This window comes from Amblyraja radiata, chromosome 32, assembly GCF_010909765.2.
Source record: "Amblyraja radiata isolate CabotCenter1 chromosome 32, sAmbRad1.1.pri, whole genome shotgun sequence".
Classification (NCBI taxonomy): domain Eukaryota; kingdom Metazoa; phylum Chordata; class Chondrichthyes; order Rajiformes; family Rajidae; genus Amblyraja; species Amblyraja radiata.
This window is the reverse complement of record NC_045987.1, coordinates 7,132,070-7,193,017: the sequence shown is the minus strand read 5'-3', so window position 1 is coordinate 7,193,017 and position 60,948 is coordinate 7,132,070. Positions and strand designations below refer to the sequence as shown.

Genomic DNA, 60,948 nt, shown 5'->3' with positions numbered 1-60,948 from the left:
CCAGTTCCATGTTATCCCGCTTTCCCATCCACAGAGGCTGGTTCGCCCACCAACCCGCAAGTCTTCGAGGAAACCGGAGCACCCGGATGAAAACCGAGTGGCCACAGGGAAAAGGTGCAAACTCCACACAGGCAGCAACCAAGGTCAGGATTGAACACAGGTCTTCGGTGCAGTGGCGCAGCAGCACTACCAGCTGCACCACTGTGCTGCCCTTATGTCATGGGAAATGTTGTAGGGCTGGCATCTCACAGAGATTTAAAGCACCTTCAGTGAGGGGTCAGTGTGTGTGTGTGTGTGGGACCCGGACCCCAGTGTGGGTCAGTGTGTGTGTGGGGGGGACCTGTGCCCCAGTGAGGGTCAGTGTGTGTGTGTGTGTGTGGGACCTGTACCCCAGTGGGGGTCAGTGTGTGTGTGTGTGTGTGTGTGGGACCTGTACCCCAGTGTGGGTCAGTGTGTGTGTGGGGGGGACCCATACCCCAGTGTGGATCAGTGTGTGTGTGGGGGGGACCTGTACCCCAGTGAGGGTCAGTGTGTGTGTGTGTGTGTGTGGGACCTGTACCCCAGTGGGGGTCAGTGTGTGTGTGTGTGTGTGTGTGGGACCTGTACCCCAGTGTGGATCAGTGTGTGTGTGGGGGGGACCTGTACCCCAGTGAGGGTCAGTGTGTGTGTGTGTGTGTGGGACCTGTACCCCAGTGGGGGTCAGTGTGTGTGTGTGTGTGTGTGTGGGACCTGTACCCCAGTGTGGATCAGTGTGTGTGTGGGGGGGACCTGTACCCCAGTGAGGGTCAGTGTGTGTGTGTGTGTGTGTGTGGGACCCGGACCCCAGTGTGGGTCAGTGTGTGTGTGGGGGGGACCCGTACCCCAGTGTGGATCAGTGTGTGTGTGGGGGGGACCCGTACCCCAGTGTGGATCAGTGCGTGTGTGGGGGGGACCTGTGCCCCAGTGAGGGTCAGTGTGTGTGTGTGTGTGTGTGGGGGGGGGGGGGGGACCTGTACCCCAGTGGGGGGTCAGTGTGTGTGTGTGGGACCTGTACCCCAATGGGGGTCAGTGTGTGTGTGTGTGGGACCTGTACCCCAGTGAGGGTAAGTGTGTGTGTGTGTGGGGGGGACCTGTACCCCAGTGGGGGTCAGTGTGTGTGTGTGGTACCTGTACCCCAGTGAGGGTAAGTGTGTGTGTGTGTGGGGGGGACCTGTACCCCAGTGAGGGTCAGTGTGTGTGTGTGGGACCTGTACCCTAGTGAGGGTCAGTGTGTGTGTGTGTGACCTGTACCCCAGTGAGGGTCAGTGTGTGTGTGTGGGACCCCCAGAAGAGGGAGCCTCAGGTCCTCCATGAGACACTGTCTGTCCCATTGGGCGGTTCTCCGCTTCCTGTTTACAGTCCATGTTGCGTTGCCGGGCGCGTTGCCTGGCGACGGGCCGCTGTTGCAGTTTCTCCCGCCATGGATCTGTGCGGGGTGAAGGAGCCCACGGTGAAATACTTGGAGCCGAAGCCGGAGCCGGAGCCTCCTCCCTCGCCACGGACCAGCCATTATTACCGGGTCAAACCGGGCGTCCCCGACAGATTCGAGCATCCCAACATCTTCCATGGTTACAGGTAGCGAGCGGGGAGCAAACCGGCCGAGGGGGACGGTTTCCCCGTGTGGATGGCAGGGCCACCGGGCTGATCCATCTGGCGAGGCTTTGGGGGCGTTATCCAGGGAAAGCGATCCAGACCCTGGGATCTAACGAACGGGATGTAGTGAGAGACCTCCAGAGTTGTGCTGAAATGGGATCAAACGAGTGGGATCCACGGTGCTTGCTTATTCAAGGAAGGAATTTAATACGTGGAATGGGCTACATCGATTGTATACAGGGAAAGAAATGTGATATATGCAATAGAATTAAGGAGAAAGAAGCATGGAAGTGAATTTTGGGGAATGGGGATGTGGAAATAGGCAACCAGTGTGTATCATGTCAGGGATAGATACTGGGAGTGGGTGATCCAAATAGTGAGTGAGATCAGAGAACAGTACAGCACAGGAACGGGGCCCTTCATCCCACAATGTTTGTCTCATAGAAACATAGAACATAGAAAATAGGTGCAGGAGTAGGCCATTCGGCCCTTCGAGCCTGCACCGCCATTCAATATGATCATGGCTGATCATCCAACTCAGTATCCCAAACACGTTGCCCAGTTAAACTGATCTCATCTGATCTCATATCCCTCTATTCCCTGCACTTCCAAGTTCATAAGTTATAGGAGCAGAATTAGGCCGTTCGGCCCATCAAGTCTACTCTGCCATTCAATCATGGCTGATCTATCTTTCCCTCTCAACCCCATTCTCCAGCCTTCTCCCCAAAACCCCTGACACCTGCAGTAATCAAGAACCTATCAATCTCCACCTTAAATGTATCCACTGACTTAGCCTCCACAGCCTTCAGTGGCAATGAATTTCATGTGCCCGTCTAAAAGCCCCTTAAACACCACTATCGTATTTGCCTGCACCACCATCCCTGCCCCACACATCTCCATTCAACTTTCCTTCCCCCTTCTCACCTTATAGCTGTGGCCTCTGGAGTTGGACGTTCCCACCTTGGGAAAAAAGGTTCTGACCGTCAGATCCCTGGGAAGGGGATCCAAGGAATTTAGTTCAGGGGAAGGAATCTCAAGAATATGTCAACAAAAATGACAACAGAAAATGTTGGAGAACACTGTGCAGGTCAGACAACATCTGTGGAAAGAGAAAAGACGGCCGTTGCATCTCCCGCAGTTGCATTGGAAAGTCCATTAAAAAGGGAAGTCGTTGGTGGGGATGGAAGGGCAGACCAGGGAGTCTTGAGGAGAGGTGATTGAATCTTAATGGCGGCGGTAGAAATGGCAAACCCAGAGGCTGGTAGGATACAAAAGTAACATCCAGCAAATATGCATCAGTCTCCACTCTGGAGGTAAAGGGGTGAGAGACTTGGTGCTGTGGTCAAGTCCTGATGAAGGGTCTCTGAACATGGAACAGTACAGCACAGGAACAGGCCCTTCGGCCCACAATGTCTTTGACTTGAAACGATACCTGTTTCTCTTTACGCACATGCTGGATGGCCTGCTGAGTGGTTCCAACACTTCCTGTTTTTACTTCAAATTTCCAGTATCTGCAGTTTTTTTTTTTTTTCTTCTCTTTTTTGCATACAAGTTGTTTATAACTAGAGCCAGGATTTTGCCATAAATGCCATGTGCCTTTTCATGCCTTTTCTGACGATTTTACCAAGATAATGCCTTTTTCACGATCGAGTGCTTAAATCAGCTTTTTTTTTGCCTTTTGCTAAAAGGTCGTGCTATTTTCTCTAGTTGTACCGTGATTACAATGACGTTTTCGATGTTAACACGTTAATATTAATGTTATTATTAACGTGTTAACATAGTATAACTTACAACATTTCCACCACCGGGGTGAAACCAGGGGCGCCACCATCAGTCATTCATTCGTTCGTGCCGCTGACCGCTGGTTCAGCCTTCTCCAAGATCTATTTAAGAAAGAACTGCAGATGCTGCAAAAATCGAGTGGGTAAGGCAGCATCTATGGAGAGAAGGAATAGGCGATGTTTCAGGGCGAGACCCTTCTTCAGACTGATGTGGGGGAGGGGTGGGGGGCGCGAAAAAGAAAGGAAGAGGCGGAGACAGTAGGACTAGAAGGAGAGCTGGGAAGGGTGAGGGGGAGGAGGGAGAAGACAAGGGCTATCTAAAATTAGAGAAGTCAATGTTGATACCGCTGGAGTGTAGACTACCCAAGCGAAATACCCAAGCTTGTCCCCTCACTACATTTACTGCTGGCTCCAGTCGCAAATCTGAGTTTTCGAGTGATCTGTGCAAGGCATTCATTGATGCTGGAATTCCACTGTGGAAATTGGAAAACAAATCTCTCAGAGGTTTTTTAGGGAAATACACAGAGGAACCTATACCAAGCGAGTCATCATTACGGAAAAATTATGTTGACAGCAACTTCAACATTGTTGTGCAGAAAATTAGAGATGAAGTTGCATGCAACAAAATATGGATCTCAATAGACGATACAACCGATGCTGTGGGGAGATATGTTGTCAATGTGGTCGTCGGTACACTAGAGGCAGGTCAACCATCAAAGGAGTATTTGTTGACATCGGAAGTATTGGAGAAGTCAAACAGTTCAACTATTTCTCAGTTGTTTACATCTTCACTTGCTGTATTTTGGCCAGAAGGTATAAAACACGAGAATGTTCTTCTGTTTGTGACTGATGCAGCTCCGTGCATGAAAAAAGCTGCTCGTGCTCTTAAAGTTTTATTCCCCAAAATGTTGCATTTGATATGCTTGGCTCAACAACTTCATAGAATTGCCAAGCACTTACGGAGCTTGTTTACAAATGTCGATCGCCTAGTTTCCAATGTCAAGAAAATCTTCTTCAAAGCACCATCACGTGTGCAGTTGTTCAAGGAAATGGCACCCGAGATTCCGCTACCTCTTCAGCCCATTTTGACTAGGTGGGGTACATGGCTCTCTGCTATACTCTACTATGCTGCAAATTTTGAAAAGATAAAAGAAATTGTCAACTGTTTTGAATAAGAATCTGCTGCAGTCAGGATCGTGCAGTGAAATCGTGCAGAAAAACTCCCTCCTCCGTGACCTTGTGTTTATTGCTTCCAATTTTGCAAACTTCCCACAAGTTATCACTTCCCTTGAGAAACGTGGCGAAACATTAGTGAATAACTTCCAGGTTTTCAACAAAGTAACTGACGATATCCGTAAAATTCCTTGCGATGTACAGTAGGTAAAGATATACAAGGAAAATGTGAGAGGGGGATTTTAGCTAACAAAGATCTTGAAGAAATACAAAACATAGCTAAAGTTCTCAAAGGTAGTTGTTATGCACAAGATATCGATATGAAAATAGAGTCTGTAGCTTGTTTCGGGGATGCACCAGTGACCTCAGCTGAGGTAGAAAGAAGTTTTTCACAACTGAAGCATATTCTGTCTGACAGACGGCATAGTTTAACACCAGGTAATTTGATAAAAATGCTAGTAATTATGTGCAACCAGGCAACTTTGGTCATTTAATGTAGTTTACCTTTATATTATCATTTTAAACCATATTTTGGTGGAAATAAATGCCTTTTCATGCCTATTTTTGTCAATACATTATTATGCCTTTTTGCCTGCCTATTTCAGAGTTTTTTAGCGCCTAAACAGCCTGGCTCTATTTATAACACAATGATAAGAAACGTAAAATAGACACAACATGCTGGAGTGACTCAGCAGGCCAGGCAGCATCTCCGGAGAAGGAGTGGATGACGTTTCTGATCGAGACACTTATTCTGTCTGAAAAAGGGTCTCGACCCAAAACGTCACCCGTTCCTTCTCTCCAGAGATGCTGCCTGTCCCGCTGAGTTACTCCAGCATTTTGTTTCTATCTTCGGTGTAAACCAGCATCTGCAGTTCCTTCCAAAAACGATAAGGCGCGTAAAGCAGGTTCTGCAGGGATTCAAATAGGGGCTGTTATTCCGTAGATCCCAGAGCTTTAAGTGTGTGTTGATCATGGATGTGTCTGCGTTCCCTTGTTTGCAGCTGGATATGAATATTGGCATTTCCCATTGCTGGTGTTTGAAGCAGATACTGCAACTGTGATATTAATCTTTCACACCCTACAGCAGCACAGGGTTACCGAGCTGATGGTATTTATATCCTATCCCTGTGACTGTGACTGTAGGAGCATCCCAGGAGTGTGTCAATATTCACTGGGAATCTCCAGAAGGCTGACGGTATCTATGCAGGGACTTCCCTGTGGGTGACAACATGTGAAGAGTCTCCTGAAGACTTGTGGAATTTAAATGGATCAGCAGGGGGCAGAGTAATCAATATTTGTAGGATCTTCTGCAACCATATTAATATAGGCAGTCACTCTCTCTCCATCCCTCCCCCACCCAAGTTCCACTAGCTACTCGTTTTCACCCAACAAACAGCTAACAATGGCCTGTTTCCTTTATCAACGTTACCTTTTTGCATATCTTTGATTCATTGTTCTTTATCTCTCCAAATCATCGTCTATATCTCGTTTCCCGTATCCCTAACCAGACTGAAGAAGGGTCTCGACCCGAAACGTCACCCATTCCTTCTGTCCGGAGATGCTGCCTGTCCCGCTGAGTTAATCCAGCTTTTTGTGTCTATTTTATAGTCATGTTCCCCCTCCCCCGAATGCAATATAGAAGTGTACAACACAGGAACCGGCCCTGTGACCCTGAACATGATGCCAAGTTTATGGATTATATCCTGCATTACCACTGCAGTCTAAGACCCACAGAATCCGCACAGCACAATAATTTAATAACAAGGAACTACAGATGCTGGTTTACCAAAGAAAGACACAAAATGCTGGAGTAACTCAACGGGCCAGGCAGCATCTCTGGAGAACAGGGCTAAGTGATCACCCCAAATGTCAACTATAGTAACATAAAACAGTACAGCACAGGAACGGGCCCGTCGACCCATAATAACAAGATGCCTAGTTCATCTGATCTATATCCCTCTATTCCCTGCACTTCCATTGCCTATCTAAAAGCCTCTTTACCACCACTATGGTACCTGCCTCCACCACCATCCTCTGTGTAAAAGAACTTGCTCCACACATCCCCATTAAACTTTCCCTCTCTCACCTTAGTCACGCCCTCTAGTGTAGACATTTCCACCCTGGGACAAAAATGGTTCTGAGTGTCTACCCTATCTATGCTTCTCATAATTTTAATTACTTCTAGCGGGTCTCCCCTCAACCTCTGACGTTCCAGAGATGCTGCCTGACCTGCTGAGTTATTCCAGCATTTTGTTTCTTTCTTGCCTCCAATAATTTCTGCTCCAAGTCCTTTCTCAGTTCCGTTGAAGCATTCTGGGCTAAGATCCTTTGGCTCTGCTGCCTTTATCCCGTTCTTTATTATCTGGGCCACCCCATCCTTCCTTTTCCAGTTTGCCCTTTTCTTATAAGAGTTAAATATGCAAGAATTGCCACAGAAAGCTGTGGAAGCAAAGTCAGTGGATATATTTAAGGCAGAGACAGACAGATTCTTGATTAGTACGGGTGTAAGAGGTTATGGGAGAAGGTAGGCTGGGGTTAGGTTGGAGAGATAGATCAGCCATGATTGAATGGCAGAGTAGACTTGATGGGCCAAATGGCCTAATTCTTCTCCCATCACTTATGAACTTTTAATTGCCAACAATGCTCACATCTGGTGATAACCACATCTGGAACAGCTGGATGAACATTTATGCATAACTTCCCGTCCAGTTCTCATCTCCCACACTGCTCCCACCATTACACACTGCGGACAGGGCAGGAACCCAGGGATCACCCTAGGACAATGTACAGTCTGAGAGCAGATGGGTGGGCAGGACGGGCTGAATAACCATTGGCTTCAGTAATGGGCTTAATATAAAGTAGATATATGATGTCTTACAATCATTCCAATAAGTTGCATTTTTGTTGCCTGACTGATGCTGTAGATCCCGACCTCTTAATCCGATATATCGAACAACCAACCAAATCTATGGGAGTCAGCAGCCGACTGTTCATGAAATGCCGGTAAGCAAAGTAATCTGTGACATCAGCTGCTTTACTGTGGTGTCTGTTAATGTTTTAATAATCTATTGAAGTCAACAGTCCAATTTCAGATTCATAATTTATCGAACGGATACCCCAGTGAGGGTCAGTGTGTGTGTGTGTGGGACCTGTACCCCAGTGAGGGTCAGTGTGTGTGTGTGGGACCTGTACCCCAGTGAGGGTCAGTGTGTGTGTGTGTGGGACCTGTACCCCAGTGAGGGTCAGTGTGTGTGTGTGTGGGACCTGTACCCCAGTGAGGGTCAGTGTGTGTGTGTGTGTGTGGGACCTGTACCTCAGTGAGGGTCAGTGTGTGTGTGTGGGACCTGTACCCCAGTGAGGGTCAGTGTGTGTGTGTGGGACCTGTACCCCAGTGAGGGTGTGTGTGTGTGTGTGTGGGACCTGTACCTCAGTGAGGGTCAGTGTGTGTGTGGGACCTGTACCCCAGTGAGGGTCAGTGTGTGTGTGTGGGACCTGTACCCCAGTGAGGGTCAGTGTGTGTGTGGGACCTGTACCTCAGTGAGGGTCAGTGTGTGTGTGGGACCTGTACCCCAGTGAGGGTCAGTGTGTGTGTGTGTGGGACCTGTACCCCAGTGAGGGTCAGTGTGTGTGTGTGGGACCTGTACCCCAGTGAGGGTCAGTGTGTGTGTGTGTGGGACCTGTACCCCAGTGAGGGTCAGTGTGTGTGTGTGGGACCTGTACCCCAGTGAGGGTCAGTGTGTGTGTGTGTGTGTGACTCTATCCCAATGCCCATGAAACCCATACTTGGGTAACAATCCAACACTGTACACGCATACTTTGTTGAGACTCACTCGCACCAGAACTTGTACCCAAGCAGAAGCCAATGTGCATGATATCTGTAGTTATTATTTTCCCAAAGGAGGCAAAATCATTGCTCTTCTGGGGATGTTGTTGAAATGTTGGAGCTGGATTTTGGACCGGGATAGAAGGGGATTCTGCGTGATCGCTGAGAGTTTGCTGCAGATTTAATGAGGAGCGGTGCCAGGCGAATGCTCAGGGCTGAATTCTATCTTTCCCCTCAGACTCATCCTAACCAATCTGTTCTTATTCCAGACCAGCTACTTTGCAATATCTCGGAAAATCTCTGATGATTTAAGTAAATGTGGGATGTACAGAGACAATGGATTTAACGTGGACCTGGACAAAACGCTGGTCACTGGGCCAGACAACCTCGTTAGGTTTCAGGACCGTCTGAACTTCCACCGTTCCTACCTGCGGAGCGGAACGTCAGACACGGAATAGTGGGTGCCATCGCCCGCTGCTTCCTAACGGATACTTCCCCCGCTGCCCGTTCTCTGTACCAGTGGCTGCAATTACTGCGCATGTCCCTTACCTGACCCTTCAATTAATTTAAATTTAGTGTATTAAAAGTATTCGTTCAGAACTAGTATTAAACGGAGTTAGTATTTATTTTTAAACCATTGTAATTCCCTTGTATGTAGTCATTGCTCAAAGCCCAACCTTCACTCCATGACTTAGTTTGTGAATTCAAGTCTTGCTCAAGGTTTGAACACCTAACGCACGCTGGCACTTCCTCCGCAGCTCCTCATGTACTTTGAGAGGGGTGGTGAGAGACGCTGGGACAGCAGTGCGACACTGCACCATTAGATTAGTCCTGGGAAGATGTTGTACCACAGCTGGGGAACTACAGAGTAAACGCCTCTTGGTCAGAGAGAAGGAGTGCATCGATGTTGGGGCCATTTTATTTCAGATAAACCCAATCTGTTTGTTTATGGACTGATAGTTGTAGTGTGGAAACAGGCCCTTTGGCCCAACTTGCCCACCGACCACCAACTGTCCCATTTGCACGAATCCCACCTGCTTGCATTTAGCCCATATCTCTCTAAACCTGTCCTTGCCATGTACATATTCAAATGTTTCTTAAACATCGTGATAGTACCTACCTCATCTACCTCCTCCGGAAGCTCATTCCATACACCCACCACCCTTTATGTGAAAACATTGACCCTGGGCTCCACCAGTGCCGATATCAACCAGTTTAGAATCAGCCAATTTATTTAACAGCGGTCCTTGCAGCCATCCTTGGATGACTGAAGTTTGACTTGTCTCCAGTCAGAAATTCCAGAAATTATAATGAGAAATTTTCAGTGTTTTCGTTCTTCATTGTGCCAAGATAATGAGACATCCTCAAATTCCTCATCCCATGCCATGTTTGAAACTGGGTGACTCTCACGACACACACAGTACTTGGAAGGCCTGTAAATAAAGCATCATAGTGTGTGTAGGTAGTGGAGTGGACCAGTTATGCCAGCTGTTTCTTCCAGCATTGCTCCCCACTCCCATCCATCCTCTCTCCCCAAAACAGGTGGAGCCATGAAGAGAACCCTAACTTCTTCACCACGAAGGAATAGGCCATTACAAACAGCCACCCCTAGCGCTCGCTAATCTTGTGGGTCACTGACTTCACAACCATGGTTTAACTTGAATGAGAATCTATAGGATAAAACAAAAACACAGGAGAAAGGCTTCGATTGAAATTTACTAACAATTTCAAAACGTTACACAACGTTATTCTGCTGGTACAGCCCTTTAGATAGGGAAATAAATTTAGTGAGCAAAGTCAACGAGACTTCTCTTTTTAAAGAGGTCAAAACTCATGACACTAAGACTGTGCCAAGTAATACTGTTGAGGATTCTGAGGTTAGTCATTCAGCTTCAAGGCAGCGTTGCGCTAAATCGCTTTCACCTTCTTTCACTCTCGTGATGTTAAGCTCTTTGAAATTAAGAGTATATTAATGTTTCCTACATTAGGCTTCACTGTCCCACTTGGTTGGTCAACTAAATGAAACTGCTCATTACATTTACACAGCACACACATCAGACAATGCCATGAGAACCCTGTTATTGACACTCACGGTGAAAAACAATAACTAACCAAACAGCAGTCAAAAGAAAGTCTCCCTTTGAGAAAATAGACAGCGGATTGTTCAGCATCTGAAAGGGGGTAAAAGATTTCGGGGAGGACGGTAAAGACACCCTGTCCCTAGGGGAACGTTGGAGAGAAGTTGGACTTTGAGCAAAGGATAACCAGCCTTACCCACTTCACCTGTTGCCCTTCAATTGGCAAGACCAGGAGCAAAATATGGGGCGAGTCATTGTTATCCCCGTAAGCTGAACCCACCTGTGACAAATCCATCTCTCTCTCTCTCTCTCAGATGCTAGCAGGGCCGTCTAGTTCTGCAGCTACAACCTTACAGTTTCACATTAGAGTATTTTGTACATTGACGCATTTGCCCGGTCAATAGCATCTTGTGAACAGTGTTAGTGGAGGCATGACCAGTGCAGTGATGCTTTCACTTGTCTGTGTTGCTGCTCTGTTTGCGGTGAAGCTTTGTTCGCTCAGGACAGGGCCTTGGTCGATTTCACTTGCCCTGTCTAGAGGCTCCCCGTCTCCCCCTTCACACGGGGTCCGGGGTGCCCGCCCTGTGGCCGTTCACCTGCGGCTGCAAGGCGGCGCTATTGATGGCAGCTCCGTCGTTGGCTTCTCCCGGTGCCGTCGCCACCGCCGCGGCAGGGGGCACGGTTTCCGTCGCCATCTCCTCTTCCGGCGTGAGCGCCCCCTCCTCCTCCCGTCTCCGGTACGCCTCGCAGAGTGGGAGGTCAGCACCGTCCCACAGGCTGTAGCTTGCCACGAACAAAGATGGCGTAAGAAAGAAGAGCAACGGATGTAAGAACGAGGCAAGAGTACGAGCAACAAAAAAAAAATAAAAAAAAATAAAGGGAGTTAGTGACAAAGATAGGGAAGAACTTGCATTTCTGTTGTGCCTTTCAATAGCTCAGGACCTCCAACAGAATATCTTTAACACAGAAGCAGGAGGAGGCCATTTGGCCCTTCGAAGCTGATCTCCCATTCAATAAATGAACATCCAAACTCAGTACCCTGTTCCTGCACTCTCCTCCTATCCCACCCATAACAACCACATCCATCTCCTTATTGACTATATTTAATGATTTGACCTCCATTGAGAATCCAGGTCGCCCATTCTCTGATTGAAAATATTTCACCTCATCTCAGCCCTTCATGACCACTCTACGATTCCTGGTTCTGGACATCTCTGCCATTGAGAACATCTTCATTGTATGTGTCTATTCCAGTCAGAAACTTGAAGTTTCAATCGGTCCCCTCATTCTTCTCAACTCCAGCAAAGGTAAACCCAATTGTCCCAATCGCCCTTGATGTGCCAATCATGTTAGCCTTATGTACCAGTCAATCCCAGGGAATTTGTCTGTCGAACCTTTGCTGCAGTCCCTCCATGGAAAGAACATCCTTTCTCAGACAGGGAGACCAAAACTGTACACAGCACTCAAGGTGTGGGCTCACTAAGGCCCTGCATGAATGTTTGCTTTCTCAACCACCCTGCTGTATTTACATACCTACTGTCATCAACTGGTGTACACAAGAATGCCAATACCCACAGGTTCAGTCAGCGGTAGTAATTAGGATTCTGCCAATTTAAGAACACAAACAGCAATGCAATAATGGCCCACACGGTATTTTTTATTTGGACTTGTTGGTTAAGAAATAAATATTGGCCAGGGATCAATGTACCGCTGCTATTGCTTATATCAGTGCCATGGAATCTTTTACATCCAAGAGGCCTTCAACCCTCTCCCTGTGATATACGTCATCAGACAACAGTAATAGTAGCAATAAATGTTGACGTTTTCAAGACTTTGTGGGCTTCTTTGCGACGTTCCCACCACAACTTCTGCCTAGAAGCTAATCACTTTTTTTTTAGAACGACAACTCTAAGAACTCAAACTCATCCAAAATAAATGACCTCTGACAGTGCAGTGCCACCCTCAGTATTACCCTATTTTTTGTTGTTGCACATATCTTAGAAGCAAGAAGCTACTCACAGGGTCACAGCTAGACCTGGGGAACTGAAGGGTCCTTGTACAAGGATAGGTGCACAAACATTCTCAGTGTCCATCAAATTCAATGTTTTTCCCCATTCTCCCACTCTTTCTAAGTGACTGTTGCATCAAAGGCTTCAAACTAATGCAAGTTCTTGTGGAACGCGAGTTCTTTGTTAGAAAGCAAGCTTTTAAACCGTACACTTCAGGGACCATATCAAATACCTCAGCTGGATTAGCACAGGTTAGATACATTTTAAAGCTCCGCCAACGCTGTCCCACTTAAGCAGCAACCCTCTCCCTATGATACAAGTCATCAGCAAACAGTAATAACACGGATAAAAGCTATCATTTTCAACTTTGTGGGCATCTTTGTGAATTCACCACCACAACTTCTGCTTAAAAGCTTATTACTTTTTAAAAAATTTTTTTTAAAGACAACTTAGAACAGTAACTCAATAGAAAGCAAATGGCAAGTGGGAAGTTGGTAGAACTTAAATTAGATGAGGTGTAACATTAAATGGAAACACAGGAATTGGAAATCAATAATCTGCATGTTTTAACTTTATTTAGGTAGTATATAAAATGTTGAATCTTTAATGCAGGATGCTGGAATGTGTAACAGAATTAAGCATCCAGTCTAAATTATATATAAATTTAAAAATAAACAAGTACAGAAATAAAAACAACTTTCTTTAAAATGCTGGGAACAATGAACAAGGCACAAGATTTAAATGACAATTATTAAATGCAACATTCATCCTGGACACCACTACTCGAAGGACCCATTAATTAAGGTAAGTTAAGCTTTCAGTCCGTGCTTTAAGATGAAGATGCTCAGTGACAAAAAGCTTTAAAATGTAAAGAATGTGTTTCACTGGAATAGCATCAGCAATGCTTAGTTTAGTTAGATACAGCTCGGAAATAGGCCCTTCGGCCCACTGCCGACCAGCGATCCCCACACGCTAACACTATCCTACACACAATGGGGACAATTTACTATTTTATCAAGCCAATTAACCTACAAATGTGTATGTGTTTGGAGTGTGGGAGGGAACCGGAGATCCCAAATTTACCGGTGACAGCGTAGTCGCGGATTTGTTTAATTTGCGCGTTTTTGAATTACGGACTGCGTTTCAAACATGCAACCTCCGTGTAAAGCGCGAGGTGTCTGCAATGGGAGAAGTATCTGGAAAGGCATGGAATACTGGGGGGCGTACAGCTCAGAACACTGCAATATCACGGGGGCGCACTGTGCAGCAGGAGTTGTGCACACAGCATTACATTGGGTGGACATTGAACATTCTTGGCCCTGTGGCTCGCTTAAGGCTAATATTCTGTTAAGACGCCACTCGGATATGCCACAGGATACAGAACGAGATGAGCAAGGAACCTGCAGCAGTTATAACAGAGGATAATCTGGCAATTGGCAGAACTGACACGAGTTACACAAGGAATTCACAGCCAGTGACGTGATGGGATGTAAAGCAGGTTCAATGCTTATAGCACACGAATATTAGCACTGCTGGTATTATCGCCCATTTCAATGTGGAATGGATGAGGTTCTGAATTATACAGCTCTTCAATTTCAACAATTTTAACTTAGGAACGGTTTTTTTCCATTTCACAGCATACAAACAATATAAAAATATTTTATGATATAATATAAAATGTAACTGCAGTGATTATTATGTATTAAATGCTTTGTGCCATTGATTATAGTTAGATTGAATTCCCTTTAATATACTGCTCATCTAAAAATGGAGTGTGGTATGTAACCGGCCTGTCTCTTCATGGCCACATTGTCATTGTACATCAAACAAACAAACATAGGAATACATCCCTTCCACTAAAATTATGACACAGGAATTTGTGTCACACACATCGTTATAACGTTTGATAATAGGTTTAGTGCATAGGTAACGTGTAAGATTATATTATAGCGAGGTATGTAAAATTCCAGTTTGTGCTTTATAAAAATCACATCATTGCATAAAATGGGGCAGGAAAATTCTGTCCAGAATCCAAAATGATGGCGCTGGTTTGTTGGACAGCAGAGGGGCATTGTTTCTACCTCAAGTGAAATGTGTGTTTTAAATTTCAATGCCCTTTGCACAAGGAGACAGGAATGGCAAACTAACAGGTGCTAGAGCAGTCAGGACGATCTTCAAAGTTGTATTAGTGACCCCACTTCTGCTTGAAGATTTACTAATTGGCAAACATCCTCAGCTGGGTTTGCTCCTCCAAGCAGGCTATTGGTACCCCACGGTTTCCATGTGAAGGATCAGTACATTTTGTTTAAAAAGTCATGGTAGAAGAGCGGGTAGGGTTGCACAAGAGACTTTTCATGTAAACAACGTAAAAATGATTTCCCGCTGTGGATCAGGAATTAATATCAGACAAGAGTTGGAATGAGGAAGAAGTGTGTGTAAAAAAAAAAACAGCAGCTGCCCTGACCCTCGTATACAAGTATCTACACAGAGCTAATAGGCACTGACTGGTAGGGGTTGTAAAAGTACCCATTGTGTTCAGATTGAGACTGTAGTCAGCTGATGATTGTGTACTGCAAAGGTGCTTCAAACAGCCCCAACCCGAACACAAAGCATAATATGTGGGAAAGAAAGAAAGATTTCTATTTCCAGGGCATGACTTAAGAGATCGATAATAAACTGCATTATGGAAAGGGTGAGGGTTGAAGGCCTCTAGGGAGGAACTGTAGATGCTGGTTTAAATCCAAGACAGACACAAATATCTGGTGCAACTCAGCGGATCAGGCAGCATCTCTGGAGAAAAGGAACGGGTGACGTTTCGGGTCGAGACCCACTGAGTTACTTTTTGTGTCTGCCTTTTGCATTATAGAAACAGTTGAAATAGACACCCCTTCTCACGTCAAGGAAATACACTGGTGCAATGGAATCAGTACAAGAATATTACAACGCAAAAACCTCAGCATGTTAAATTTGGCGATAGAAGAATATTAAGTTGTGGGATTAAGAAAGTGTTACATCCTGAGGAGATGAGACTGCGGAGTATGTCAGCGCCCCCGTTGCGGCTGCTCAGACACGTTCAAGGCTGAGTAAGGGTAGTCCTGTGCTATTTGTACCTGGAGGAGTAATATTCTTCTTCCAGCTCGTACAGGTCGATCGCAATCTCATCTCTCAGGGTGATCAGCTTCTTGTCACATTCTTCCTGCAGATTCCGGAGCTGCTGCTTCCGCTGGTTAATGGCTTCATTCACAGAGGGAAAGTCGTTCAGAATCAGGAACTGTTTCAGGTCCGACACCAACTTCATCAGAGACTCCCCGGCACGTACCTAAAGCAAGGCAGCACAGAAAAGACCAGTGATAGACCAGTGTCAGAGGTTATGGGTAGAAGGCAGGAGAATGGGGTTAGGAGGGAGAGATACATCAGCCATGATTGAATGGCGGAGGAGACGTGATGGGCCGAATGGTCTAAATTTTCTCCGATCACTTATGATCTTCCAAGCCAATTTTTTTATGCATTACTCCCATAGTGTCAAGACAAGTGAAGTCCTCCTGCATTAGGGATGTGGGCGAGGGAAGCTTGGACTAGGATTTGCAGTTAATTCCTTTTTTTAAACTAACAGTCTGCTGGGAGGGATTTAGAAACAGAAAGCCTTGCAACTGCTTGAAACTATTAACCAGAAACAGCAGTGCATTCATCTCGCTGAATAGGTCACATTATTCAATCAGATATCATAAATTCAACTCTCCACTCTTTTTTAATCCATATTCTTTACGTAACAAAAATGAATCAATCTTGGCTTAAAAATTTTCAGCTGATTTGTACCTTGTGCAACATTCTGGACTACTGGGTTCCACAATTTCACTACCTTTTGTGTGAAGGAGTGAGAGCTTCCAGACATCATCCCTGAATAATCCAGTTAAATTTTTTTTTTTTTTTAATGGATTCCTCTCATTCCTTACTTTTCTATTACAAAATATTGTTCATATTCATAAATGACATGTAGTTCTTTAAAATAAGATCCCCAAACATAGAATGTAATTACAGGGTGATGGATTTACATCGAAAGCTTCCATTAAGATAGTATAATGAAAATAAGTCAGGAATTGGATATTAGTTAATATTAAGGAAACATTACCCGCCAAATTGCTTCTAAGTATTAGTCCAAATCCTTACATAAAAATTTATGAATTCATCACAGTTTAGAAGAGGAACGAATTCTAGCTTTCTATGGTTCCAAAGATAACGAGTAATATTGTGTTCAGCTGTAATAAAAATTGCTGGAAGATATTCAGCGGGCCAGCGGTGACAGCATTGAGCTAATGTTTCACACCAATGATTTTTAATCTGGTGCTGCTTTGTAATCCTATTTCAGGTGTTTTTCATGATCAATTATTTAAAGTTTCCAGGTTTTATTGTTTGTCTAAAACTTCCATTGAAGTCAGCTGCCATGTCAGTCTGGGTGAAAATATTCTACATGCAGACTTTGCGAAAGCAAATGATTCCTATATTGCTCAAGTAGCTTAATGACTCATGATCAACAATATACTTCCCCGAATCTTTAACCAAGGCTCGGCAAAAGAGGAGCATGGTTGAAGCACAACAGACTTGGTACTGGAGTTGGGCGTTTCAATGCCAGCATGTGGAGCTGGGGACTCCGCCAGAGCCCAGCCTGTGAATGCGGAGCAGAACAACAGACAGCCAACCATGTCATCTCCAAGTGCCCGCTCTACCACCCACCAAGTGGAGCTCAGGGCCTGGCAGACATTGACGCAGAGCCAACAACCTGGCTGCTCAAAACCCGGCTTGAGATTTAATTATTCCTTTGGTTTATTTATGTTTCATTCGCAAGAAGAAGGCAAAAGTGTGCTAATCAAACTAAAGAGCGAGCCACACATGGAGATATGATGACCTGGATAAAAATCTATCAAACAGGCAGCTATTGGCGAAGCATGTTAAAGGTCAAAGGAGTCTAAAAAGGGAAACACCAGGAATATTTCATGGAATTTCTTCCCCAATATAAGAGCAAATGATATCTATGTGAGATTGGTCCTTATGAGATTGATCAATGCTCATGGAACCTGAATCAGTGTGTGTGTGGGACCTGTACCCCAGTGAGGGTCAGTGTGTGTGTGGGACCCGTACCCCAGTGAGGGTCAGTGTGTGTGTGGGACCCGTACCCCTGTGAGGGTCAGTGTGTGTGTGGGACCCGTACCCCAGTGAGGGTCAGTGTGTGTGTGGGACCCGTACCCCAGTGAGGGTCAGTGTGTGTGTGGGACCCGTACCCCAGTGAGGGTCAGTGTGTGTGTGGGACCCGTACCCCTGTGAGGGTCAGTGTGTGTGTGGGACCCGTACCCCTGTGAGGGTCAGTGTGTGTGTGGGACCCGTACCCCAGTGAGGGTCAGTGTGTGTGTGGGACCCGTACCCCTGTGAGGGTCAGTGTGTGTGTGGGACCCGTACCCCAGTGAGGGTCAGTGTGTGTGTGGGACCCGTACCCCAGTGAGGGTCAGTGTGTGTGTGGGACCCGTACCCCAGTGAGGGTCAGTGTGTGTGTGGGACCCATACCGGAGCCAGAGCCCAAGAAGTGAGCCAGAGAACAAAGAAAACCATGCTGACAAAATTGTGCGTTTGAGCTTGTTGGTACGTACAATATTTGCTGCTCTCACGTGCATCTCGTAGTGATCCTGCTCACACTGAGTTGCGCGGGAGACCTGTGTCTCATCTTCGACCTGCAAGATAAGATTCAGCTTTTAGTTCAGAGATTCCGGGAATCCACATCAAGTCTGCAAGACCTGGTGGTTCTAGCTAGCTGGCAGCTTGCTACTTCTTAGGTCAATGAATAGTGAAACAAGGTTCACCCCTCATTCACATCACTGTAAACAAGCAACTCAACCCATCAATGATCCACATGAGGAAACAGCAGAGGTTCACGGCTGATCTGTCCCGCTTACCCAAATCCCCATCACCCTCAATTCCCTTAATAAATAATCCATCACAACATCTCTGGAGAGAGGCAATGGGTGATGTTTCGGGTCAAGACCCTTCTTCAGAAGGTCCAGACCCAAAACATCACCCATTCCTTCTCTCCAGAGATGCTGCCTGTCCCGTTGAGTTACTCCAGCATTTTGTGTCTATCTTTGTTTTAAACCAGCATCTGCAGTTCTTTCCTACACATTTCTCCTGGGTTGCAATCTCTCCTGTGCTGTTCCCCCACACAGCATGGAACCCAACCCGTCAACCAGAAAAATAGAGCATGCATAGTGTGCTGTTAAATCCTCAGTCTATGCATGTAGATTTCAGACAACTACTCCTGAAAATCTTGCCCACATGCATTTTAGAATCTTGATGCACCATTGGGGGCAAAAACACATCTTAAATTATTAATCTTAAATGAAATGAAGGCTCTTTTGCACAACACCCGTGCACACAATTTGTCCCACATTGATTGCAACGTACCCGAGCACTTTTAATGATTTCTGTGAAGTTATCCAGAATAGATTTGATATCGTCTTTCAACCTCTTGTTGTAGGACTGCAGCAGGAGCTCTTTACTTTGAGGCAACGTCCGTTGCTGCGACATTCCCCACTTGTTTCCCTGCACGGACAAAAGTCACAATATGCAAGCAGCATGTTATCAAAACATTTTCAACACCTTCTCTGCTACAGTTGTTGTTCAGTTCAACAGGAGTGGTTTTCCCCTAATGGATACAAAGTGCTGGAGTAACAGGTCAGGCAGCATCTCTGGAGAAAATGGATAAGTGACGTGGCGAGGACTCCTTCCTATAGAAAAAAAGGCCCGGAGGTGGAGGAAGAACTCTACATCATGGCGGGCCTAGAACTCCTAGAGGTGGGGGAAGAGGGGCATATAGGCAAGGCCTCTGTTGAGGACAAACCGTTCTGTATCAGAAAGAGGGAGGTTAGGGAAACACGCGGGCTGGGATTTGAGGGGTGGAGGGAGACTTGGGCAAGGTAGTGTAGGTGGAAGAATGATGGAGGCTGAGAGGGGAGGTGGTTTCTCTGGCATTCCCCTAATGTTTAATTTGGTATCACAGTTCCTGTATAGCCCAGATCCAGATCTGATGACAATAGTGTATTGTTCACAGCAATACTCTAATGCAGTGATTCCCAACCTGGGGCCATGGCAAATTTCAGGGGGGCCACAGAAAAATTTTGGGATTCAGGGGGCCACAGGTTCAATGAAGGGGGCCACAGAGCTACCACCCTGTTGCCTCCTAAATTTCAGTTCTACTAAATTTAAATCTATGTAGTTGAAATATTTTTGATGTTTGTGGAATAGAATAAAAGAGAATATATGTGCAATTAATAGACCCTGATATTTTTATGGAAGATATTATAATATTGAAGTACTTTTTTTCTGCTAATAATGTCAGGGGGGGGGCACAGAAAAATTAAAAGATCCCAAGTGGGCCATAAGCTAAAAAAGGTTGGGAACCACTGCTCTAATGACCTAAAGTTGGTGGATTTGATGTGATTTCTTCAAAAGGGCAAAAGTTGGGATCCAGTCCTGATGATTGAACATAGACTGCTGAGGGTTCTTTCACAGCATTAAACTATGGTGGCTTTGCCCAGTCAAGTAGATATAGACAATCTGACTGTACTATTTGACGATAGTTACCTCAACCAGCGTCACTATAAACACAAGTTGGTTTTATCACAACGAGGTTTGTGGGAACTTGCTAAAAACAAATGGCTGTCATGTTACTAGATTGGACTTGCCTCAAATGTACTTAATATCTTATAAAGTGCATTGGGACAGTATAATATCTTGAAAGGTGCTGTACAAGTGCATGTTTCTATTGGAAAGAGGGAAAATAGTTAGGAAACACACAGAAAGTGATGGAGGGGTACCAATTGAGGGTTGTGTTATTTTCTAGTGTGTTTAACAATATCAGAATACTCTAAAGTGCTTTAAAACCCAACAAACAACCCCCCATGGAAAAAATGTTACGTCAGATTGAGGTTCAAGGCAGCAGGGATAATAACTTTCAGCACAATGATGCCATGGAATTTTTTATTGGGACGTTGAATATCTGAAATAAAGAGATAAATTGCTGGAAAAAAAATCAACAGACTGGGTTCACATTTGTGGGAAGAGAAACAGGCTTAACATTTAAGATCCCGGACCCTTTGTAGGGGAGCATCAGCAGAAGATTGTGTTTGTGCTTCTACGGGGCCCTGGAGGCCTTAAATATCAAAACAGATCCTTTGCTCCACCAAGCCCACACTAACATGCACCCACCTATCATCCCATTAATCTATTTTATTATCCCCACATTCCCATTAACTCCCACAAGATTGTACCACTCACCTACAAACAATTTACAGTGGCCAACAAACCTACCAATCCACGCCTGTGGAATGAGGGGGGGGGGGGGACAGGAACATTCGGAGAAAACCCACATTATCAAGGGGAGAGCGTGCAAACACCACTTAGTCTGAAGGTCTTGACCTGAAACGTTACCTGCTCAATCCCTCCATAGATGCTGCCTGACCTGCTGAGTTCCTCCAGCACCATGTGCTTTGCTCAACATTCCATCATCTGCAGTTCCTTGTGTCCCAGTCTTCACCATTCCAAATCAGAGTCAAGAGTTGTACATCACTGAGCTGTCATTGAGGCAGCCAAGAAGTGCAGAACATCTTCAATTCAGTCTCTGAACATAGTGCCCATCTTAGACCGGACACCCAACCATTGACTCCATTACACTGCCTTGGGAGGACAGCCAACACAATGGAGGACCTTTCCCATCCCAGCCATTCCTTCTCCCTGCTCCAGTCAGACAGAAGCTTGAAATCACACGCCACCAGACCCAGGAACGGTCTCAACCCAAAACGTCACAATTCCTTCTATCCAGAGATGCTGCTTGTTAATCCTGAGTTAATCCAGCAGTTTGTGTCTATTTCCAGGAACAGCGTCTTCCTCTTTGTTACCACACTTTTGAACGGTCCTTCCTTAAACTAGGGTTATTCCATTCACCAACCTACATCATTTCGGACATTGGACCTTTGTCTCTGGAACTGCTGCACTACAATGCTGAGAACAATATTCTGCACTCTGCAGCTTTCTCTTTGCTCTCCCAATCGTGCTTGAGTTTGGTTTGATTGTATTTATGTGCAATGTTATCTGATTTGATTGCGCGGCATGCAAAACAAAGCTTTTAACCTTGCCTTCGCACACGTACACACTGAACTTTTATCTCCTGTTCTGTATTGCGTTTACATGTTCTGTTGTGTTGTAGCTCCTTCTTCCCAATAACCCTTTCTGGTTTAAGCCCTCCCTTCACCACCTCCAGTTTAAATTCCATTTGGAATATTTTGGAGGACCAAGAAGCAGGAATGTCATTGTCCTATCTGGGACACTTGACAATAAAACTCTCTTGACTCTTGTCTCAAATCCATCCCCCATTTCGTCCCTCCCACCCGCACAGGTTCAGAAGTGGATCTCTGACCTCCAACGCCGGTTAGGATCACCCGCCTTTGCCCCTCGTTTACCGCCTGCTCTTCGGCCCGTCACCTCGGGGGGAACACCATGCGGCCTTCACCACCCCCCACCCTCAGGACAACTCACCTCAGGCCGCGGCCACGGTGCTGCCCCAACCTCGGTCCCTGGTCCCTGGTCCCCTACAGCCCGCCCCCTGACAAGGCCGATTGGAGTTGGGGCCCGAACGGATCGCTTTCTCTATGGCGAGCCGAGCTGTCCGTTAAAAGTGAGCGTCATGTTGGTGAGGTCTTGCTTCTTGATAAGGGCGCGCCATGTTGGTGAGGTCTTGCCTCTTGATAAGGGAGCGCCATGTTGGTGAGGTCTCGCCTCTTGATAAGGGAGCGCCATGTTGGTGAGGTCTTGCCTCTTGATAAGGGAGCGCCATGTTGGTGAGGTCTTGCAACTTGATAAGGGCGCGCCATGTTGGTGAGGTCTCGCCTCTTGATGAGGGAGCGCCATGTTGGTGAGGTCTTGCCACTTGATAAGGGCGCGCCATGTTGGTGTGGTCTTGCCATCTCAATGGAGATGTGGCGGGAGGAACTGCAGATGCTAGTTTACACCGAAGACAGACACAAAATGCTGGAGTAACTCAGCGGGACAGGTAGCATCAAATGAAGAAGGGTCTCGACCCGAAACATCACCTACATCTTTTCTCCAGAGATGCTGTGTGACCCGCTGAGTTACTCCGACTTTTTGTGTCCATCTAGCATCAAATGACAGACAGGTAGCAAATTATAGACAAATGGAAAATGCAAATTCAAATTGTAGGGGAAAGGAAAGAAAAATGTAATAGTCTTCTTATCGCTTGAATATTATGCAAAAGCAAAGCTATTTTAAAATGTAATTATTGTATTGGTAGGCACTGTAATTCTCTCTGGTTTGGGGGATAACGAATCAGGAGGAATTATGCATCCACAAGTTCATGTTATGACTTAAAATTCAAGTAGTAAAATATAAATATGTATCAGAATGGAATAGAACCATGGAATATAAATATGTATCAGTGAATAGAACCATGATAATGAATTATATAATGGCATCTTAATATTTGTTGCAGACCATCTAGCTGACAGCTTACCATAAGAAACAAATGAATTTCAAAATTAGGTTGTATTTTATGCTAGTTTATTATAATTCTACAAAGTATTGACAGATTTTGTAATAACAAACTCTATCCATAGACAAGCAGACAAGAATGACAAAAAACAGTCGAGACTTACAATCCTTATTTACAATTTGCCTGAAAATTATGGCGATGCAAACTGGCAATCTTTTTTTCATTTCAGAGAAACTTCGAAAATTCAGTTTAGAACTGAACTGTTCTATCTTAATTTCTTCCTTTTTCAGAGCAATGTCAGACAATATTGAACAAGTGAATCTGCTACTCTTCCTGTGAATGAGCTTCTCTAAAGGCTGTCTTTATTTCTGAAGGAACAATTCAATACACTTAGAAAAATACATATCTTTGGCTTGCATATTTTACTTCATAATTCTTCTCAGACATCGTTGAGGTCTGCTGGCTCCAAGCCTTTGTTCAAACTATTTACAGACGTGCACACATGGACACATCTCTAATGGACCTGGCAAAGGTGGTAAGTTGTCCAGTGCTGCTGTCTGTGAGATGTAGCTGCTCCACAATGATGAAGTATTGGCAGGATATTTCCAGTAAGGATACTGCATGACTTGTGGAAGCGAACTACAATTTGGTATTTTCATGCACCTGCTACCCTCATCCTTTCTGGAATAGACAGGCTTTTGAACCTCTTGCTACTGCAGATTATATAGACTACAGGCTTAATGTGTCATCTGCAGTCGTTTAAGCTTATTGGTGGACAATGTCATACTTTATGGAATTTCCCTCAGATCAGCTGAACTCAAATAAAGAGGTAATTCCAGGGACCCCAGTGATTATCTTCTTCACCAAAACATTCTATGCTGGCAACAGTATCAGGATTTAGGTTGATCTCCAGAGCTCAGGTGGCCCTTAGAAATGTCTCCCTCAGCTGAATCTCCAGGTTTATCACTGTTAACATCTGTCATAATTTCCAGAGAGCCATCGCCAATCACTCGATGAACCTTTTCTCCTCTTGCAGCCAATATTTCTTCAATATTCCTGATGGCATTAGCAAAAGAATAAAATTAAAATGGTGCCTTAACGATCAAAGAAACTTCGAGAGGGGTTAGAAGGTGATGGACAATTTAACCACATTGAGTTCAGATATTTAAACGCTATACTCTCATTTTATATTTAACAGTTAACTGAAAACTTGGTTTGCAGAACAGAGTGAAGTTGCAGTTCAGCTTGAGGAACGACATTGTAGCGTACCAGTTCCAGAGAAAAAGTCCAATGTCCGCAATGAGGGGTTGAGAGAAATAGGGAAGGTTATGGCCTTATCAAAGTCTATTTATAGTTGACAATAAGTAGAAATACAGACAAGGTTACTTGAAAACAGTTAATTTTTCATGACAAGTTACTGAACATACCCTGGTGATTTTGTGCAAATCTGGTCATTGCATTTCAATCACTCCTGGCTATTTTTGTTTTACAGTTCATCACTATCCCATTTAGGAAAAAGTAGTAACAGAAGAAAACTTTGCAATTGATGGAGAGTGAAGATGCCAATATTGAGCCCCACTAATTTGCTGAAATTGTAAGTAAAATTACACTATTTTAACCAAACAACATGGAACTTACTTTTTTCCTTCTAGGTCTGAAAACCATCCCAAATTGTCTGCTATAATATGATGATTGTTGCACCCAGAACACTTTACGATAACCACTCCATTGTGATAAGCAAGCTTGGAAATCCTCTTTGCAGATCTTGCATTGCACACCTGAAACAAGATAAAATATCCCTGCATTGTTAACAGGAAATGCCCAAGTCACTGCTTACATTGTCTTTATGCCTGGTTCTATTTTCCATTTCTATACTTGACAACAAACCTGTCTTCCCACACACAACCACCCCTTCCCCTCATCTTGTGCTCTTTTCCAAATAAACACTGGATATTGAACACAGGACATTCAACCTCTAATTGCCCTGTATAAACTCAGAGGTTAAAGAAGAATTTCCCCATATCCCCACAAATGTCCCCATATTATTAATGTAGATCACAACACAGAGTCGTTGTGGGTATTGCAGTGGTGCAGATAGTAGATCTGCTGCCTCACAGCACAACAGCCAAGATTCAATCTGACCTACAGTGCCTGTATGTATGGAGTTGCATGTTCTTCTGGTGACCACATGGGTTTCCTCTGACTGATCCAGTTTCCTCCCACATCCCCAAAACACAGAGGTTGGTAGAATAATTGTGTGCGCAGATGAGTGGTAGAACCGAGGAAGGGATTCATAGAAAAGATTTGGTTAGAACTAGTGTATGTTCAATGGTATAAACGATGTGCCAATTAGCTTGTTTCCATGTTGTAACTTTCTATGATAGTCTTCCCTGGCTCTCAAAGTATTCCAATCAAACCCAGTAGAGTTGCTGCCTTACAGTGCCAGAGACACAGGTTCATTCACAACCTCAAGTGGTGTCTGTGTGGAGTTTGCATGTTCTCTCTGTGACCACGTGAGTTTCTTCTGGATGTTCTGGTTTCCTCCCATTTCCCAAGATTTGTGGATTTCTAGCTTGATCGGCCTCTGTAAAATTTGCCCTAGTGTGTAAGCAGTGGATGCGAGAGTGGGATAACATAACACTCGTGATTGGTGGTCAGCGTGGACCTTTTCACTGTATCTGTGCAGATGGCAATAATAAACCAATATCTGTACATCGTTCCAATTTGGAAGAGCACCATGCGATCACCTGGATAATCCTGTGCAAACTCCACACAGACAGCAACTAAGATCAGGATGAAACCCTCCTTGCTGAGGCTTTACCGGGTTAATATCTGCTTTCCCCCGCCTTCCAGGTTACTCTCTGGAGACAATAATTTATCCACACTAGTTGCAACTCCCTGGCTACAGCGGGAGAGTGAACAGCGGGGCCTCTTCACTACCCTCCGGGTTAGTAGCTCACTTTGCAGGTGTAGACCAACTGATAGTGTGTGGTCGAGGCCTGGGTTGCGCCCACGGTGGCCCGCTGTCCCCGGCCGGTCCGGAGACCTCTGCACTGCACCGCGAACCGCCCGCCTTCGCGACCAGCATCGGCATGGAAAACCGGGCGCGGCCATCCGGAGGCCGCCGCCCGCAGCAGCCGAGCGGTCGCTGACCTCCCGAAACGAGCAAACGTGAGGCCCAGGCTCATCTCTTCCACGTAGGCCGCAGCTCGGTTGCTATGGAAACTCGAGCATGGATCCCGCTCTGCGTCGCTTCCGGATAATCATCAGTCGAGTCACGTGGCACTGACCAAGGTACAATACCTCTGTTTAAATGCAAACCAAAGATCCTATAGTAGGATCTTTGATGCAAACATCGAGTAGAAAATTGATATCAACATTAACAGCGGGTCAGGCAGCATCTCAAGTTTAAGTGAGTTTATTGTCATGTGTCCCTGTATAGGACAATGAAATTCTTGCTTTGCTTCAGCAAACAGAACATAGTAGGCATTTACTACAAAACAGATTAGTGTGTCCATATACCATAATATAAATATATACACACATGAATAAATAAACTGATAAAGTGCAAATAACAGATAATGGGTTATTAATAATCAGAGTTTTGACCGAGCCAGGTTTAATAGCCTGATGGCTGTGGGGAAGTAGCTATTGAAGTAGCTCTGAAAAACGGTCTCGACGTCACACATTCCTTCTCTCCAGAGATGCTGCCGACCCGCTGAGTTATTCCAGCATTTTGTGTCTAGTTGCAATTATTATGTGGTTTCCCTTTGGTTAGAAAATAACCTGTCACTCTGCAAGCCACAGCCCAGCACTAAATGTCTGAATTAGTCTTGTCCAACACATTAGATAGACACAAAAAGCTGGAGTAACTCAGGAGACAGGCAGCATCTCTAGCGAGAAGGAATGGGTGACGTTTCGGGTCGAGACCCTTCTTAAAACATTGTCTTGCTCGGTTCCTCCGAAAGATGCTATAGGATCTTTGGTTCCTCCTGCTCCTGGGATTGAGAAGCTTATTCTCAAATAACAAAAGGATGCATCTCTCCAGGAAGCCACATGAGTGGTAATGGTTAAGAAGGAACTGCAGATGCTGGAAAAATCGAAGGTACATAAAAATGCTGGGGAAACTCAGCGGGTGAGGCAGCATCTAAGGAGCGAAGGAAAAGGTGATGTTTCAGGACGAGACCCTTCTTCAGACTCATGGTGCGCTATGTACAAAAGCATTGTGCCAACACTGCCATGTGTAGGGGAGATAACTACGATAGTGGTTTACACGGAAGATCAACACAATGCTGGATGAACTCATTGGGACACAGCATCTCTGGAGAAATGAATGGGTGACGTTTTGGGTAGAAACCCTTCTTCAGACAGAGTCACAGGAGAGGGAGACTACAAATATAGATGGGTATGCTGTGAAAAGGACAGATCAAAGCAGACTTAGATCAAGGAAATGTAGAAAATTAATCAGGAGGACAGTGAAAGTAGTCGGAGAACTAGGGTGGGGGAGGGACAGAGAGAAGGAAAGCAATGGTTACTTGAAATTAGAGAAATCAATAACAATACCGCTGGGTTGCAAGCTTCCCAAGCGAAATATGATGTGCAAAAGCACAATTAACAATGCACAATTCTGTCCTGCTGAGTTACTCCAGCATTTTGTTCTATCTTCTAGTTTAAACCAGCAACTGCAGTTCCTTCCTACTACATTTGCTGGCAGACATGGAACAAAGAGTAGGGATTAACGGGTCCCTTTCAGAATGGCAGGCAGAGACTGGTGGGATGTCGCAATCTCGGTGCTGGGACTGCAGCTATTTACAATATACATTAATGATTTAGAAGAAGGAATTAAAAGTAACATTAGCAAATTTGCAAATGGCACAAATCTGGGTGGCAATGTGAACTGTGAAGAGGAGGCTATGAGGATGGAGGGTGACTTGGACAGGTTGGGTAAGTGGGCAGATGCAGTATAATGTGGATACATGTGAGGTTATCCACTTTGGTGGCAAGAACAGGAAGGCAGATTATTATCTGAATGGTGTCAGGTTAGGAAAAGGGAATGTACAACGAGACCTGGGTGTCCTTGTACCTCACTCACTGAAAGTAAGCATGCAAGTAAAGCTGGCCTTTATAACGAGAGGAGTTGAGTATAGGAGCAAAGAGGTCCTTCTGCAGTTGTACAGGGCCCTGGTGAGACCACACCTGGAGTATTGTGTGCAATTTTGGTCTCCTAATTTGAGGAAGGACATTCTTGCTATTGAGGGAGTGCAGCGTAGGTTCACAAGATTAATTCCCGGGCTGGCGGGACTGTCATATGATGAAAGAATGGAGAGACTGGGCTTATATTCACTGGAATTTATGATGAGAGGGGATCTTAGAAACATATAAAATTATTAAGGGATTGGACACGCTAGATGCAGGAAACATGTTCCCGATGTTGGGGGAAGTCCAGAAACGGGGGCCACAGTTTAAGAATAAGGGGTAGGCCTTTAGAACTGAGATGAGGAAAAAGAAATTCACACAGAGAGTTGTGAATTTGTGGCATTCTCTGCCTCAGAAGGCTGTGGAGGCCGATTCATTGGATGCATTCAAGAGAGTTAGATGGGGCTCTTAAAGATAGCGGAGTCAGGGGATATGGGGAGAAAGCAGGAACGGGGTACTGATTGGGGATGATCACATTGAATGGCAGTGCTGGCTCAAAGGGCCGAATGGCCTACTCCTGCACCTATTGTCTCTATCTATGTACATTTCCTTGAACATCGTCTGCTTTGATCTGTCCTTTTCCCACTAGTTTCCCCCTCTGCTGACACTCAGTCTGAAGAAGGGTCTCATCCCGAAATGTCACCTATTCCTTTTTCCCCATTTCCAGAGATGCTGAGTTACTCCAGCAGTATGTGTCTATATTCTGTGTAAACTTGCAGCATCTGCAGTTCCACCCAAATATACTAGAGGAGCTCCTCTAGTATCTTTGGTTCCACCGTGCAGTCCAAAGATCTTATAGCATAGGATTCAGAAGGATTCACGCTAGAATTCAGAAGATTGAGGGAAGATCTTATAGAAACTTACAAAATTCTTAAGGGGTTAAACAGGCTAGATGCAGGAAGATTATTCCCGATGTTGGGGAAGTCCAGAACTAGGGGTCACAGTTTAAGGATAAGAGGGAAGTCTTTTAGGACCAAGATCAGAAAATCATTTTTTACACAGAGAGTGGTGAGTCTCTGGAATTCTCTGCCACAGAAGGTAGTTGAGGCCAGTTCATTGGCTATATTTAAGAGGGAGTTAGATGTGGTCCTTGTGGCTAAAGGGATCAGGGGATATGGAGAGAAGGCAGGTACAGGATACTGAGTTGGATGATCAGCCATGATCATATCGAATGGCGGTGCAGGCTCGAAGGGCCGAATGGCCTACTCCTGCACCTATTTTCTATGTTTCTATGGAGCTTTGGTGCAGTCAGTGGCAAAGATCCTACAGTGAAGGATCTTTGGTCAGTGGGGGCGCGGTCCCTTTAAATTGAAGCCACGCGAGAACTGGCGCGGGTATTACCGGGCATGCGTGGCTTCTCCGCCCTCTTTCTATGCCCCCGCCGCCATGGTGAGTTCGCCGCTTCTCTGCGCCGTTCGCAATCCGCCGCCATCCGCCCCGTCTTACACCCATCCTGCCCTCCGGTGCCCCGCCGTCCATCCACGGGCCATCCGCTCCGCATACAGCCGCAAATTAGGGCACGATGGCGTCCGGAGGCCGATTTTGGAGAGAAATAATTGTTTAGGTTGGGGGCGCCGCCGCCGCCATTTTGTGTGACCGTCCGGCCCCGACACTGTTCTGCAGCTAAACCGGGCCTGGGGATCCCCTCGCTGTTACTGCCCGTAACTGGGTGTCGGCTTCCCACCCAGCCCGTCACTGTGCCGGAGCACTGCTACCACGGGAGCAGAAGCTGATCGCAGGGCGGCGGGGGGGGGGAGGCTTTGGATTCAACGCCGACGCCTTGCACTGGGCAACGTGACCCCGGTCCGGCTGCAGCATCGTGTTTATGCGCAGCTTCAGGTGGCTCGCCTCGCCTCGCCGCATGGCGTTTAAACTAACCCCATTGTTGAGGCGATCAACCATTCATTTTTGGGGTCGTATTGGAGGGAACGCTTATTAATAGACTTGTGGAATGGACAGAGGCATGACAGCTGGAAGTTAATGCCATTTGTAAGAATGAGGTGAGGCAATGTAGAATAAAGGATGGTACTTAAAAGATGCAGCTGAGGGTCTAAGTGCATAATCAGTGAAAGTGGTAGGGCATTTTGAGAAAGCAATTAACATAGAAAATAGGTGCAGGAGTAGGCCATGCGGCCCTTCATCAATGGCTGATCATCCACAATCAGTACCCCGTTCCTGCCTACTCCCCACATCCCTTGATTCTGCTGGCCCCGAGAGCTCTATTTAACTCTTGAATGTATCCAGTGAATTCCACGTTCAATTGTTTAGTTTAGAGATGCAACATTGAGACAGGCCCTTCGCCCTACAAACCTGCAAGTCTTTGGAGTGTGGGAGAAAACCGGAGCAAAATCACGCAGGTCACGGAGAGAACGTACAAACTCCACACAGACAGCACCCGTGGTCGGGATCAAACCCGGGTCGCTGGCGTTGTGAGGCAGCAACTCTACCGCTGCCGTGTTGGACTTTGTCATTAGAGCCATCCATGTAAAACCAGAGAGGTGTTGGTCATAAATAATTGATCTATTATCACCTGGGAGTGTAGTGTTTAATTCTGGTTGTGGAAAAGGGACGATATGGTATAAAAAGAAAAAATTCAAAGGCCTACATTTAAAGGGATAGATTTGAGTACCTGGTATTGCTTTAAAAAAAAAAGAGTGAAAATTTGAAGGTTTATAAAGCGATGGATAGAGGGATGCTGTTCCCTTTGGTGGATTGGTGAAGGACTAGTAATGGATCAAAGATTTTTTAAAAAGAGTAAGGGAATTAAGAATGACTGGGAGTTTTATGCAGCATGCGTTTGGAATCTGCTGTGCGATGGCTGCAGATGTGGTGTGGGTGTTCCATTATACCTTCAAGAGAAGCATTGATAAATGTTTTGAGAAAAAATGTGCACGGTTGGTGTATGTTCTGAAGGAGATTTGTTGATAGGCTGCCTCATGTGTTGTAACACTTTTCTGCTGGCAGTCAAAAACACACTGAGGGAAGTTGCTGAACTGTTAAGAGATGTTCAACTGTGCCGTGTCATGAATTTGGGATTTGTGACTTTTTCAGCCGAAAGGGAAGAAATCCAAGGGGAAGAAGGTGGCCCCAGCCCCTTCCGTTACCAAGAGACATGAGGTGAAAAAAGTTGTGAATCCTCTCTTTGAAAAGAGACCCAAGAACTTTGGAATTGGTGAGTTCAACATCCAGTCATGAATCTGGGAGACTGAAATGAGAAAGGGTCAGAACCTGTTTTTTAGGTTTAGAGGGCATTGATAACATTGAAATTCTGCTGAAGAAAAAAGTCATGGTTATTGCTTTTTTATCTTGTATGGCCTGTTTTTCTTGATATGGCCAATGATTTAATTCGACTCCCAGAGACCTACTTGGTCATAGTCATGTAAAGGCTCCTCGGCCGAACTTGTCCAGGCTTACCAAAATACCCCATCTAAGCTAGTCACATTTGGCCCATATCCCTACAATGCTTTCCTATCCATTTACCTGACCAATTGTCCTTTAAATGCGGTGTGCCTCTTCTATTTCCTGTCAGCTCATTACATATATTTACCATCCTCTGGGGAAAAAGTTGTCCCCACCACACCATTGTGCTTGTCCTATTAGTTTCTCCCCCTCACTTTAAACGTATGTTCTCTGGTTCTTGATTCCCATACTTCAATGCAGAAAGGGTTAGAAATTTGGAACTCCTTGCTGTAAACAACTGTCAGTGTGTCAATTGTCAATTTTATTTCTGGGCCATGTTTTAGTTAACCAGATGTTAGACAAGAATACAGAGGTAAATTAAGTTGAATTCTACTTAATTGCGTGTTGGAACACTGCTGTGGTCTAAACATGTTCTGTCAGGGATGTAACTGCTTTCTTTTGACTCGTAGCTCCAATCCTAGAGCATACTGTCTGCTTGGTACATGGCTGGGGTTAAGATGGAGTTTGGGTTTTCGTGAGATTGTGGACTTGAGACCTGATTCAGCTTTAATTAAACGGATAGACAAAATACTGGAGTAACGCAGTGGGTCAGGCAGTATCTCTGGAGAACATGTATAGGTGATTATTATTATTTTTTTTGGGTCGGTACCCTTCTTCAGACTGACTACATTTAATTAAATGGATATTTGCTGCAGTTGTTCAGAACTTGCAATATCTCAGATTTAGCATGCTCGTTGAAAACCAAAGGGACTGGGGCCAGGGAAATTTGAAATACTGAAGACATTATGCAGTCACCCTGTAGGAGTAGCAGCGATCTTTGTGCGGGACACAACTTCAACTGGGATAGAATCCTGGTGCTCACTGTCTCCCATTCTTTCAACAGGTCAGGATATTCAGCCCAAGAGGGACCTGACGAGGTTTGTGAAATGGCCTCGTTACGTCCGACTTCAGCGGCAGAGGGCCATCCTGTACAAACGCCTGAAAGTACCTCCTGCAATCAACCAGTTTGCCCAGGCTTTGGACAGGCAGACAGGTGAGCCCTGGTAATATAGGGATGTCTGAGATATTTCCTTGGAATCCTAACAGCTGCAAAATTCTCAATTCCCCTGCCTCTATGCTGTGGAAACTGTTTCTGGGTCTTAAGAAACTTGTTCTTTTCTTGTATTTTCAGCATGAGGGCAAGGGCCTGTTTTGTTGGGAGCCTCAAGAGTTTGCAAATGATGTAAACGAATATTTGCTATCTGAATATAACGGATGACTACCCACCAAGATCGCTGATGCACTCTTGAGAGCCTCTCTTTCCCACCAGCATTTCTTTGCATTTCAAACTTGCTTTCCCACCCCGGTTAATTTATTTTTTCTTTTCCTTTCTATGCAGCCACCCAACTCTTCAAACTGGCGCACAAGTACAGGCCTGAGACCAAACAGGAAAAGAAGCAGAGATTACATGCCCGGGCTGAGCAAAAGGCAGCTGGGAAGGCTGATGCTCCCACAAAGAGACCTGCTGTTCTCCGATCGGGTGAGTTGGGTCCCTGTATAACCGCCGGCTGACATTGGACGTGGAAGTCACTTGGGATTTTTCTCCAAGGTGAGAGGAAGGATATAATTGGAAATTAAGTTTGTCCCTGAATGTGGACAAGATGTGGGGATGCTAATTTAGGGCAACAATCAGTTACCCCCATGTAATGAGTTTTTATTTTACCTTTGCATAATGTGATGTGACTTGGCCTCTTTTCTGTCTGAGCTTGGCTTTTGTTGAAGCTGATTATTTACAGGCATTTCCCCATATAATCCCAGCTGCCTCCCCTTGATTTGCCTTCATTGAACTTGAGGTCACCCATTTGTCCTAAATTTCATCCATTTCGGTGCTCATGAACTTGCAAACATGTCCTGCTTGTTTTAATTTAAAAAAAAATTGAATCCCTCAAAAACTTCTGATCCTAAACTGTCCACAATTCTTCCACTTCTGGCTTTGAGTATCCTTAATTCTGCCATTCCACTGGCCTTAGTGCCTTCACTACAGTTCTCCTTATTATATTAAAATATCCCTGGACTGTGTTGGGAATGTTGGGCAAATATTGCTGTTTATGTCTTTGGTTTTGAGTTTTGTTGTAGTGTCCCTGTTGGTCCCACTCCTGTGAAGCCCAGTTGGCTAATGCTGCAATGATGTTTTTGAATTTTACCTGAAGATCAATATGTAGATCAAACAAATGAGCTTTTTAACACTGAGCGGCAAGCCATGGGCCTTTCACCGCTTTAAGGATGGAGAGTTTTATTATCTAAAGCATGTCGGGGACACAAACACCAGTTAAATAGATTAGCCGTGACTGAATCAGTGCAACGAGTCAAAGGCAAAACACAGTGATGGAGGAACACTGGGTCTGCAGCATCTGTGGAAGAAGTGGACAGCTGACGTTTCAGGTCAGGACCTTCAGTGTGAAGAGAGTCCCATCCTGAAACAACCGGTTCATTTCCTCCACAGGTGCTGCCTGACCTGCTGAGTTCCTCCAGCACTTTGTGTTTACTTCAAGATTCCAGCATCTGCAGTTCCCCGTGTCTCCACCAAGCCAAATGATTTGTCAAGCTCAAAGGTTCTTTTTTTTTTTATTGGTCACATACACCTAGGTGTAGTGAAATGCTTCTTGCCAATGCAGCACATGAAGAAAGAATACAGACATAACAGTAATAAAGAAATTTAAACATAAAAACATCCCCCCACAATGGCTCCCACTGTGGGGGAAGGCACAATGTCCAGTCCCCATCCCATGTCCACCCATAGTCGGGCCCATTGAGGCCTTAGTTGCCTTTACGGAGGCCCGATGTTCCAGGCCGTTCTCGCCGGGTGATGGTGCTCCGGCGTCGGGAGAATCCTCTCAACGGCATGGGAAGCCTGGAACGGCCGCTTCCCTTACCGGAGACCGCGGCTTCCAAAGCCAACAAGGCCGCGCCGGATGGAGCTCCACCACTGGCGATCTCGTCGCGAGATCCCAGGCTCCCGATGTAAAGTTCAGCGTTGCCGCCCGCAGCTGGCCGCTCCACAGTCCCGCAGATCCGCGATGTTCATCGGCGGTCTTCAGCTCACTGGAGTTCCAGTGCGGCGTCCCGGGCAATGCATCGCCCGGGATAGCGCTCCAGCGCTGTGCCGCCGCCGAAGCCGAGGTACTGGGAGCTCCCCTCAGGAAACAGCTCCAGGCCCGCTGGTAGGCCGCGAGGACAGGTCGAAACTGCAGCCCGGAGAAAAGCTGCCTCTCCGACCAGGTAGTAGACCCTAGAAAGCAGTTTTCCCCCCACCCCCCCACATAAAAAGGCTAGAACTCCTAAAAACAAAACACTCAACTAACTAAAAAAAATAAAAAAGATGAAAAACAGACAGCTGCAGGCTGGGCAGCCATACCACACAGGACGGCGCCCCCTTCTGAAATCCAAGGGCTGCCTTGTTCTACTGACTTTTCTCCACCTTTTTTGCAGGTGTGAATACTGTCACCACATTGGTGGAGAAAAAGAAGGCTCAGCTAGTGGTTATTGCACATGATGTTGATCCTATTGAGGTAAAAAACCTTGGACTCCTTTCTCCCTGGATTTAGAGGGACTCTACTTAGCTGTAACTTTATGGAAAGGCATCAGCAGCTGCTCTGACACAGAGGATAGTCCTCCTGAGTCTTTGTGGAGGGAGTGGGATGAGAATTATATTTCCATTTCTTTCCTTGAGTCTGGTAAAGCCAACTTCATTGAAATATCCCTGGGCTGTACACCAGGAGCTGGAGGGTAATCATTGCTGGGATGTAGCCTGGTCATAAATGTCCTTCCTTATTGATCTTGCCCATGCACTGGTCTGGCTAATGTGATGATGTTTTTGAATTTCTTCACCTGAAGTTCATCATGTAGATCAAACAAACAAGCTTTTTAACCCTGAGCATAAGCCAAGGCCAATTATCTGCCTTTCTTCCCAATCCTCATGATTGTTTGGCCCAATGTTCCATCCATTGGTTGGGAATGTGAAACTGGGACCAAGACTAGAACATCAGCTGACATCCCTGACACTTGAACAATAAAATTTGTTTCTGCATGGTTCATTTGCAGCCTGCATTCTCCACTCTCGTACCCCCCCTTGCGTGTGGCTGCTTAAGCATAAAATTCTAGAATTTGTTCATTAAATCTTTTAAGCCCTACCATGTAAGCTCGAGTTATAACCTTGCATTTGCTTGACATAGTTTTTTTTCTTTGGAATACCTGGGATGCTTTAATGGTGCTGAATTAATGCCAACTAATGATAATCTCCATTTTCTCCTACCCCAAATGTCACCTCCAGCTGGTTGTGTTCCTGCCTGCGCTGTGCCGTAAAATGGGAGTCCCTTATTGCATTGTCAAAGGCAAAGCCAGACTAGGACGTCTTGTGCACAGGAAAACTGCCAGCTGCCTCGCTTTTGCACAAGTCAACCCGTGAGTATCCTGTCATAATTACCATTAGAAGTAACGTCGCCTGGCCCACTAGCTGGAGAGGGCAGCGTGCATTAAGCCACAGTTTTTAGCAACTTTTGATGTAGCTAATCTAAGAGTTGAACCAAACTGCAATGATGTACAATGAATTTCTTCGTCTGAATAACCGTGTGGCATTTTGAGCTTTTTAACCCTGAGCATTTGGTTTAATCAACTCTTGACTACAAACCCTGGTAATCTCACAATCCTGACTTTCAGGAAGTAATGATCTGTTTTCTTCCCCCTTCAGTGAGGACAAGGGTGCGATTGGCAAGCTGATTGAGGCTGTGCGGACAAACTACAATGAGCGATATGATGAGGTATGATTTGGATCATATCTTATCCAGTCAAATAATTTCGTAATTTTTCCAGTCTAGTTTGAGGCTCCCCAGACTGTTGCAACAAGGGGGGTCGCTGCCAACTTATAGGGTGGTGTTGGGTGGGCACTACTTTCTGTCCTGTGTAGAAGGCTGGTGGGGCATACTAATGGGTCCTGGAACATGGTTGCAAGAAGAAAGGAGATGAGCAAGAATTTTAGTCAAAGTGTGGTGAATCTGGAATTCGTTGCCACAGACTGCTGTGGATGACGAGTCAATGGGTATTTTTAAATTACGATTAACAGGTTCTTGATTAGTATGGGTGTCATCGGTTATGGGGAGAAGGCAGGAGAATGGGTTTGAGAGGGAAAGATAATTCCGACACGATTGAATGGTGGATTAGACTCAATGGCCTAATTCTGGAACTGTTGGGTCTTTAAAAATGCAAAATGTGTCCCTTTCAATGTACTCATGAATCCCTCAGAGGGATTGTGATGCTCTTGCCTGAAGTGAGTACTGGAATATCAATCTCCTGACTGAGCAGGTTGGGTTGAGGCTATTTGGATCAAAGTAGATATGACCAAGTATTTTAGAGCGAGATGCAGAATTGGTGCTAGCAGGGTGGTTTGATCTTTCACGTGCTTTCTGCTTATTTTCAGATCCGTCGTCACTGGGGCGGTGGAATCCTTGGACCTAAATCTGTGGCCCGTATTGCAAAGCTGGAGAAGGCCAAAGCCAAGGAATTGGCAACCAAACTTGGTTAAATCTTGTTAACTCTCCCCATTGTACATAAATAAAAAAAAGTCATGTTGGTTTTCCTGCGTATGTTGTGAATTAAGACAGTGCCTGGTTTTGAGACTACAACAGCCTACAGACAATATGTTCAGTTTCCCCTATAGCACCTGGTTAATGGTTAGATGAGTGGCATGTTGTATTTCACACACAACTGGTAACTTCCCTTTTATTAACCAGTTCCATACATACATTCCATGGAGTCTGTACTATAATCACTGACTGGTGATCTTGTAACTTGCTGAGCTGTGTAATACAGTAGAAGGAATGTCCCTCAAGCTCTCCACATCAACCACCACCTGTGATTCTCACAGATGCTTCTTTAGCCACCAATAACCCAGCAAACCAGAGTGGAAATCAAGGTCAATGCACGACAACTGAAGAAATTATGTATTGTTATAACAGGTTGTAGTTCATTTTAATGGAAAATTTACATCATGATCCATGGAAAAACAGGAAGACGATAAAATTTCAGAAGATCCGCCGTTATACTTTAATCAACTGGTCTCTACGCAGGGATTTTCCGTATGAACTTCTGGAACCACATATAGGACGTAGCTGCACAAAGTCCATACCTGTCAAAGAAAAACAATCCATTGTATATGGTTACTATGACCTAATGGATCACTAACAATTACCAGCATTTTGATGGCATAGACATAGAATGTTTGTTGGAAAGAGCAAATTTAAACACCAGTTACCCAATAGAGAACCCAGTAGTTTACTTTTTCTCCTGTGACTATTCGCAAGAATAATGTGCATTTAAAAGTTGAGCAGGAGAACAAGTAAAAGAAACACCATTGAGATGGTGTGTATTGAACATGAATCTGCCATGCAGGACTGGAATCATGTTCAACTTAGCTGCTCAAACTAGCATTAATTAAGACGCGAGTATGCCCTGCACTATTACCCATTGTTAGTATTGGTATTGGGTTATTTTTATCACATCTATCAAGACACAGTAGAAAAAACTATTTTGCATGTTATCCAGGGAAAACCATACAATAAACAAATATATAGGCAGTGCAAAAGCGAATAAGTAAAGAGAAAGTTCAGATTTAAAGTGCACTGTCCTTGTCATTTGGAAGATCTGGAATTCGTCCCTTGCACATGAAGGCTGTGCAAGATAATAGCGGATGGTGGAAAATGGGCTGTCAAAAAATGAGAACTGGTCTACCCAGCCTGTGCTTATGGCCACAGCATCACACCTGCTTAGTTCTGGAACCACTGTTACTGAATACTAAAGTTCTATTGATGCATTGGCTGAAGTATCCCAACTGGTTGAGTATTTTTTAAGGAGGTGCTGGATGAGGTACGCGCAGTGAATGCTGTCTACATGAATTTAGTAAGGCATTTGATGCAGTCTCCCCAAGTAGGTTGATCCAGAAGATTATGATGCAGGGTATTAACAGTCATTTGGATGCACAACTGGTTACAGAGTACAAGGTTGTGGTGAAAAGACAATATTCTGGCTGGAGGTCTGGCCAATGGAGTTGTTATTTTTATTGATTTAGATGTAAATGTAGATAGGTTGGTTGGCAAGTTTGCACCAAGATTGCTGGGGTTGTGGACTGGGAAGGCTGTTAGGATATAATTCTGCTTCTAAAATGGGAAATGGAGTTTAATCTGAGCAAATGTGGTGTGGTTATGGGAGGTCGAATGCAAGGGAAGAACACAACATACGTAACAAAACATACAATTGGCAAAATATGGCAATTCTTAACTCCCTGAAAGTTGCAACACATGTAGATAGTGGTAAATAAGGCATATGGTACACTTGCTTACATGGGTCAGGAGGTCATGTGAAAAATCCCTGCCACAGGGCAGTGGAGGCCAATTCACTGGATGGATTTAAGAGAGTTAGATAGAGCTCTAGGGGCTAGTGGAATAGAGGGATATGGGGAGAAGGCAGGCACGAGTTATTGATTGGGGACGATCAGCCATGGCCTTCTCCTGCACCTGTTTTCTAATTCATGATGCAACTTAAAACTATGGTTCGGCCGCATTTGGAGTATTGCGTGCAGTTCTGATTGCCCCATTACAGGAAGGATGTAGAGACTTTGGAAATGATGCAGAGGGAATGGAGATGGTCTTGTACAATTTATGTGCAAGTATAATTTATAATTCTTTATGTTACCTAAGTCTATGTAACTGCGATGCTGCCGCAAGCACGATTGTCATTCCGTGTACCTCACCGTACCCGCGTATTTGAATGTAAACCTGACTTGTAATTTTGAGATTAGGGCTCACAATAATTTCTCTTGAGATCAGCCTTTGACAGAGACACAACCTAGTCTACCAGCCATGGTCTTACCAGGTTAGGATGTACTGCATGTGCTCATTCCTCAAGGTGATGCGAGTCTGCCCACCCACTGGGCCTCCGGCGACTGTGCTGTCTGTAAGAGACGGTGGTACAATTAGATATACAAGGATGCACCATTCTGCACAATGTGCTCAGAACATCCTAAGGTGGTTCAGTCATTTGGAGTTAATTTTGTAGATACTTGTAATTCTAGTCTGAGAAAGGGATTGTGTTGCCCCTAGATTACCATTGCTCCCGGCCCACCACTCTCACTGTCGCCCATAACATTCTGCAGTCTGCATCTCCCATCCCAGATGTCACTGATAGGTTCACTTTGGTCTGTTTTATGAGCACAAATAATGAGGCCACGTTTTCTTCTGGCAAATAGTTATCCAGAAAGCATAGGGGAGCACTGGACCCGAGAGTACAGATATACACGTTATTAAAGTTGTAATACAAGGGCGTAGGCGAGCACAGAACCCCTCAACTACACCTTCACCACCAGAAAGCACAGCTCTCCCTACTGATAGGACAGCACAAAGAAATATACCTGACGCCGGCAAGTCTTACCGAAGTCTGCGTCAATAAGGATAGGTTCAGTTTGCACAATCTGTGCCATTGCCTCCAAGTCCCGGTAGTGCCAGACGTTCTTCTCAATGTCATTCTGAGGAATGAATGGTTTGCGTGTCTCAGACAGTCGAACGATGCCAACCAGCTCCACCTCGTCAGTAATCTGGGGGAGTTAATACATAACACGGCTTACTGAGGGCGATAAACCTCTCAGCTCCTCAGAGATGTGGAGTCCAAATACCAATTCTCCATGACACAAAATGCAGGAGTAACTCAGAGGGACAGGCAGCATCTCTGGGGAGAAGGAATGGGTGACATTTTGGGTCGAGACCCTTCTTCAGACTTCTGTGCTACAGCTTTTTGTGTCTATCTTCAGTTTAAGCTAGAATCTGCAGTTCCTTCCTACCAATTCACCACCACTGGTGTTGAGACCCCACACAGGAGTCAGGATCGAACCCTGTGAGGCAGCAGGTGCCACCAAATGCTGAAATAAACTAATCTCCTGTACAGACAATTTTCTGGTAAACCTCTTTCTGGAATCAGTCTGGAATACAGAGAAGGTTCACCAGACTGATTCCTGGGATGTCAGGACTTTCATATGAAGAAAGACTGGATAGACTCGGTTTGTACTCGCTAGAATTTAGAAGATTGAGGGGGGATCTTATAGAAACTTACAAAATTCTTAAGGGGTTGGACAGGCGAGATGCAGGAAGATTGTTTCCGATGTTGGGGAAGTCCAGAACAAGGGGTCACAGTTTAAGGATAAGGGGGAAATCTTTTAGGACCGAGATGAGGAAAACATTTTTCACACAGAGAGTGGTGAATCTCTGGAATTCTCTGCCACAGAAGGTAGTTGAGGCCAGTTCGTTGGCTATATTTAAGAGGGAGTTAGATGTGGCCCTTGTGGCTAAAGGGATCAGGGGGTATGGAGAGAAGGCAGGGACTGGATACTGAGTTGGATGATCAGCCATGATTATATTGAATGGCGGTGCAGGCTCGAAGGGCCGAATGGCCTACTCCTGCACCTATTTTCTATGTTTCTGTACCCTCTCCAAAGTCTCTATATCCTGTAATGGGCCAACCAGAACTGCACACAATACTCCAAATGTTACTTAACCAAAGTTCTGCAAAGCTGCAATATGATTTCCTGACCCATATAATAAATGTTCTGACCGATGAAGGCAAGCATACCATGCACCACCGCTTTACCACTCTTAACTACTTGTGCTCCCACTTACATGGATCTATAGACTTGGACCCCAAGATCCCTGAAGTACCCACACTTGCCCCTTACCTTCACCCCCACACTCACCTGTCCTTTTCTTCTCGTTTCTGGATTGATCTTCCTTCTAGGTACATAGCCCCTGTTCACAAGGATTCGCACTCTGAAAGAAACAATTACATAGTTCACCTGGAGAGCATGGTGCAAATGCACTGGCTGAGATTTAATGTTGGCCCTGTTGTCCCAGGCCAGAGGATGACTGCAGAGAAAAGGCAATCTGCTGTAATGATCACAATCTGGGCTTCACATAAGCCGTGCTAACCTACAGTGGAGGGTTTGGTGGCAGAGGGGGCTTCAATGAGATCTAGACCCCCAACATGGGGTTCACTGGGCAGGTTATCAGCTAGTGTTTGATGGCTGCTCATGGTAAGTACTGGATTCTAATAGGGAAATTCCCAGAAATAGCCCGTAGAATATTTATCGTTTGACTGTTTTTCCCACTGTCAGAACATTGATGTCAAATATAAACAGTCTCAAATGGAAGTGCTGGCGGGACTGTGAAAAAGGGTCTCGACCCGAAAGGTCACCCATTCCTTCTCTCCAGAGATGCTGTCTGTCCCGTTGAGTTACTCCAGCTTTTTGTGTCTCTTCGGTTTAAACCAGCATCTGCAGTTCCTTCCTACTTTGGGTTATTTACTGTAACCTCTTGGATTCTATTTAAGAGGCTGAAGGTCTCCTCATGTTCATGTGCATAGTCTCAAGGGCCTCGACAGCCTCGTCCTGCTGTTCCCAACAAAATAAACTTTTCCACTCCCCTTACCTACTCTAACCTCACCCCCTCTGAACGTATAGCCCTCCATGCACTCTGCAGCAACCCCAACATTACAATCAAAGCCGCCGACAAAGGAGGTGCCATGGTAGTCTGGTGCTCTGACAACTCTCAGCCATCTCCTCCTACTTATCCTTGGACCATGATCCCACAGACGAGCACCAGGCCTTAATCTCAAACACCATTTCTGATTTAATCACTTCTGGCAGTCTGACTTCTCCAGCCTCCGACCTTATCGTTTCCCAGCCCCGCACAACCTTCTCTCCAAAATCTATAAACACAACAGCCCTTGTAGACCTATTGTTTCTGCCTGCTCCAGTCCCAAAGAAATGATTTCCACATACCTCGACTCCATCCTATGCCCCCTGGTCCAATCTCTCCTGACCTATGTCCAAGAAACCTCATATGCCCTTTTCTCTTCAATGACTCCCTCGTCTTTACTATGGAAGTTCAGTCACTCTACACCTCCATCCCCCACCAGGAAGGCCTTAACGTCCTCTATTTCTTCCTCGGCCGCAGAACCATCCAAGTTCCCTCAGCTATCATTCTCCTCCGCCTAGCGGAGCTGTTCCTCACCCTCAACAACTTCTTCTTTGACTCCTCCCACTTCCTCCAATTCCAAGGCGTAGCTATGGGCACCCGCATGGACCCCAGCTATGGCTGCCTCTTTGTAGGATACGTTGAACAATCCTTGTTCCAGGCGTACACTGAACTCTATCTCCGTTACTTTGATGATTGCACCCATGCAGAACATATGGACTTTATTAACTTCACTACCAATTTTCATCCTGCACTCACATTTACTTGGACCTATTGACTGACGAGAGGCTGAACAGCCTCATCCTGCTATTCCCACCTTAAACCCGAGGGGCTGAATGGCCTTGTCCTGTTGTTCCAGTTTAGTAGACTGGAGGGGCTGATGGCCTTGTCCTGCTGTTCCCAGCTAAAACGAGGGGTTGAATGGCCTTGTCCTGTTGTCCCAGTTTAGTAAACTGGAGGGGGTGGGCAGTTTTAACTTGCCCTTTAGGCTCTGGGACCGCTGACGTACCCCAGGTCCGTGCAGTGGAAGGGCGTGACAACGTTGGCACCGGTGTCTCCGCTGGAGGTCAGGCGGCCCGCCTCTCTTGCCTCCTTTTCGGGGTCCACCTGCGACCGGGGCATGATGTAGAGCTCGCTGGAGTGGTCGAACCTCCCGCGTACCATCACCCGCCTGTACTCCAGCTTCTTCACGTCCAGTTGACTGTGGGGCACAGAGGTGAGAGGTGGAAACGGTTGTGCATAAAACAAGCCGTAAAACCAAACCTGTGTGACGAGGTCAGTATTACCCCGGGATGGGGGGGGGGGGGGCAGGGTGGGTCAGTGTGGCCCTGGGGGAGGGTCAGTGTCACAACAGGGGGAGGGGTTCAATGCCAGTCTTACTTACTCCAGGGGAAGGGGCACGGGCTCCAAGCAGCTTCTCTCTGCTAGAGCCTCGATTAGCCGCAGTTTCCATTTGCGACGTTGAACCTTAAGGGAAGGGAGAGCGAGAATGTCAGAGACAGGCACGTAGATCAACATGGCAAGACTCAGCCACACACTCAAATGGACACTTGGACTCGCACAAGGAACTAATCTGTAACACAACTGGATCCAGATTACAGGGGTAACAGGCAACCTCTAGGTCCTTCTCTGTAGTTCCCTTCCCCAGTGCAAGTGTCAGCCAGAGTTAGTCAGACCATTACACCCTGGACATCCAAGCTCCAGAGTGACCAGAACCCTACAATGGTCATTGGTTCCATGGTCTCTGACACTGCACACAGGCTCCCAGACCCATCCTAAACCCAGACACCTCACAGCGACGGCCATCCCCACTCTGATCCCGTCAGCACGTAACAAAAGCTTTTCACTGTACCACAGTACACATGACAATAAATTGAAAGCTAAACTAGAAAAAACTAACCCCACTGACCAGTGCAGTCACCAGCAAAGCCCATGCTGTCCCCTGACCCCACACAGTGACTACAGAGTATTGTTTAATTGGCAAAACACTGACACAGGGGAACAGCAAGCAAATATGCCAAACAAATAAAACACCCTCTCCTGCGCATGGGCTCCCCCTCAGTGCGGTGAGTGAACATGAACCGAACGGCGGAGATACCTGCCAGGTTCCGAGACCAAAGGTGGCGACCGGGATCAGAAGCAGGGTCCACTTCAGGAAGGAATCATTGGTGCCCTCAGCAACTGTCGCCGTGGAGCTGCATGCCACATTGTGCCCGACAACAACCCCTGAACAATAAACACAGTCTGAGTAACAGCAGCGACTGGAGTTGTTTATCACTGCCCTCAACTCCCTCCGCCCTGCAACCGAGCGCACGTTCTGGAGGGCTATAGAGGAAGAGGAACAGATTGTGCACAGAACTTCCTTACCTTTGGTTTTTCTTGTGGCAGAGCACAAGATCAAGTGGCCATCTCTGTAAACCTTTGCTGAGCAGTTATTCAATATCTGTGGAATAGAGAGGAGACTGAGGAAAGGTTTGAAGGGACCTGGCGTTAGTGCTAGTGTATGTGTGTATGTGTGTGTATATATATACATTTGCTCTACTGTCCATCCTTTGCTCTCACACTGATTCCAGCTCAGAAGGTCGTTTAGCCCATCCTCCTAAATTTATGGTACACGATGACAGATCTGTGCACTCCAGCACCGTAGCCTCGTGGTTTACAGTGATGGTCCTCTATCCATGACATACAGTGGCAGACCAATGACCCAGGTGCAATCCTACTCCCCAGTGCTACATATCTGGAGTTTGCATGTTTGTGCTGCCATCATGTCGGATCTCCCCTGTACCCGGATACATGAATAAAGTGAAGGAGGCTGTGATGATTTGAAGGATGAACTTTATATATATATATATTTAAAGGCTTAAACGGCTTTAATAAACTGATGGCTAGGAACAGTTGTTTATCACGGAGGGGAGGCTGGCTGGACTATGGTGCCTTCCTCACCTTGGTGCCACTGTGTTAGGTTGTGTCGTGGACTTTCTGTGTTTGTGCTTTTCTTTTTTTAATTCAATTTTATTTTTAATATGTTTTATTATTTATTATTTATTTATTTTTATGATACTGCCTGTAAGGAAAATTCATTTCGTTGTCTCTAATTGAGACAATGACAATAAATTTGAATAGAAATAGAAATAATTTAATTGCCACACAACCAAGGTCGGTGGTATTTGGGTTGCCAGCAGCGGTACAATAATAAAGAACACAACCACATTAAAATTTTACACAAACATCCACCACAGCATTCATCACTGTGGTGGAAGGCACAGAGCTTGGCCACAAAAACAATACAACAGGCAATGTACCCAGAAATAACCAGTGTTGTTAACCTATTGTACTTGCGTTTGGCTTGCTTGTATTCGTGTGTAATATCGTCTGATTTAATTGGAGATCATGCAAACAGACGCTTTTCACTGTTCATGACAATAATGGACCTAAACCCGGCAATTCATTTAATGAGGGGGGAGTGCAACATAAAGTGATGGCAATGGGAGTCATTCTGTGCAACCAGCGCCTTACTGGGAATAGGAGGCTTCATCAAGGGTGTGGGGGGGGGGGGGGGGGGGGGGAGAGAGGGTCAGCGACGGTGCCCCAGGCGGGATGTGTCTGTGTCTGTGTCTGTGTCTGTGTCGGCCCCGAGCCGAGCCTCACTCACTCACCCAGAGCCCGAGGAGCCGCGACCCGCGGGCCGCCCGCAGCATTCTGCACCAAAGCTCTTATACAAACCGGAAGCACGGCCACGCTTCCGCCGGCGTCAGCTGACCACAGCTGGGCCGCGGACCACGTGATCCTCCCACCACACCCACACCCCTCCCCGGCTGCCGACTGCGGGACACGTGACCCGTTCTAGACCGGGGGACCACGTGGGCCGAGTGCTGGGCTGTGGACCACGTGACTGGGCCTAGACCGGGGACCACGTGACTGGGCCTAGACCGGGGACCACGTGACTGGGCCTAGACCGGGGACCACGTGACTGGGCCTAGACTGGGAACCACGTGGCCAGGTTTGCTGGGCTGAGGGGGCCACGTGATTGTCCGGGCTGATGGACAGGATGTTGACCACGTGGCTTGGTTTTCTTGGTCCTCCAATATATTCCAAATGGAATTTAAACTGGAGGTGGTGAAGGGAGGACTTCAGCCAGAAAGGGTTTGTGGGAAGAAGGAGCTACTTTAAATTTAGTTGCATCTGGTTGGGTAACTATAGTTGGGTGGAGATTATTCCATGCTTTAATTGTGCGGGGGAAGAACGAATTGCTGTACACATCTGTCTTTGTAGCTGGGATCACAAATTGGATCGAATGCCCTCGTCTGCTCCTAATTGGTTTGGGTTTGGTGTAGGTTTTGTAGTCTATGTCTAGCTGACCATTTAACATTTTGTAAAAACAGGTTAAACTGTGAGCTTTTTTAACTTTTTTTAGTATGTTTTAAAGTGTGTATTTAATGTTTCTTTGTGTGGGGGGGGGGTAAGGGGGAACCGCTTCGGTCGCCTCCTCCACGGAGAGGCGATTTTTCCAGGTCGCCTCCCCCGTGGCCTAACATCAAGGATCGACGCGGCCTTTCCCGGAGACGCGCCCGGGGCTTCAGCGGCGGGCGCAGCGTGGACTCTCGGCGTGGAGCGGGTGAACCCTCGCTGGAGGGGAGCGCTCCGTTTCGCTGGCCCGGGGCAGCCGGCAGCCTGAAGCCGCAGCCTGAAGTCGCGGTCTGCAGAGCTCCAGCTGGTGCGGCGTCTACAGCCCGGGATCTCACGTTGGGGACCCGGGGGAAGAAGAAGCCATCACTGCCGGCCCGCGGCCAACTTCTACCGCGGGTCCGGCATGGACTTGCCATCACCCCTGGAGGGGCGCTTCGACCGCCGGCCCTGCAGTCTACGGTGCTTCTGGCTGCGGCGGGGACTTAAATCTTGACCGCCAGTCTGCGGCCTACAACAACTTAAAGCCGCGGTCTCCGGTGAGGAAGAGCCGATCCTGGACTGACTCTGGACTCTGGTCCTGACCACGGGGGGGAAATGGAGGAGGACTGGCCAAATTTTGTGCCTTCCACCACAGTGATGAATGCTGTGGTGGATGTTTGTGTTACAGTTTTATTGTGGTTGTGTGTTCTTTATTATTGTATCGCTGCAGACAACCCAAATTTCCACCAGCCTGGCTGTGTGGCAATAAATTATATCTAATCTAATCTAATCTAATCTACACGTCTGTCTTGGAGAGGGTTCCACCCCAGTGAATTCAGAAGTTTGCTAACACTTGCTTCTCTCATAGAAACATAGAAAATAGGTGCAGGAGTAGGCCCTTCGAGCCTGCACCACCATTCAATATGATCATGGCTGATCATCCAACTCAGTATCCTGTACCTGCCTTCTCTCCATACCCCCTGATCCCTTTAGCCACAAGGGCCACATCTAACTCCCTCTTAAATATAGCCAATGAACTGGCCTCAACTACCTTCTGTGGCAGAGAATTCCAGAGATTCACCACTCTCTGTGTGAAAAATGTTTTCCTCATCTCGGTCCTAAAAGATTTCCCCCTTATCCTTAAACTGTGACCCCTTGTTCTGGACTTCCCCACATCGGGAACAACCTTCCTGCATCTAGCCTGTCCAACCCCTTAAGAATTTTGTAAGTTTCTATAAGATCCCCCCTCAATCTTCTAAACTCTAGCGAGTACAAACCGAGTCTATCCAGTCTCATAGGTATTAGTAAGAAGTCGAGCTGCCTGTCTTTAGACAGGTTCGATGGAAGATGGGTCTAGGCCGATGACCACACGACCCGCAGGACACGTCACTCCGGGTATGGCAGTTGCAGCATCCTGTCTGCGTTGCTCTGCCTCCTCCAGCGTCCACTGACCTCTTAACCTCAGCCCTGTTTAAACCTCAGACCGTCTCTGCTGATCACGGTTTGTTCATGTCACGAGTTTGTTGGACGTGGTCCTGATATTTAAAGTCAGCCGGATAAATGTGAAGAGGAAAGACACAAAGTCCTGGAGTACCTCAGCAGGCCAGACAGCTGTATCGCCAGTCTGAAGAAGGGTCTCAACCCGAAACGTCGCCAATTCCTTCTCTCCAGAGATGCTACCTATCCCGCTGAGTTACCCCTGCATTTTATGTCAATCCGCAAGATGTATGTTAGATTGGGTTAAGTTCAAGAGGACACCTGCTATCTAAATATTCAGATCTGCGCAAGGGGTAACACACTAAAAGGAAAATATGACCAGAATTCTCCTACATTTTCCTGCATATTGATGACAAAGTCGGGACTCTTGTAACTTAACGTGTTTTTTGACATTCAATGCAGAAACAAGTACATCGTGCTCATGGTAGGCTCTATTCGTTGGTTGATACAAGGTATTTTTGGTCATTATATTAATTAACATTATTCACAATAACATCCAATCACTTCAAGCGTCATGTGTATTTGACTGTCACGTTCCACTCACATCCTGACTATCCTTTTCTCCAGGGATGCTGCCTGACCCGCTGAGTTACTCCAGCTTTTTGTGTCTGGCTTCATTGCAAAATAAGCTTCCTGTTGTGCAGGAAGGAACTGCAGATGCTGGTTTAAACCAACGATAGACACAAAAAGCTGGAGTAACTCAGCGGGACAGGCAGCACCTCTGGAGAGAAGGAATGGGTGACGTTTCAGGTCGAGACCCTTCTTCAGACTGGTTAGGGATAAGGGAAACGAGAGATGATGTAGAGAGATATAGAACAAAAGATTTATAATTGTAATTAATTTATTAGCCAAGTATGTAAACATACAAGGAATTTGATAGGTAAAAAATTAACGATGATAAAGGAAACAGGCCATTGTTAGCTGTTTGTTGGGTGAAAACGAGAAGCTCGTGCGACTTGGGTGGGGGAAGGATATAGAGAGAGGAAATGCCGGGGCTACCTGAAGTGAGAGAAATCAATATTCATACCACTGGGCTGTAAGCTGCCCAAGCAAAATCAGTGGACCTGCTTCTCTGCCTGTTTCTGCGCCAACGTTCATGGTTTGTTTAACTGGAGGGATGCTGGCAGAGTTGATACTTTATCCCAACTCCCTAGAGACTGACATTTAGAATGATTGAGTTTTAGGTATCAGAATTTACAGTTTTTGTGAGCTACATTATTTCAGAATTACAGCTGTGGGGGTTCACAGTGTTCTAGATTTACAGTCCTTCCACTTTGCAGTATTTCTAGGTGCCAGCTGATAACTGTATGGGGACACTAAATCCAAGATGCATTCCACTTCAGCTTTCATGCAATTTTTTCTTCCGTTGCCTTCGTTTAATTCAGTTGCCTTTTCTTGACTTGCTTTTTGCCCTTAATTCCGGGGAATCAACAATATGTGTCCAAGATGACTGATAAACATCGCCTGATTGATGACAACTTTAAATGAAATATCAGGTCTTCAAATTCTTCTGCTACAACAAAGGGAATTCATTTCAAAGTATCATGGACTCTTCCCAGTACCAAGCAAAGGAAAGGGCGTGAGATTGTGTGCAACATGCCTGGCCTTCACACATTTGAATCACGTGTGACTATGCAAGGAAACTGCACATTAGTCACGATGCTATGCGAGATGCACGCAACACAGTGCAGTTAAACTCTGATATTCTGCCACCTCTTGGCTTGGAAATTCTGATGGCCGGCACGGCGGTAGAGTTGCTGCCTTACAGCGCCAGAGACCCGGGTTCGATCCTGACTACGGGTGTTGTCTCTACGGAGTTTGTACGTTCTCCCCGCCACCTGCGTGGGTTTTCTCCGGGATCTCCGATTTCCTCCCTCCCACACTCCAGAGATGTACAGGTTTGTAGGTTAATTGGCTTGGTATAATTGTAAATTGTCCCCAGTGTGCGTAATGTGGTGTTAGTGTGCGGGAATTGTTGGTCAGCTCGGACTCAGTGGACTGAAGGGCCTGTTTCCGCACTGTATCTCTAAAACTAAAAAAAAACGAACAGTCTGATGGCCAAGTGAGAGTGTGTGGTTGTAATCGAGAGAATCTACCAAAGAATTATAGAAACTCACATCAGGGTTTGGTTAATGTATCTCCACCTTTTGTTCATAAAAAATAAATGTCTCACTCTCAATTAGCTGTCCAGTTTTTAAAGTAATTATTTATGGAATCCGTGTCCTTCACTTACCTGAAGAAGGGTCTTGATCTGAAACGTCACCAATCCATGTTCTCCAGGGATGCTGCCTGACCTGCTGAGTTACTCCAGCACTTTGTGTCCTTTTGTCCATCAGGTGCACTGTTACAGACATGAGGTCTATCAAAGTGGGAAAAGTATCTCATCTCTTTGGATTTCAGATCTGTGATACCATGACAGAGTGAAGGGTTGTAAATAAGGAGAGCCATTTAGTGAGGGTGGAACTGAGGGAGACAGCTGCTAACTAATCGGCACTTTCACATCACGTTCTACAAATAGTTGACTAAATGCGCGTTTATTTTAGTGATGTTCTTCAACCCATCTGGCGGAGATGGTGCTGGGGTTGGAACTGTTTGTTCGTGTGCTTTTGTAATTCCGAGTGTGAATATTTCCAGATTCTGCCTGAAGTACCATCAGTGTGTTGTTGTGTTTGTGCAATGCCAAGAAATAATTTTGAAGTACATATTGTGCAGCCATAATCTGATTGAATGGCGGTGTAGCCTAACGGGGGGGGGGGGGGGCGCCAAGTCCTCTTACTGTACCTGATAACAACATGGTGGTATCACCCAGAGAATAACAGATCTGGACACAAATACTGTGGCTCCAATGGTAGATTAGTGACTGGAAGAGGACGTCACTTGTGACTCTCCGAGCTCTCAATTCCATTCACGTGGCCTGCTGGTGTGGACTTGTCCAACACGGATTCCTGATCCCAGGAATGATTGGGTTAACACACGATGAGTATTTGATGGCACTGGGCCTGTATGCGCTGGAGTTTAGAAAGATGAGGGAGGAACCTCATTAAAATTTACCAATTAGTGAAAGGCCTGTATAGAGTGGATTAGTATGGGATTATGATGGAGAAGGTAGGAGAATGGGATTGAGAGGGAAAGATAGATCAGCCATGATTGAATGGCAGAGTAGACTTGATGGGCAGAATGGCCAAATTCTGCTCCTATTGTCTATGAACAAGAATGTGTACAGCTTCATAGTCAAGAAGCTCAAGTCCAAGATAGGATTCCTGCTTGATACTATACTACGCCTTAACCGGTTGTTTCCTCCGCCAATAACACACTATACATGCAAGGGGCTGAGCAGCAAGTTGCCAAGATTTCTTCAACAAACATTGTCACCTCGAAGCACAAGAGAAGTAGATATACGGGATACCACCACCTTCAATTTCCTCACCAAGTCACCCGCTGCCTTAAGAAACATATTGTCCTTCCTTCATCATTGCTAGGTCAGAATGTTTGAGCTCTGATACTGGAGCAGTGCAGTGGTTCACCCAGACTACAGTGGCCCAAGAAGGGGCTCCACTGGCATCTTCTCAAAGGCAACAAATGTTGGTCTTGCTAGGAAAGTCACCTACCCAATATGAAGTTACCAAAAGGCCAGAAACTCATGTGGGATCAGATCCGATACCCAAGGTTGTGAACAGTCAGGTACATGTGAACTTCCAGAGGGAGGGAGTGATGGTGCATGAGAGCTGTAGGTTGTCAGGACAGATTTGGAAACTGGCCTGTTTTCAGATGATTTTGTGGAAGGTTATTGATAAAGATGAAACAAGAAAGGACCAGGATAACTGTGAGAACTGGACATGCAAGTGTTTCAGCTGAGCCATTGACTAGATGGATAACAATGGAATCAGGTGAGGTTGTGGTCTCGCCCCAGAGGACAATGGAGTAGAGGCATTAAGGGAGGAAGAAGTGCTCGACCCCATGAAGCTTGCTGGGTTTGGTCACAGACGTCATTAATTACTTTGATAACTAAGAGCCCTTTCTGTTCTGTGGAAGTATGGAACCTGTATGAAAGGATTCAAAGACATAATTGTGGGAATGAAAGGAGTTTGGAAACAGGACAGAAATTTGCAGGGACAGGAGGTATAAAAGTGCAATCTGATCTGCGGAATTTGTAACAGTCTGGTTTGGTCATTTATAGATTCATACAGCATAGTAACAGGCCCTTCAGCACAATTTGTCCATGCCGACCAAGATGCCCCATCTAAGCTAGTTCCATTTGCCCGCCTTTGGCCCATATTCCTTTAAACCGTTTCCACCCATGTACCTGTCCAAGTGTCTTTTAAATGCTATTATAGTTTAGTTTAGTTTAGCGATACAGCGCGGAAACAGGCTCTTTGGCCCACCGGGTCCGTGCCGACCAGCGATCCCCGCATATTAACACTATCCTACACACACTAGGGACAGTTTTTACATTTACCAAGCCAATTAACGTCTTTGGAGTGTGGAGGGGAAACCGCAGATTTTGGAGAAAACCCCATATGTGTGAGAAAGAACTGCAGATGTTAGTTAAAATTGAAGGTAGACACAAAATGCTGGCGTAGCTCAGCGGGTGTGGCAGCATCTTTGGAGTGAAGGAATTCAACTCACCCTCCCATTCCCAATCTGACCTTTCTGTCCTGGGCCTCCTCCATTGTCAGAGTGAGGCCCAGTGCAAATTGGAGGAACAGCACCTCATATTTTGCTTGGGTAGTTTACACCCCAGCAGTATGAACATTGACTTCTCTAACTTCAGATAGCCCTTGCTTACTCTCTCCATCCCCTTCCCCTTCCCAGTTCTCCCACCAGTCTAACTGCATTCTATCTTTGTCCCGCCCCCTCCCCTGACATCAGTCCGAAGAAGGGTCTCGACCCGAAACGTCGCCCATTCCTTCTCTCTAGAGATGCTGCCTCACCCGCTGAGTTACTCCAGCATTTTGTGTCTATCTTCGGAGAAAACCCACACGGGTCACGGGGAGAACGTACAAACTCCGTACAGCCAGCACCCGTAATCAGGGTCGAACCCGGGTCACCCGCGCTGTATTCGCTGTAAGGCAGCAACTCTACCGCTGCGCCACCGTGTCGCCCAGCAGTAGCAGTAGTGACTGCCTCAACTACCTCCTCCAACAGCTCATTCCATATACCCACTGTATGAAAATGTTGCCCCTCAGGTTCCTATTAATTTTGCACTTCTCATCTTATACCAATGACCTCCGGTTCTTGATTCCCCTATCCTGAGTAAAAGACTACATACATTCACCCTATATATTCCCCTCAAGACTATACAGCTCTATAATATCACCCCTCAGCCTCCTGCACTCCAGGCAATTAAAAAAACTAGCCTGCCCAACCTGTCCCGATAGCTCAAGCCCTTGAGTCCAGCCCACATTCGTGTAAATCTTTTCTGCACTCTGTGTCATACAACTGAAGAACTGAACAAACTGCAGGAGTCAAAGGAATAGGCTGGGGTCTCGGAGACCACCTGGAGGATCGAAGGCTATTGGGAGTCAAACTACGTCTACAAGAAGATCACACTCACCTTCAATGATGCAGAGGAAGAACACCTCCCAGGTGACAGCCCAGAATATTTTTTAATGCAACATCTTTAGCATCAATCAGGGTCTCACCAGCAATGCAGCTAAACGCAAATAACATGAATCAGCTACTGCTATTTCCATCTCTGATTTGGATATCCTGTCTTGTACGTATGTGAAACTGCAGGTAGTAAAATCTCCTGTGGAGACGAATCCTCATTACCCTTGCAAGCAATGACCATCTGCAAAGTTGACAGTGGATAGAAGGCATCCGGATGATAATGCAAGATTAGACCGAGATATCCATAAGTGAAAAGAAGCTTACTGTTTGTCTAAACAAGCAAATTTAATTCCCTAACAAACAATGAAGTGTGAAAGGTTGATTTGAGGATACGATAGTTATCTGCTCTTAGTGGCAAACATGAAAAGTTAACCTCTCCAGTGAAATTCACGGCGTGTGTATAATTGGAGGTTTGTATAATTATGGCATAAATACATCGCAGGAATAACTGGGTGTATTTAAAGGGAATGTGTTAAAATATTAAACAGTCAGACTGAATGAGATCTCATGGTGAAACAGTGGAGGGGACTGAAGCCAATTGCAGTATGAGCTATAAGCAGCTTTCTCACAGACATGCGTGACTAACCCTGGACTATATGACTCAGTGCCGAACCAGATGCTATCTTTAATTAGTAAATCATTAGATCACGAATACATTGTTCCCAAATGAGCGCGATAACATGTACGTAATAGCAAGTTATAGCTGACCGACTAAAGCTGCTGAAATCGTGGCCTGCTCCCACACTATATTTGTATGTTCACATCAATTAAGGTAGCGTTAATCTTCTCACATTCACACCTCCAGTTACAGCAAGTTGGTTCTTCCCGGCCTTGCTTCCGATTTACTCTTCACTGGATTCCAAGCCAGATAGGAAAGTTAGAGTGCCTGTGGCAAGTGACAGATAAATTGGAATCTCCCTGGCATGTCCAGGAACAACATTTAACAGAGGACTGCTGCATCAGTATAATGCTCATAACAAAGGTACAGTGAACTGTAGATGCCAACATCTTGAGTAAAAAGCACAAAATGCTAGAGTAACTCGGTAGTTCAGGCAGCATCTCTAGAGGACATGGATAGGTGATGTTTTGGGTTGGAATCCTTCTTCAGAATTTGTGTTATTTTCTACAATGTTAAAACCATTCTTTCTGACTTGACGGCATCTCTGCATTCAACGTCGACATAGAAAATAGGTGCAGGAGTAAGCCATTCAGCCTTTTGGGCCAGCACCACCATTCATTATGATCATGGCTGATCATCCAAAATCAGTACCCCGTTCCTGCTTTTTCCCATATCCCTTGATTCCTTTAGCCCTAAGAGCTAAATATAACTATCTTAAAAACATCCAGGGAATTGGCCTCTACTGCCTTCTGTGGCAGAGAATTCCACAGATTCACAACTCTCTGGGTGAAAATGTTTTTCCTCATCTCGGTTCTAAATGGCCTGAGCCTTATTCTTAAACTGTGACCCTGATTCTGGACTCCCCCAACATCAGGAACATTTTGCCTGCATCTAGCCTGTCCAATCCCTTAATAATGTTATATGTTTCTATAAGATCTCCTCTCAACCTTCTAAATTCCAGTGAACACCATCCCAGTCGACCCATTCTTTGATCATATGTCAGTCCCGCCATCCCGAGAATTGCAAGTTATTCAGTGTCGATCCACCTGACAGATGTTGTAAATATTAAGTTCCCTCTGTTGTAACACGAGGCATTCAGATTGAGTTTTGGACAGAAATGGTCAAGCTAATCAAGGTTTGATCTTACCAGTGTAGGAAGGAACTGCAGATGCTGATTTATACCAAAGATAAGACACAAAATGCTGGAGTAACTCAGCGGATCAGACAGCATCTCTGGTGAAAAGGAATAGGTGATGTTTCGGTGTCTGAAGAAGGGTTCCAACCCGAAACGTCACCTATTCCTTTTCTCCAGAGATGCTGCCTGACCCAGAGTTACTCCAGCATTTTGTGTCTATCTTTGATCTTACCAGACTGAATGCAAGTGCTTGATGTGATCTGATCCAAAGTACACACCACCTTCTGAGCTGGTCTATAGCTGTGACTTTCACATTCTGCTGAGTAGGCTAAGCAGCTAAATCCATCAGCTGTCTTGATTACTGCTCTTCATGGTTTGGATCTGCATAATGACAAGTCTCTATGAAGATTTAAAATTATTTTATGGCTTTTTTTCCTTTCAACTCCTTTCACTGAGCAGGAGGCACTGCATTGTTTTTCTCACTGTGCATCTATGCCATGATTATACAAACCAGGGCAAACAGAGAAAATTAATTAGCAAAGTGTAAGCAAGAATTTCATTGTCCTATCTGGGACACATGACAATAAACTCTCTTGACTTGACATGCCCTGATTGTTCTCCAGATGTATGGGTTTATATGGAGAGGGAGAGTTGGCTCCATTTCTTTCCTGGGATTGAATTAGTGTGGCCACATAAAGAGCAGTCATTCGAATAAGGCACTGTAGATCATGCAACATCTGTGAAAGTGTGCTGTAAAGGGATTCATGTAACAAATGCTTCCCGACATAAATTGATGCATAGAACTAAAATGTCAGGCGTGTTATCTGGCTCAATTTTCCATTATGGTTTCTTTGCTTATAATCCAATTCTGTTTGATGGCTAGCAAGAGAAATAAAAATGTCTTTATCAACCTGACTACTGCTGTGAGTAACACTAGATTCCCTTGAAAGAGAAAACTGAAAATTACTTCATATACAGCAATAGATAGAAAGGGAGAATGGGACGAGTTGAAAATGAGAGATACGATAGGGGCCGTTTAAGAGGCTTTTAGATAGGCACATGGATATGCAGGCACTAGAGGGATGTGGATCACGTGCATAAGATCAAGTTAACATGGTGTCGTGTTCGGCACGGATATTATGGGCCAAAGGGCCTGTTCCTCTGCTGTCCTGTTCTATTGTTCGAGGGAACTGCAGATGCTCGTTTAAACCAAGGTTAGACCACAAAATGCCGGAGTAACTCAGCGGGACAGGTGGTATCACTGGATAGAAGGTCAAGACTCGATCCAAAACGTCACCCATTCCTTCTATCCAGAGATGCTAACTGTCCCGCTGAGTTACTCCAGCATTTTGTGTCTGTACTATTTTATTTTCTATGAGTGAAGAAAAGAGTAGGGACGAAGAAGATGACTGAGGAAGAGAGTGGAGATAGGCGAGTAAAAGAGAGACTGTAGATTGGGGAAAGTGTGGGGGTTACAGGAGTGCGGAGAGAACAAAGACAAAACAAGAATGAATGAATGATATCCATGACCTGGTGTTCCCAGCCAAAGAGTCAAGAAAGAATAACCAACATCACAAGATTCAGAATGTGCTATTTATTAGATAATTGCCAAGAAGATGTGGAACTGTATAATTTAAATATTTTCACATAATTTGTTAAAAAGTATGTGCATCAGTAATACCCCTCAGACAAAAACGGAGGAGAAATTTCAATATCACATGAAAATTTTACAAAACGGAAAATTTATTTGGCAAAATATACAGCAAATAATGACCAAAAAAAGGATTAAAAACACAAAAGTTTAACAATGTTCTTTTCTCTCTGCATCACCAATGAAGCGCACTAAAGTATATTAGAAGGATTTTGTTAGTAGGCATTTAATTCAAAAGCCTGTGCTTATGATTCAGTGAATGATTTCAAATTGTTTTTTACAAGAATGATTCCAGGAATGAGTGGGTTAGCATATGATGAGCGTTTGACAGCACTGGGCCTTTACTCGCTGGAGTTTAAAAGGTGACCTGATTGAAACTTACAGAATAATGAAAGACATGGATAGAGTGGATGTGGAAAGGATGTTTCCACTGGTGGGAGTCTTGGACCAGAGGTCAGAGCCTCATAATTAAAGGGCACTCTTTTAAAAATTTGGTGAGGAGGAACTTCTTTAGATAGAGGATAGATAATTTGTGGAACTCATTGCCACAGAGGGCTGTGGATGCCAAGTCAGTAGATGTTTTTGAGGCAGAGATAGACAAGTTCTTGATTAGAACGGGTGTCAAGGGTTATAGGGAGAAGGCAGGATAATGGGATTAGGTGGCAGAGATCAGCCATGATTGAATGGTGGAGGAGACTCGATGGGCCGAATGGCCTAATTCTACTCCGAGAACTTGTGAACTCCCACCGAGCCAGCAGGAGAATTTAAATGGAGTTAGTTAAGTCCGGTGGAATCCCATCTCCACTCTAAGAATACTAGCAATACTAAATAGGATAGACTCTAAACAGCAGACCATCTTCTGCAGTCTTGCCACCAGACCTGCCCGACAAGACCTTGGGAGCAGATAGTTTACACGCTGATGCTCCAAAACTCGATGCAGAAGAACGTCAGTCACAAGTCCACAACTTTATCTTCCACATCTGAGAAAAGCAGGAAGTGTCAGCTATCTTAGAGAAACTCAGCGGGTGCAGCAACATCTATGGAGCGAAGGAAATAGGCAACGTTTCGGGCTGAAATGTCGCCCATTTCCTTCGCTCCATTGATGCTGCTGCACCCGCTGAGTTTCTCCAGCATTTTTGTCTACCTTCCATTTTCCAGCATCTGCAGTTCCTTCTTAAAGCAATCTTAGAGATGTGTTAATGTGACCTTCCTCAAAGAAGGAGACATATCCAATTGCGTTACTACTTTAACCAGGACCTCCTTGTTGTCAGCCAAGGTCCTCCTCAGCCTCTCCTCCCATTGACACAGGACACAGTACACTTTCTCCTCAAGCCTAAGAAAAGTGACGGCAGTAGCACCAGTGCATGGCCTTGTCCCACCCCACTTAATACGTGGGAATACATCGACTGGGAAGAACTGCAGAACATTTTCCTCTGATCTGACTGCCTGCAGACATTCTGTATAAGAGTTACATTTGCTGCATGATGGATGGCCTAACCAATTGCATTCGCATCTGATCCAATCATTGCAATCCAGTATCAAGCAAGGCTGTGTAATTACTCTCGACTTGATCTTCATGTTTTCTCATCATCGTGGCTGCACCTCAACTGCATGAGTGCAGTTACTCTGCAAACTAATAGGAAACTGTTTTATTTACTGCATCCTCTCTCCGGAACCAAGGTCAGAGCAAACACAACACCAGCTGCAGTCTGCAGGTGATGCTTGTGTATTTGTGCATTCAGAGACCAAGTCGTGGAGTGTACAACAGGATGGGGTTTACATTCAACATTTGCAAAACCAAAAGGCCTTCTAGACCAGGATTGACTACAGCAGGTACTGATGACCTCGCATCACATTAAACAGCTGGAGCATTTTAACTCAGTTAATTTGTGAAATCCCTTCTTCACCAAGAGAACATGTTCCGTCATGTAATGTGGCACTACCACTTCCATAACCAGGATAGATTCAGTGACTCTGTGTTCAGCATCTGTGAGGAGCTGTGGGCAAGGAAGGATCGTGTGAATTTGGGTGTCAGAATGGCAGCAGAGCTCAGGGGAATCTGGAAATGCACCAAAAGTTGGAAAGCTGTGCAACGGAATTGTCAAGCATGACACCGTCACTCAATCAATCATACCATTCAATATAGACACAAAAAGCTGGAGTAACTCAGCGGGACAGGCAGCTTCTCTGGAGAGAAGGAATGGGTGACGTTTCGGGTCGAGACTCTTCTTCTTCAATATCCCCGACTTCTCCGTAACCATCCCTTTCTCACTGGCTCAACATACTCATCACAACTAAGACAAACTCACGTGAGTGTGCTTTGGGACTCATCAAGTGTTAATTGTGGGTGAGGTAATCTATGCAGATTATCACCTACTATTCCTGCCTAGTCAGATGAATTAGGTGCCCATCACATATGAATATCACTTTGGGTATAAAAGGTACCCGGGGTGGGGGGGAGGGGATGGCATGGAGTGGAAGGGGTGTCCCATCCTGGAGTTCCTTTCCAAATGGTCATGTCCAGCAGGACATGGCTGCTGAGTAACTTCAGGAAAACGACACAAAAAAAAAATCAACTTGACTTTGACCGCAGAACATCCATCCACAACAAAAAAAAATTGGTAAGACTGATCAATGCATTGAATTTGCCTTCACATGGCTATGCTGCGGGATTCAACCACTGCATTTTGTTGAGGAGATTCAGAGTAAAACTGGTAATTTAAAACTGGGCATGTTACAGCTGCTCTGGGACACAGTCACAGTAGAACTGTTTTCCACCACAGTCTACAAATTCATGGCCCAGTACGTCCTCATTACTGTTGAGGTGGGACACAACTCAATGAAGACTGCAGAAGAGCAAATCTCTAAAGGTGCTGCCTTATAAAGCCCTCCCACCGTACAAGTTCATTCCAAGAGCTCTCCCGAGTTTAAAAAAAATAATCAAACTCGTGGTAAGCACGGAGAATGAACGTAGCAGGTACGTCGGAGCTCGGGGACGTCTCTTAACGCAGGTACTCGGGAAGACTCGCTAATGGCAGGTAAGCACGGGAAGACTTGTGAAGATTTTTCAACATGATGAAAAATGTCCACGAGAGCCCCGAGTACCGACGAGTGGCCATTACCGTAAATCTCCGAGTTCGAATCAGGGCAAACTTGGGAGAGCTCTTGGAATGAACTCGTACAGTGGGACAGAGTTACCATCACATTCTCAAGGACAATTCGGAATAGATAATAAATGCTGGTCTTGCTGGCAACATCTCCTGTGAATCATCACTTGACATTAGACTTAGTATTTAGACATAAATGAATGTTGTGGAAGACAAGATACTAATGTTGCTGGTAACAATTTGCCTCACCTCTCAAAAACTGGCCCCCATCACCAATAACTGCCTTACGAACAACAGTACTTCATCTCACTTCAAAATGAGGTCTCTGGATCAGCAAAAGTTTTCAGGAGGTACAATTTTTTTGCAATTTCCTACACTGTACTGGTTGACAAATCCTGGCACAAAATGATATTACAGTTTTATTTTGAAAAAGGTTAGCGTTTATAAATTCAGTTGCACAATCATTTCCTGAATCTACACGAGAAAGTAGTTTCTGATTCTCTGGTTTGTCAAATATAATCAGTGCAACATCATCTCAACCAAGATCCAATGCAGATAGATTTTTCTTTAAAAGTATTTCCTGTTGCATACCAGAAATCTCCCCAACATAAGTTTAGAAGTCATTTTTTAAATACTCTCACGGTGGCTTGGTAATTTGGGTTTCTGAAGTCGGACTGTTGCTAATTGTCTCCTTGATTAAGAGAAACTGTTTTCTCCATTGTGTTACAATGCACAGCTGGAACACCCAACACTATTTCA

General features: G+C 45.5%; 5 protein-coding genes, 1 long non-coding RNA gene and 4 other non-coding genes across 13 annotated transcripts in view; 6 read left to right on the top strand and 4 right to left on the bottom strand.

The window, feature by feature from the left end:
- The first annotated feature begins 1,310 nt into the window (after positions 1 to 1,310).
- On the top strand, positions 1,311 to 8,994 carry c32h9orf116 (chromosome 32 C9orf116 homolog). Its single transcript, XM_033049323.1, has 3 exons — positions 1,311 to 1,593; positions 7,490 to 7,568; positions 8,658 to 8,994. Exons 1-3 carry the CDS (start codon positions 1,439 to 1,441, stop codon positions 8,844 to 8,846), a joined length of 423 nt encoding a protein of 140 aa, XP_032905214.1. The 5' UTR covers positions 1,311 to 1,438; the 3' UTR covers positions 8,847 to 8,994.
- Positions 8,995 to 10,086: 1,092 nt separating this feature from the next.
- Positions 10,087 to 22,205, bottom strand: med22 (mediator complex subunit 22). Of its 4 annotated transcripts, none has more exons than XM_033049321.1 (5): positions 22,052 to 22,205; positions 18,923 to 19,060; positions 18,115 to 18,195; positions 15,586 to 15,794; positions 10,087 to 11,243 (listed from the first exon to the last, which is right to left on the bottom strand). In XM_033049321.1, exons 2-5 carry the CDS (start codon positions 19,043 to 19,045, stop codon positions 11,024 to 11,026), a joined length of 633 nt encoding a protein of 210 aa, XP_032905212.1. In that variant the 5' UTR covers positions 19,046 to 19,060; positions 22,052 to 22,205; the 3' UTR covers positions 10,087 to 11,023. The 4 variants fall into 4 exon arrangements, with proteins under 4 accessions (XP_032905212.1, XP_032905210.1, XP_032905211.1 ...); XM_033049319.1 differs by having other exon boundaries at positions 10,087 to 11,249; positions 22,052 to 22,203; XM_033049320.1 differs by lacking the exon at positions 22,052 to 22,205 and adding an exon at positions 21,933 to 21,956 and having other exon boundaries at positions 10,087 to 11,249.
- An 862-nt stretch (positions 22,206 to 23,067) lies between these two features.
- On the bottom strand, positions 23,068 to 26,273 carry dnlz (DNL-type zinc finger). The gene is made up of 3 exons (XM_033048803.1): positions 25,982 to 26,273; positions 24,660 to 24,799; positions 23,068 to 24,077 (listed from the first exon to the last, which is right to left on the bottom strand). The coding sequence occupies exons 1-3, from the start codon at positions 26,207 to 26,209 to the stop codon at positions 23,912 to 23,914; spliced, it is 534 nt and encodes a 177-aa protein (XP_032904694.1). The 5' UTR covers positions 26,210 to 26,273; the 3' UTR covers positions 23,068 to 23,911.
- A 3,257-nt stretch (positions 26,274 to 29,530) lies between these two features.
- Positions 29,531 to 37,245, top strand: rpl7a (ribosomal protein L7a). Its single transcript, XM_033049128.1, has 8 exons — positions 29,531 to 29,606; positions 31,269 to 31,389; positions 32,521 to 32,670; positions 33,016 to 33,156; positions 35,106 to 35,185; positions 35,947 to 36,077; positions 36,364 to 36,433; positions 37,090 to 37,245. The coding sequence occupies exons 1-8, from the start codon at positions 29,604 to 29,606 to the stop codon at positions 37,192 to 37,194; spliced, it is 801 nt and encodes a 266-aa protein (XP_032905019.1). The 5' UTR covers positions 29,531 to 29,603; the 3' UTR covers positions 37,195 to 37,245.
- LOC116991106 lies at positions 32,850 to 32,919 on the top strand. The gene has a single exon (XR_004416693.1). It is a non-coding gene; the product is annotated as a small nucleolar RNA SNORD24 (small nucleolar RNA).
- On the top strand, positions 33,796 to 33,871 carry LOC116991112. The gene has a single exon (XR_004416698.1). It is a non-coding gene; the product is annotated as a small nucleolar RNA SNORD36 (small nucleolar RNA).
- On the top strand, positions 35,477 to 35,555 carry LOC116991111. Its single transcript, XR_004416697.1, has one exon. It is a non-coding gene; the product is annotated as a small nucleolar RNA SNORD36 (small nucleolar RNA).
- On the top strand, positions 36,204 to 36,276 carry LOC116991105. Its single transcript, XR_004416692.1, has one exon. It is a non-coding gene; the product is annotated as a small nucleolar RNA SNORD36 (small nucleolar RNA).
- Positions 37,246 to 37,598: 353 nt separating the features above from the next.
- Positions 37,599 to 45,981, bottom strand: LOC116990947 (surfeit locus protein 1). The gene is made up of 9 exons (XM_033049127.1): positions 45,841 to 45,981; positions 44,552 to 44,627; positions 44,283 to 44,410; positions 43,569 to 43,651; positions 43,194 to 43,385; positions 41,407 to 41,479; positions 40,095 to 40,257; positions 39,537 to 39,618; positions 37,599 to 37,797 (listed from the first exon to the last, which is right to left on the bottom strand). Exons 1-9 carry the CDS (start codon positions 45,880 to 45,882, stop codon positions 37,731 to 37,733), a joined length of 906 nt encoding a protein of 301 aa, XP_032905018.1. The 5' UTR covers positions 45,883 to 45,981; the 3' UTR covers positions 37,599 to 37,730.
- Positions 45,982 to 60,595: 14,614 nt separating this feature from the next.
- LOC116990953 overlaps positions 60,596 to 60,948 on the bottom strand; it is a 12,390-nt gene continuing 12,037 nt past the window's right edge. Inside the window, exon 3 of the long non-coding RNA XR_004416667.1 lies at positions 60,596 to 60,948. This exon is cut by the window's right edge and continues 24 nt beyond it. This is a non-coding gene — a long non-coding RNA (uncharacterized LOC116990953).

What these genes read in the sequence shown, in the direction of transcription:
- c32h9orf116 (XM_033049323.1), top strand. Translation starts at nt 1,439, where the DNA reads ATGGATCTGTGCGGGGTGAAGGAGCCCACGGTGAAATACTTGGAGCCG. An exon ending in AACATCTTCCATGGTTACAG is followed by an intron (nt 1,594 to 7,489) that starts GTAGCGAGCGGG and finishes CTGATGCTGTAG; the next exon opens with ATCCCGACCTCTTAATCCGA. An exon ending in CGACTGTTCATGAAATGCCG is followed by an intron (nt 7,569 to 8,657) that starts GTAAGCAAAGTA and finishes TTCTTATTCCAG; the next exon opens with ACCAGCTACTTTGCAATATC.
- med22 (XM_033049319.1), bottom strand. Translation starts at nt 19,045, where the DNA reads ATGTCGCAGCAACGGACGTTGCCTCAAAGTAAAGAGCTCCTGCTGCAG. An exon ending in AAATCATTAAAAGTGCTCGG is followed by an intron (nt 18,196 to 18,922) that starts GTACGTTGCAAT and finishes CTTATCTTGCAG; the next exon opens with GTCGAAGATGAGACACAGGT. An exon ending in GAAGAATATTACTCCTCCAG is followed by an intron (nt 11,250 to 15,585) that starts GTACAAATAGCA and finishes GTTCGTGGCAAG; the next exon opens with CTACAGCCTGTGGGACGGTG.
- dnlz (XM_033048803.1), bottom strand. Translation starts at nt 26,209, where the DNA reads ATGAGCCTGGGCCTCACGTTTGCTCGTTTCGGGAGGTCAGCGACCGCT. An exon ending in AGTTGGTCTACACCTGCAAA is followed by an intron (nt 24,800 to 25,981) that starts GTGAGCTACTAA and finishes ATCTTGTTTCAG; the next exon opens with GTGTGCAATGCAAGATCTGC. An exon ending in TCAGACCTAGAAGGAAAAAA is followed by an intron (nt 24,078 to 24,659) that starts GTAAGTTCCATG and finishes TAATGCCATCAG; the next exon opens with GAATATTGAAGAAATATTGG.
- rpl7a (XM_033049128.1), top strand. An exon ending in ACCTGCTGTTCTCCGATCGG is followed by an intron (nt 33,157 to 35,105) that starts GTGAGTTGGGTC and finishes CCTTTTTTGCAG; the next exon opens with GTGTGAATACTGTCACCACA. An exon ending in ATGATGTTGATCCTATTGAG is followed by an intron (nt 35,186 to 35,946) that starts GTAAAAAACCTT and finishes TGTCACCTCCAG; the next exon opens with CTGGTTGTGTTCCTGCCTGC.
- LOC116990947 (XM_033049127.1), bottom strand. Translation starts at nt 45,882, where the DNA reads ATGCTGCGGGCGGCCCGCGGGTCGCGGCTCCTCGGGCTCTGG. An exon ending in TGCCACAAGAAAAACCAAAG is followed by an intron (nt 44,411 to 44,551) that starts GTAAGGAAGTTC and finishes TTTATTGTTCAG; the next exon opens with GGGTTGTTGTCGGGCACAAT. An exon ending in ATGCAGTACATCCTAACCTG is followed by an intron (nt 37,798 to 39,536) that starts GTAAGACCATGG and finishes TTTCTTTGACAG; the next exon opens with GTATGGACTTTGTGCAGCTA.